At 58.2% G+C, this 67111-nt stretch overlaps 1 protein-coding gene across 1 annotated transcript; it reads left to right on the forward strand.

Moving 5' to 3' along the window:
• The first annotated feature begins 1630 nt into the window (after nt 1-1630).
• On the forward strand, nt 1631-29230 carry LIMK1 (LIM domain kinase 1). The gene is made up of 16 exons (XM_075013853.1): nt 1631-1768; nt 3898-3994; nt 13593-13731; nt 15345-15454; nt 16562-16753; nt 17401-17506; nt 17589-17773; nt 17872-18055; nt 18316-18402; nt 18759-18890; nt 19231-19290; nt 26172-26237; nt 26394-26550; nt 26701-26756; nt 27109-27266; nt 27511-29230. Exons 1-16 carry the CDS (start codon nt 1711-1713, stop codon nt 27671-27673), a joined length of 1950 nt encoding a protein of 649 aa, XP_074869954.1. The 5' UTR covers nt 1631-1710; the 3' UTR covers nt 27674-29230.
• Nucleotides 29231-67111: the final 37881 nt, after the last annotated feature.

Here is a 67111-nt window from a genome sequence, read left to right on the forward strand (position 1 = left end):
TCATGTGCTTCAGCTCCCTAATCATTTTCATTGTCCTCTGCTAAACCCGCTCCAATGCATCCACATCCTTTCTATACTGGGGGACCCAATATCTTCATCAACAATTTAGATATTGGCATAGAGAGTAGGCATATTAAGTTTGCAGATGATACCAAGCTGGGAGAGGTTGCACTGCTTTGGAGGATAGGGTCAGTATTCAAAATGATCAAAGATAAAGAAGATGAAGTTTAATAAGGACAAATGCAAAGCACTGCACTCTGGAAGGAACAATCAGCTTCTCACATACAGAATGTGAAGCAACTGGCTAAGAAGGAGTATTGAAGAAAGGGACTTAGGGGTTATAGTGGACCACAAGCTAAATATGAGTCAACAGTTTGATGCTGTTGCCAAAAAAGCAAACATGATTCTGGGATTCATTAAGAGTGTTGTGAATAAGACATGAGAAGTCGTTCTTTCACTCTACTCAGCGTTCATTAGGCCTCCCTTGGAGTATTTTGTCTAGTTCTGGGCACCACATTTCAAGAAAGATTGTGGAAAAATTGGAGAAGGTCCAGAGAAGAGCAACAAGAATGATTAAAGGCCTAGAGAACATGAGCTATGAGGGACGACTGAAAGAACTGGGCTTGTTCAGTTTGGAAAAGTGAAGACTTAGAGGGGACATGATAGCAGTTTTCAAGTACCTCAAAGAGGGTTACAAGGAGGAGGGAGAAAAATTGTTCTCCTTGGCCTCTGAGGATAGAACAAGAGGCAATGGGCTTAAACTGCAGCAAGGGAGGTTTAGTCTGGACATGGAAAAACTTACTGTCAGGGTGGTTAAACACTGGAATAAGTTACCTGGGGAGGTTGTGGAATCTCCATCACTGGAGATATTTAAGAGCAGGTTAAATAGACATCTATTGGGGATGGTCAAGCCTGTGCTTGGTCCTGCCAAGAGGGCAGGGGGCTGGACTCGTTGGCCTGTCAAGGTCCTTTCCAGTTCTAGTGCTCTGTGATTCTATGAAAGCCCAAAAAGCGTTGCTGTGGAAACTCGAAATTAAAGTTACATTTTAATAGACAAGCTATTGGTATAACGACTTAATTGTTAGTAAATAAACGTCTCAGGTGTTGGTTTTCATATGTTCTGTTGGTTTTCGTAGGCCCCTGTGGATGAGAAGTGAGACGGGCTGGGTCAGGGATTCCAAGCGTAAAGTGGCTGGGGGCTCTGGAGGCCTGGCTGGGGCAGAGCAGGGTTTGCAGTGTGCCGGCAGTGCGGCTGGGCGCCAGACGCTGGGGCAGTGCGGGGGCAATGCGGGAAGTGGACCTGGGGGCTGCTGAGCTGGAGGCTGGGGCAGTGTGGGGACTGCACTGCAGGGGCAATATGTGGAGCTGGCCTGCGAGCTGGAGGAAGTGCAGGGGTGCCGGTCCCCAGGGACTGCAGGCAGGGCAGTGCGGGGGGGAGGGGGGCTGCAGGAGGGGGGAGGGGCAGTCGGGGTGGGGGCTGGAGGCGAGGGGGCGGGGGATAGCGTGGGGTGGAGGGCGAGCCTGCAGCCGAGGGGCGGGGCAGGGGCGGAGCTGCATTCGGGGGGCGGGGCAGTGGGGGGCGGGGGCTGCAGGCTTCTCCCCCCGCCCCCCGCGAGCCCCGCCTCGCCGCTTTCCCAGGGACGCCGCGCGCTCGGCGGCCCCGCTCCGCACAGCCCGGCCCGGCCCGGCCCGGCCCGGCTCCGGCGCCCCATGAGGTTGATGCTCCTGTGCTGCACCTGGCGGGACGGGCCCATGGGCGAGGAGGAAGGTGCGTACCGGGCCTGCGGCGCGGCGCCTGCGGGAGCCGGGCAGGGACCGCCCGCCGCCTCCCCCTGCCCGGCCCGGCCCGGCCCGGCCCGGCCCGGCAGCTCCCGGGGCCGCCGCAACCCGCCGGGCCCCGCGCCGTGACCTTGAGCCGCTGGCGGCTGGGGCTGCACCGCACATCGCCCGCCCCCGCCCCGCCGCGCGCTCCCCCGGCTCCTTCTGCAGCCCGGCTCCGGAGCGGGCCTGGGCCGCGGGCTCCCCCTCTCCTGGGCCCCGCCGGCGCCTGTCGCCGTAGGGCCGCCGCAGCCCCCCGTTACCGGCTGCTGCCAGCCCGGGGAGTCGGGGCCCCCCATCGCCTCCCCCGCCCGCCTCCTCAGCGCCCCCGCCCTCCCTGCACCCCTCAACGCGCTCCTCAGCGCTCCCCGCACCCCTTAACCCGCTCCCCAGCGCCCCCTGCCCTCCCTGCACCCCTTAACGCGCTCCTCAGCCGCCCCCAGAGCCCCCCGCCCTCCCTGCACCCCTTAACTCCCCCAGCGCCCCCCGCCCTCCCTGCACCCCTTAACATGCTTCTCAGCCGCTCTCAGCGCCCCCACCCTCCCTGCACCCCTCAACGTGCTCCTCAGCTGCCCCTAGCACCCCCGCCCTCCCTGCACCCCTTAACGCCCCCAGCACCCCTTGCCTGCCTTCTCAGTCCCCCCCGTCCTCCCTGCAACCCTTAACACCCCACCAGCGTCCCCGGACCACCTCCTCAGTCCCCCAGCATCCCCCGTTCTCCCTGCACCCCCTTAGTGACCCCCTGTGCTCCCCTACCCTTCCCAGCATCCCCAGCTGTCCTTCACCCCCGTCCACCTCCTCAGCGCCCCAGCCCTTCCTGCACCCCCTTAGCATCCCCCCATGCCCCCTGCCTGTCCTTCACCCTCCCACCCTGCACCCCCCTCTCACCCTGCGCCCCCCTAGCTGCATCTGGCCTCTGCTGCCCCACCAGACCCCTGGCAGCTGGGGAGCAGTGCCTGGCTGGACCTGCTGACACCCTTCACGCGCAGCCTGCTGGGGGGCCCCCAGCGCCCCACTCCACTTTCTCTGCTGTCCCCACCCTTCCTCCTGGCACATTTCCCCTGCCGCCCCACCCTGCCTCCCCCAGCCTCACCTTCCTCCTCCACTGTGCAGTGCCAGCTGCACTCGCCACCAGCCCTGGCACCGTGCAGCCCTCCGGCCCAGTAGCCTCCCTTGCTTTACCCCTGGGCAGAACCTGCCCCATGCACTCCCTGCCCCACCCCCACGCACACCTGCAGGGCCAGAGCATGCAGCGCTGCAAGGGAGCCCCAGGTCCTCAGGCTGGCCCAGCCCACGCTCCTGACCCTAGCCAGTCCCCGCTTCCCACCCTCTGCCTATTGCCCAGCCCTGGCCCTGCTAGCACAGGCCTCGGGCCCTGGGGGCAGCTCGGGCTGGGCTGGGGCAGGGACCCTGCCCCATCACAGAGTCAGTACAGATGAGTGGGGTGGGAGAGCCCAGCTACACCCAGCCGGTGTGGCGCTTTCCCCAGGCCAGTGGCCAGGCTAAGTCAGAGCCCAGGGGCCGGTCAGGGGAGCCTGGTTCCCACGGGGTGTGGCCGGGGTCAGTGTGGGCCCAGTGTCGGGTGCAGCAGGAGGTGACCGGTTTGCAGGGTCAGTACAAGTGCCTGTGATGCAGAGAGAGGGGCAGGGTCAGTGCAGGCCCTATGGCCGGCAGGCTGAGGGCTCTCCAGTGGGACAGGTCCTCCTCCCCTGCAGAGGTCTCTGCCCTCCTTGCACAGGGCCACTGTTTGTGTCTCCAGCGCCGTGCCCCCAGGGCTGGCTGCACCCTGCACAGCCTGCCTGGCAGCCACAGCATCCCATCCCTCGTCCACTGAGGGGAAACTGAGGCACAGAGCATGTGCGTGGCAAGGATGTTCCGTGGCCTGCAGGTCAGGAGTTCTGCTGCCCTGTCCTGTCCCTTTATCACATGCTCCCCCACCACACGTGGCTCCCCATAGTTGCCTCAGTGCATGCAGGTGAGGCAAGGGGCTGGGCCCTTGGGTGCCAGCCTGGTTGTCCGGGGCCTGGCTATGCCGTTGCATGGGGAGATGACAGCCTGTGCCTCTTCTGTGCCCTGCAGGAAGTGACCTGCCTGTATGTGCGAGCTGTGGCCACGGTATCTATGATGGACAATACCTCCAGGCCCTGAGCGCTGACTGGCATGCCGACTGCTTCAGGTAGGACCCACGCAGGGACAGTGTGCAGCTCTCTGGCCTGGCCTGCCCTCCCAGCACCAGGCCTGCCATGCGCACCAAGGCGAGAAGGCTAGGGACAGCCACTGGTGTCATGTCCAGCTCATGGCCGCGAGGTGGCAGCATGCGTCCACTGTACTGTGACGGGGGATTCTGGGCACAGCGGAGAGAACCAATCCTGGGCATGTTGCTTAAAACCAGGCCACTTACAGCCCAGGCTGGAATTGCCTTCTCACGAAGGCAGATCAAACCAGCCCCAAAAGTCTCTCTGCCAGCCCCACTGGCCAGCCAGAAGCCACACAGACTTCTCATCTGCTCCTAATGCCCCAAGCAGCGACCCTCCATACTCATGTGAGAGGGTATCAGAACCTGTTTCACCAAATCCACACAGATTCTTCCGGGCCCCAAAGGGTCCAGCCACCCCCCCAGGATCTTACCCCAAACAGCACATAGGGCCAGTCATTTAGCATCTAACAGCTAAAGCTTATTACCAAAGAAAGGAAGAAAAGGATGAGAGAGAAACATTGTTAAAGTGGTACATTACATACACCAACTAAAGCCATTGCTGTGGCCAGTGATGTTCTATGCTGATTAATTGAAAGTCTCTCAGAACACATTCCAGGAGGGGCGGGATCCCAGTTAATGTGGGCTTTGAGTTCATGAAGTCTGGAGAAAAAGATGGTCTTAGAGTTTGCCATGTGGAGGGAAAACTTCTTTCTTCTTCCATAGGCAATGCAGGGCTGGAAGGGACCTCAGGAGGTCACCTAGTCCAGCCCTCTGCTTCAAGCAGGATCAACCCCAACTAAGTCATCCCAGCCAGGACCTTGTCAAGCTGGGATTTAAAAACCCCAAGGGATGGAGTATCCACCAGCTCTCTAGGCAACGCATTCCAGCGCTTCACCACCCTCCTGGTGAAGTAGTTTTTCCTAATATCCAACCTCTTCCTCTCCTTCTGTAACTTCAGACCATTGCTCCTTGTTCTGCCGTCTGTCGCCACAGAGAACAGTTTCTCTCCATCCTCTTTAGAGCTCCCCTTCATGCAGCTGAAGGCTGCTATTAAATCATTCCTCAGTTTTCTCTTCTGTAAACTAAACAATCCCTCAGCCTCTCCTCATAGGTCTTGTGCTCCAGCCCCTTAATCATTTTTGTTGCCCTCTGCTGAACCTGCTTCAGCAAATCCACATCCCTTCTAAACCGGCAGGCCCAAAACTGGACACAGTATTCCAGATGTGGCCTCACCAGTGCTGAAGAGAGGGGAACAACCACTTCTCCATATCTGCTTGCGATGCTCTTCCTAATCCACCCTAGTATGCCGTTAGCCTTCTTGGGTGCAAGGGCACACTGTTTACTCATATGCGGCCTTTCATCCACCATAACCCCTAGGTCCCTTTCCACTGTACTGCTGCTGAGCCAGTCGGTCCCCAGCCTATAACAATGCTTGGGATTCTTCCGCCCCAGGTACAGGCCTCTACGCTTCTTGTTGAACTGCATCAGATTTCTTTTGGCCCAATCCTCCAGTTTATCCAGGTCACTCTGGATCCTAGCTCTACCCTCCAACGTATTTACCTCACCCCTAGTGAGGTCTGCAAACTGTTGAGGGTGCAGTCCAGTCCCTCATCCAAGTCATTAATAAAGATGTTGAACAACACCAGCCCCAGAACTGAGCTTTGCAGCACTCTGCTTGAAACCAAACACCAACCAGACATTGAGCCATTGACCACTACCCATTGGGCCCGACCATCAAGCCAGCTTTCTATCCCTCTTGGATTCCATGTGTCCAATTCATACTTCCTTATCTTATGGGCAAGAATGTTGTGGGAGACCATATCAAAAGCTTAGCTGAACTCAAGGGATATTACATCCACTGACTTCCCCATGTCCACAGGGCCTGTTAGCTCATCACAGAAGCTAATCAGATTGGTCAGGCACAACTTGCCCTTGGTGAATCCATGTTGGCTGCTCTCAATCACTTTGCCCTCTTCCAAGCGTTTCAGAGTGGATTGCTTGAGGATTCCCTCCATTATTTTTCCAGGGATGAAGGTAAGGCTGACCCGAGGTCCCTAAATGGCCCCCTTAAGGGTTGAACACATGACCCTGGGTTTAGCAGGTCAATGCTCAAGCCTGGTGAGCTCCTGTGGCATGTTGCCATTAGCTGCATCCTAGATGACAAGTCCCAAATTCTAGAGATGCGTATTCGACATCTGAGCCTTTGTTATTTAGTACAATGTTCTGGCTGGGGCGGTAATCACACACCTGGTGCCAATGTCAGCACTAAAACGGTCCTCATTCAGGTACAGAGCCAACAGCTAGAATAACTGGACATACAAACACAATACCGACATGTAACTAGCGGAAACCTTTTCAGTGCCTCACCAGCTTCCATTAGACACCTCACTTGGCCCTCCTGGCACAAGATTTGGTGCCAGTTACATACAATGGTAACAGAAATGGCTTTCACGTTTCATTAAAAAGATCCAGTAATGTGTCTCTACACACACCCCCCCCACCTCTCTCGCTCTTCCTTCCCCTGCCCCCCAACTCACCCATCGGGTGAAGTCCCAGCCAGCTGTCAGACTTGTGCTGGGGGGATGGGCTGCACTTCTCCCCACAGTCCAGCAGAGCCTCACTGGGGGAAGGTGCTCTGACACCCTGGCCACCTGTGACCTTTCATTGGTTTCTTGATAATGTCATTCCCCAGGGAGGGCTTGGACCCCACGCCTGCAGCGTGGCAGGTGCGGGCTAGGTTCAGGCGGTAGGCACACCCAGCTCCCTGGATTCCCTCCTGCAGCTTGATCCACCCACCCTGCTGGGACAGTAGGGCCCCTCTGTTCCAGCGTTGGCTCCTCGAGTGCAGTCCCAGGCTCTCCCAGCAGGGGGCGCTGTGCAGGGCGGGGCAGTATTCTGGTGGTGGGAATGCTGCAGGGGCAGAGCATGAGGCTGACACCCTTTGTTGTCCTTACTCGTTGGTTTGCAGCTCAGGTGATGTGGCCAAAGTGGTTGCGGTGAGGGACTGCTAATGCCGTGTGCTCTGCAGTGGGGTTTGAATCCCTGCCTCATTGGGTTTTTATAGTCTGCTTCCCCAGGAGGGGGAGGAAGCCCTGGATGCGTTACCTGCGGGAGATCTCCATCCCTGGAGGTTAAGTCCAAGTTCAACAAAGCCCTGGCTGGGATGACTTAGGTGGGGTTGGTCCTGCTTTTAGGGGCGGGGTGGTGGGGAGGGTTTGACTCAATGACCTCCCAAGGCCTCTTCCAACCCCATGAGTCTGTGGTTTGTTACCAGGACCCCTTTGTGCTAGGTGCCTGGGGAACAGAGGCGGGTAAAATCACACGGGGGTTGTGGGGGGGAATCTGTCAGGCCAATCATTTCTCTCTGCTTCGCCCAGCTGATGAGCAGAGCGTACATGCTTACAGCCAGCAGCATGTGTTCAGCTGCCCCTTGTTCTGTCTGCAGCCGAGCTGCTCCCAGGATGCTCCTGGGGTGGGGGTGTGTGAGAGAGAGAGAGAGAGAGAGAGAGAGAGAGAGACAGACAGGCTGAGCAGCTCCCACCAGCTGTGGATGACCCCCACGGGCAGTAGCCTAGGCTGGCAGGTAACACCCTGTCCCCAAACAAAGAGCAGGAAGGAGCCCAGCTGGGTTCGACTTAGAGGCGGCAGTTAGTGTGGAGGGGGCTGGGCTGAGCCCGGGGCTCCAGGCCTGGGGTTCAGGTCAAAGGTACACACACACGCACATCTCACAGAACTGCAAGGGACCTCAGGAGGTCACTGAGTCCAGTCCCCTGCCCTCTTGGCAGCACCAAGCACCCTCCCTTTTCTATTTTGCTTTTTAATCCTATTTGCCCCAGATCCCTAAACAGTCCCTTGAGGGGCCAAACTCCAATGTGGTCGCTATCAAGTCTGGTGCTGAAGTCTCTAAAATGTGTTGTTTTTATGAGATTTCAGAATTCACATAGCAGACACTGTTACCGTACTGGCTCTGAACGTTCCAGCCCTCGTGAGCGCTCTGGGATTCTCCCAGTTGGTCTTCCTGTCCTGTCACACAGACAAATACCTGTCGTAAACAGTCATTAAAATCTTGACCTGATACCAAAAGGACAGGTGAATTCCAAAGCATAGGGATGTCTAGCTGCTGCCCTTCTCTGCCGCAGGAGATCTTACTGGTTGAATCTTTGAAGGATGAAATGTGTCTTTTATCATTTAATAGACAGAAAAAAATCCCACAATGTTTTTACACTGGAGAAGTTTTAATATAGGTGAAGATTATCGTATTCATTTATTGTTTGAGCTAGTTGAGAATCTTCTGTCAAACTCTTCTAGATGTAAAATGGATTTTAAACTAAATGGAATTTTTTTGCAAGTCTGTCAAAGTATTGATAATTAACATTTAAATGTGAAAGGTTTTGGTTTTTTTTCCCCAGAAAAAAATACTTCCTGACTAGTTACCTTCCTGACCTGTCACACCATTACATTTAAAAGCTACAACCTGCATTTCAGTGATGGATGAAATTAGGTTTTTGTAAAATTTCTCAGGTGCATGGGGACCATTAATGGAAGGCTTTATGTCAATGTTGGTTGTTATAAAGTGTGTGCGTGTGTGTGTGTTTTTTTTTTTTTTTTTGCATATAAAACTACAACCTCAGGATTTTTAGTGTCCCTTCAAAAGTGCAAAGATTCTTTTTTCTATTGCATGGTGCCACAGAGTGGTGAAATTGTATATTACTTCAAACAATTTCTATGAGACTTTTGGCATTTAACTATGAATTTACCTGTTTCCTAAATGAGCACTAAAACCAGAAAATCCTCTTAATATCCAGAATGGCTCCTCAGTGAAAACAGATACAGGCATCACTTGTTCAAGTTACATACAATTAATCCTAAATTTTGTCTGGCATAGGGTGGCCTGGTCCTTTAAAGGAGTTAGGCTTAGCCTCACTCGGGGGAACCTTCTCCCCCCAGCACTGGTCAGACAGAGCCCTTCCGGTTCCTGTACTGACAAGTCTGTACCACGCTGCATCTCTGACGCCTGATGACCCTTCTCTTCCACCTGCTGCATGAGCGTCACTCCTGGCAGCGGATGGGGGGCAGAGCTTGGGGTGCCCTGCAGAGGGGGAGGAGGGGAGCAGGTAATGCTGAAGTCAGGGTGCTCTGCTGCCCCTGTACCCCATCTCTGCAGAACAGGGACCCGGGAGAGGGGGAGAGACAGCGGAGCAGCACCAGCCTGAGGCAGGGATGGTACGTGACTCACTCGGGAGTGCAGAGCAGAGGGGTGTGGGGACAACAGAGCAGGACAGGGTTCCCTGAAAGAGACGGAGGGCAGCTTCGCTCAGAGACATACCCAGCGCACACGCTGTGCCACAGTCGCACACACTCAGGGACTGCCACACACACACACACGCGCTACAGCACACACTCAGTCTGTGTCACACAAAGTGTTTCTCTTTCACGCTCACTGTCTCTCTCTGTAGCCCCCCACCCCGGCTCCTTCTGCCCACGGACCCAGAGCAGGGCTGTGACCGGGACCAACATTGCCCCTGGCCTGGGACTCGAGCCGGCCTGGGAGCCACCTAGCTTCCATGGGAAGCTGGGCTGCTCTCTGTGCTCCTGCAGCTGGGCAGCCATTCCCAGCAGCAGCAGCAGCTGGCGAGCCTATGAGCAAGGCCATCTGCTCCTAATTAGCCAGTGCGCCTGCTAAGCCTGAGCCAGGGAGGGAGGGCTGCTCTGGCACTGGTGCCCCCAGAGTAGGGGCGGGCTGGCTGGGGCTAGGCCAGAACCAGGCCCCTCTGCCCAGGCCTGGGGGCTGGCTGGTGGCCCTCCATGAGTCAGTTGCGGTAACGCAGGAGGGGCCTGGGACGGGGCAGGCATGCACTGGTTGCCTGTGAGCAGGGTTAGGCAGCCCGGTGGTCAATGCAAGCAGCCGCCCTTTGCGGTAAGAAAGCCCAGGGCCGGCAGCGCAGCGTGGCTGCTGGGGAGAGGAAAGCCCACTTCACTAGAGGCGTCTGCATGGCTGGTACGCCCGGGCTCTGCACTGGCAGGCGTGCCCCTGGGCATCTGTGTCCCAGAGGGTGCGCTTGCAGCTGCAGGGCGCCTGCGAGTTTGGGACAGGGGAGAGGCAGGGCTTGTGCTCGCCCCGCGCTGTTCCAAATGAGGCAGAGGCGTGGGGGGGGTGTACGTGTGGCTGCAGGACAGTGACGCTACGCTAGTTGGGGCCCACGCTGTGTGTGCAACAGCGTGTGTGCAGGGTGTGCCAGTTGCGCCGTTGCAGGTGCTATGGAGGGTAGGCCTGGGGGTCCCCTGAGCAGCCAGCCCAAGGGGGGCATGCAGTGGCCACGCACGCCAGGCTCACGCTGTCACTGGGGAAGGGCTGGCCTTGTGCGATTACAGCTCCGTTTCCTGGTTCTCTTTCCTCCTTGGGCTGCGGTCTGGGGGTGGGGAAGCAAGAGCTGATCTCCTGAGTCACTTGGGCCAGAGCTGTGGGGCGCAGGCTGGGCGGAGGGGCTGATGTCATGGGCTGCCGGGCCCCCCACTCCCTCCTGCGCGTGGCGCACCCTGCCGAGCGCTGGTAGGAGTCAGCAGCTGTGTGTGGGCCGGCCGGGGGGGGTCTGCGGCTGCACCCCGTGGGGGCAGTGACAGCGGGCCGGGGGGCAGGGAGTGCTGCTCACTGAGCCGGGGCTGGACGCCCGGTCTGGGCCGGAGGATGCTGACTGCCGTGCTCAAGAAGAGCCGCTTCCTGACTGCTGGGGCCACGTAAGTGCACATCTGCCCAAGCGCTGCATGGCTGGGCCCGTGTGGGAGAGGCCGGCCGGAGCCCTGGCTCCCAGCCCAGGCCGGGGGAACCGAGGAGCCAGAGGGTGCCCTGATACTTGCTGCAAGGAGATGGAAAGCGTGGCAGGAAATGCCCCTTCACTCCCACCTCCAGCGGGGGGTGGTTGTACCCACACGTCTCTGCTCCGGTGCTCCCCCCTTTGCCAACCGGGGGTGGGGGCTGGCGAGAGCCTGGAGGGACAATAACCTGCTGCTGCGGAAACTAGACCTCCCCCGTCGCCCCAGGCGGGGGGGAGCTGCCCTCCCTCTGTGGTGAGGGGAACTTCCGCACCGTGCAGCCTTGGTGCCTTGTTCGGCCCCCATAGAAACCGAAACCTCCGCTGCCTGGGCTGGGCTGAGCCAGGCTGGGGGCTCCCCTGGCCAGGTCCTGGGGAGCCTGTGCTGAGTGCCTCAGGCTAGGGCCTGCCCCAGCTCTAAGTCAGGAGCTGCCTGCGCACAAGCCCCAGCCAGGAGCCCGCTGGGGTCCCCTGGTGTGGGCCAGGGCCGGGGCGAGGCAGGTCCCCCAGGCGGGGAACTGGGTGGCACAGCCCTCGGGCTGGCGAGTGCATGGCCTACGGGGTGCTGCAGGGCTGTGCCCAGGGCGGAGGGGGGCTGCCCACCAGCACTGTGAGGGTTAGCGCAGCGCCAGCATCGCTCTCTGCTCCCCTCTGCGGGCAGCTCCCCTGCCAGGGCACACCGATGTCACGGCCACTGGACATTGCCACCCACGAGGGACCCTGCAGAGCGGGCTGGGGGCTCCCCATCCCCCCACCTTCCTCCAGCCCCACATCAAGACCCCTCAGCCCTCCCTCGCTTATCCCCCTCCAGCTCCACACTGACAGCCCCTCTTTCTTCAGGCCCTGCCCCCTTACTAATCCCCCCCCAAAGCTCTGGGCCCGCACTGCCACCCCACGCCCCCGCACTCCTGCGATGGGAACGTTTCTGCTGTGCCCCCGCTCCCTGCCCTCCCCTCCACCCAGCTGGGATCAGCAGTCAGGCTCTGGGGTGTGGGGCTGATGGCAGAGCCCCCAGAGTGGGGGGGTGGTCAGGATCCTGGGCTCTAGGCAGCGAGCCTTGGGGTGCCGCAGCACCCTGCTTCCCGTGCCTGTGCTGCTCCCCACACTCCAGCCCCAGACTGGGACTCGGCACCTGCCACTCACTGCCCACACCCCCAATTCCAGGCCCACACCACCTGCCAGACAATCTGTCCCCCTGCTCCAGCCTCACCCGGCCTCCTCGTGCCCCTGCCCTGCCTCCACTCCTAGCTGCACGGACGTAGCATTCCACAATGCCTCCCCAGCAGCCTGTCTTCTCCTGGCCACTGCCTCTTCCCTGCCCCATAGGGAGAACTGAGCTTCCCCATGGCAGTGCCAGCCAGGGCGCCAGTGCTGTGAGCTTCCCCACGGCAGTGCCCTGCCAGTGCCAGCCAGGGCGCCAGTGCTGTGAGCTTCCCCACGGCAGTGCCCTGCCAGTGCCAGCCAGGGCGCCAGTGCTGTGAGCTCCCCCATGGCAGTGTCCTGCCAATGCCAGCCAGGGTGCCAGTGATATGAGCTTCCCCACAACAGTGCCAGCCAGGGTGCCAGTGATATGAGCTTCCCCACAACAGTGCCCTGCCAGTGCCCTGCCAGGGCGCCAGTGCTGTGAGCTTCCCCACGGCAGTGCCCTGCCAGAGCCCAAGGGTGCCCTCACAATCCACCTGGAGCTGCTGTGAATTGCACAGTGTTGACGTGTGTGGCGCAGTCCCCGGCGCCTGGCTCTCAGGAGTTGCTCTCCAGCAGGCTCATCCCTGCCTGAAAGTGGCTGCGGGACCCTTGAGCGGGGAGTGGAGCTCTTCAGCCAGCTCTCAGCAGCTGGGGCCTCCCCACTGGGGCAAAGGGGGCATATGGGGAGCAGGGGTTTGGACACAGGCAGCAAGCACAGTGCCAGGCAGGCAGGCGCTGGGCTGCCAGAGGAGCTCTGCTCACCCAGGCTCTGCCCCGGAGCTGCCTGGGCAATGGGCAGGGGCGTGAGCTGTGTGGCGCCGTGGGATGGGGTGAGCAGGCAGCTGAGGCGCCGGGAGCGTGGCTGGAGACTCCTGTCCCGCTTCCCCCTGGGGCGGGCCTGGGCTGCGGCCGCCTGGCTCTGTTGCTGCAAAGCAGCCGCATGCGAACAGGACGTGACTCTGGGGTGCTGCTTCCTGCTCGTATGACCCAGCCCCAGCAGGGCCAGCCCGGCTCAGCCTCACCACACTCCTCTCCCAGGCTGGGCTCTGGGCTGGGACGCAGGCGCCGTGAGCTGGGACACGAGGAGAGCCCAGCTGTGGTCACACGGCTGCAGCGCTGGGCCCCACTGAGCTGCCGGTGGGCGGGGGGGCGTCGCATGAACAGCCCCGAGGGACAGAGTTAAACATGAGTGTCTGTGAGCTGGGGGTGACTGTCAGTTGGGGGAGGGGTGCAGTGAGTGATGGGTGTGCCGCAGCTCCCCGGGGGGGGCCGCGCCCAGCCCCACTTTGCCGCAGCTCCCCGGGGGGGGCCGCGCCCAGCCCCACGGTGCCATGTTCTCCCGGGGGCGGCCGCGCCCAGTCCCACGGTGCCGTGTTCTCCCGGGGGGGGGCCGCGCCCAGCCCCACGGTGCCGTGTTCTCCTGGGGGCGGCCGCGCCCAGCCCCACGGTGCCGTGTTTCCTGGGGGGGGCCGCACCCGGCTTGTGGCCATGCAGGAGCAGTGGGCAGCCACGTGATGCCCTCACCTGGTTCCGGCTGGCTCTGCGAAGGGCTCTGCCAACGCTGCTCTCGTCTTGCCGGCCAGGTGCTGCGAGTGCGGGGCCGTGCTGTCCCACCAGTACTATGAGAAGGATGGGCGCCTCTACTGCAAGAAGGACTACTGGGCCCGCTTCGGGGAGCTGTGCCACGGCTGCTCGGAGCAGATCACCAAGGGGCTGGTCATGGTGAGCACAACTCCCCAGAGCGATGTGCCGGCCCTGCATGAGGCTGAGCCCGGCATGCCTGACCAAGTGCCGGGCATGGGGCTCGGCGCACTGGCTCTGCCCAGAGGGGCCTGACCGGGGTGGGGCTCGGGCTCTTGGGGGGTGGGGGGGAGGAACAGACCTGTCGTGGGGGCAGCATGCTGGGTTTGCGCCCATCTGTCTGTCTGTCTGTCTCGATGGCGCCGCAGGGCGCCCTGCGCGCAGACTGACGGATGGGTTGGGATGTGGGCCTGCAGTGCCTCATTGGTTTGCAGGGTGACAGAGGTCAGGCCCCGGGCAGGGTGTGTGCTGGGCATTTCCTCCCAGCCCCGTGGCTTGTGGGTGGTGGTGACTGGACTTCCCCAGCCTGGCTGCTGTGCTGGGCCACGTGGGCCGTGGCCAGGCTCCTGCTGGCGAGGGGGCGGTGCTGCTGGTGACGTGGAGGGCTGAGGTCACGGGAAGGGGGTACTTTCCGGCAGTGGCCCAGTAAGTCTCACACACCGCAGGGAGGCTGTCACTCTGGCCCAGTGCCATGGGGGGAGAAGCCAGGCTCATGCTGCAGCTGGGGACCTGGCCCCCCACCGGGCTGCAGGTAAGGGCCAGCTTGGGAGCTGCAGCCACAGCTGCGTGGCGGAGGGTGGGGGAAGCAGGGCGGCTGCTCCATAGCAGTCAGGACCCCTCGGAGCCAGGCCTGGGGCTTGTGGGTGGGGCTGATGGCGTAAGGTTTTGGATGCCGGTGTGTGACACCTGGCACGGGGGGGGACAGGCTGGTAGGGGGCAGGGAGGGGCGCGTTCTCCCCCTTTGCAGGGAAGAGGTCAGCAGTAATGCCCCAGGCCTGGCTGCGGGGGCTGCCCCTCTGCCCATCTGGGTCCTGTCTCTGGCCATTGTCCCGGCACCCTGGGATGCTCCAGGAACAGGGCAGGGCCATCGTGCTGAGTGAGGCAGGACCAGCTGGGAGTGAATGGGGCACAGGTATAGCTTTCCTCTCCTCCGTCCCTGGGCCCCCCCACCATGCTGCAGCTCATCCTGCCTCTGGTCCCTCCCCTCGCTCTCTGGGTCCGATTGCTGCTGGGTTGTAACAGTGCCTCCCCGCCCCCCCAGGACAGGGCTCTGCGGCTGAGCCAGGGGTTCCTCCTCCCGCCCCCCCAGGACAGGGCTCTGTGGCTGACCCGGGGGTTCCTCCCCTGCCCCCCAAAACAGGGCTCTGTGGCTGAGCCCGGTCTCCCCTCCCACCGCTACCCCCCAGGACAGGGCTCTGTGTCCTGAACCCTTCCCAGCCCTGGACCCTGCTTGGTCGTTCTCTGCCCAAGAGCCCAGAGCGGGGCCCATCCCCCGGAGCAGGAGAGCAGCGCCGGCCCCTCCCTGCCAGGCACCAGGTCAGCGTGCACACATGGCGCGGCACGGCACGCACGGCACGGCACGGCACGGCGCGGTGCGGCACGGCACACATGGCACGGCACAGCCACGGAGGGTGGGACTCCTGCACGGAGCAGGGCCCGGCACGGCCCCTTACGGGAGGCCGGGCTCGCAGCCAGTGCCCCAGGCGGGGCGGGGGACGGGGGACATGCTCAGCCCCTGCCCGTGTCGCCTGCAGGTGGCTGGGGAGCAGAAATACCACCCGGAGTGCTTCAGCTGCCTCAGCTGCCGGGCCTTCATCGGCGACGGGGACACCTACGCGCTCGTGGAGCGCTCCAAGCTCTACTGGTAGGTGGGGCCTGGCCTCCCCTCGCGCCCCTCCCCCTCGGCCGGGCCTGGCCCCCCTCGCGCCCCTCCCCCTCGGCCGGGCCTGGCCTCCCCTCGCGCCCCTCCCCCTCAGCCGGGCCTGGCCCTCCTGGTGCCCCTCCCCCTCGGCCGGGCCTGGCCTCCCCTCGCGCCCCTCCCCCTCGGCCGGGCCTGGCCCCCCTCGCGCCCCTCCCCCTCGGCCGGGCCTGGCCTCCCCTCGCGCCCCTCCCCCTCAGCCGGGCCTGGCCCTCCTGGTGCCCCTCCCCCTCAGCCGGGCCTGGCCCCCTCTTCCACCCCTCCCCCTCAGCCAGGCCTGGCCCCCCTTGCACCCCTCCCCCCAGCTAGGCCTAGTCCTCGTAGCCCTCCCCCTCGGCTGGGCCTGGCCTCCCCTCGCGCCCCTCCCCCTCGGCCGGGCCTGGCCCTCCTGGTGCCCCTCCCCCTCAGCCGGGCCTGGCCCCCTCTTCCACCCCTCCCCCTCAGCCGGGCCTGGCCCCCCTTGCACCCCTCCCCCCAGCTAGGCCTAGTCCTCGTAGCCCTCCCCCTCAGCCAGGCCTGGCCCCCCCTCGCGCCCCTCCCCCTCAGCTGGGCCCAGCCCTTGCACCCATCCCTGGGGTCACACTCTTTATGCCCCTCCCCCTCAGCTAGGGCACACCTCCCCTCCCCCACCAAAGGCCAGGATCACACCCTTCCCCCACCCCGAGTTGTGTCGTGCCCCTCCCCACAGGGCCGCTCCATAGCTGGGTCACGTCCCTTCCCTCCTAAGCCAGCGTCTTGTCCCCAGGAGGGCTACAGCTGCGCCCTGTGATGGGGCTGAACGGGTGGCCCCGGGACGAGCCGTTGCAGTGGGTGGGGCTGGCGCACTGGCAGCTGGACCCCCTGCTGAGAGTGGGGCCGGTAGCCGTCTGTGCTTAGCGGGCCCCTTGCGTTGCCTGGCGCAGCCCACAGCCTGACACACGCTCCTGGGAGCATGGGGTGGCCAGGGCTCCCTGCGCCTCTGGCCCCAGCCCCCCTTTGCCTGGTGCCCCACTCCAAGGACCCGTCGCTAACCGCTGCTCCTGCCTCCCCTCTGCCGGCCTCTCCCCCGTGCAGCGGGCACTGCTATTACCAGATGGTGGTGACGCCCGTGATAGAGCAGATCCTGCCGGAGTCGCCAGGCGCCCGCATTCCGCACACGGTCACGCTGGTGTCCATCCCGGCCAGCAGCGACGGGAAGAGGGGCTTCTCCGTGTCCATCGACCAGCACTGCGGCCCCGAGCACTCCCACACGGTCCGGGTGCGAGAGTACGTACCTGCCCTCCCCAGCTCTGGGCCGGGCACCTCGGGGGGCGGCGGTGGCTCTGCCTGGCGCGGTGGGCGCCCGCGGCCAGCTCACAGGCTCTGCTCAGGGAGGCGGCACAAGGGCACAGCAGAGTGGTTCCAGCCCCCGCTGGGCCTTCCGCCCTCCCACGGGATGGGCATCGCCTCCCGACTAGTGCCAGGAAGGAGGGGCCCAGGCAGAGCTGCTTGGAACTGGCAGCGCTGACCTTCCCCAGCCGCTTCGCCTGATGGGCCACTGACCCCTGGGAGTTGCGGAGTTCCCCCTCCCCCCGCGGAGAACAAAGGCTGGGGGAGCCCCCCTCCCCCACATGGGGAACCTGGGAGAACCCCCCCTTCTCCAGGCAGACACCCAGGGAGAGGCTACCCCCAAGACCCCCTGGGGTGGCGGATACAGGAGCCGCCGGGGCTGGGGCTGCCTGGGCCAGTCTCCTGCAGAGGCGTCTGGGGAGACGCGAGAGCCTGGGCGGTCAGGGTGAGCGGGTGCGTCTCATCTGCAGGGCTCAGCGGGCCCTGGGGGGAGGCTTGGGAGCCTCTGGGCTGGGTGGGGTGGGGCTGCCTGGGGCCCTGTGCAGAGCCGTGGGAGCTGACCGCTCCCTGTGCCCTGCCCCCAGGGTGGACCCTGGCTGCATCAGCCCTGACATGAAGAACTCCATCCACGTTGGGGACCGTATCCTGGAGATCAATGGCACCCCCATCAGGCACGTCCCGCTGGACGAGGTACGCCCCTCCCCGTGCTCCCCGCCCGCCGGCAGGGCCTGGACAGCCGCCTGGGCCTGAGTCCCTCCCTCTGTGCCCGCAGATCGACCTGCTGATCCAGGAGACCAGCCGCCTCCTGCAGCTGACCATAGAGCACGACCCGCACGAGGCGGGGGCCCGAGAGACGGCGCTGGAGCGCAGCCCGCTGACGGACCTGCCCACGCCCCAGCGCTCGCCCGCCTGCGCGCCCTGTGGCGAGGCCGGCGCCAGCGGCCAGCGGCCAGTCATGTAAGGAGAGCTGCCGGCGGCCCTGGGGGTGGGGGCGGAGGCGGGACGCCCTGCGGCCGGCCCCGCTGACGCGCCGCGTGCTCTGCCTGGCTCTGCAGGAGGAGCTGCAGCATTGACAAGTCCCCGTGCTCTGGCTCTCTGGGCTCTCCTGCCTCGCAGCGCAAGGACATCAGCCGCTCCGAGTCGCTGCGCGTTGTCTCCCGCGCCCACCGCATTTTCCGCCCCTCCGACCTGATCCACGGCGAGGTGCTGGGCAGGGGTTGCTTCGGACAGGCCATCAAGGTACCCACCCTCCCGGGACGCCCTGGAGCCGGGGACGCCCCCCACTGCCAGCTGGAGCCCCAGCGAGCAGGGCCAGGCCCCTCCGGCCAGTGTCAGGGCTGGTTGTGCAGATCCCTTCTCTCGTGTCGTGGGCTCAGCTCCCCGGTCTCCTGTGCCCCCTCCCCCAGTGTAGGAGCTCGGTCTCCCTGGGGAAGGACCCTGCCCTGCTCCCGGGCCCACTGCTGTTTGACCCAGGGCAGGGCCTTGCCCCTCTCCGCCAGGTGACGCACCGGGAGACGGGCGAGGTGATGGTCATGAAGGAGCTGATCCGCTTCGACGAGGAGACCCAGAGGGCGTTCCTCAAAGAGGTGAGTCCACCCACTCGCTGCCTCAAGCCGTGCCCTGGTCCCTCCTCTGCCCCGGCCCACTGAGCCCAGCACACCCTATGCCCTGACCTTGGCCACCCCCGCAGTCTCTGACCTCTCGGCCGGGGCGGGCTTGTAGTCCGCTTTCAACGACCTCGCGCCTAGACCAGCCGCACTCCCACTGGGGTCAGGACCCCAAAGAGGGAGGTAACCCTGTTTGCACGGCGTCGCCAGGCTGTGGGGGCATGTTGAGAAAACTGGGGGTGTTTGGCTGGGAGAAGGGGGACGTGGTACCAATCTGCAGGTACAACAGATGTTGTTCCCCAAGGGGGTGATGAGCTGTTCTTTGGCTTCTGCAGGTGAAAGTGATGAGGTGTCTGGAGCACCCCAATGTGCTGAAATTTATCGGGGTGCTCTACAAGGACAAGAGGCTGAATTTCATCACAGAATACATCAAGGGGGGGACCCTACGAGGCATCATACAGAGCATGGTGAGTGGAGTGCCCTGCTTGGAGCTCTGCTCATCCTCTGCTGCCGGCCACCACTCGCGGGTGGGACATGAGCAACCCTGGAGTCATGACATGGGGCTCGGGGGTGGCTGGGCTGTGCCCTGGGGAGCATGGCCAGGGCTCTCCTGAACCAGGCATGGATGGGCTGTGGACTGTGGCCAGGGCTCTCCTTGTCCAGGGTGGTGGGGCTGTGCCTGTGGAAGCCATCATGGAGCGCTCCTGCTCAGGCTGTGGGCCAGGGCCCAGGGAGTGCTGCAGTATGGGCTGTGCAGGTGAGCTGTCCTTCCCTCCGCTCCCACTCATGGAGCCCTTCCACCTGCAGGACAGCCACTACCCCTGGAGCCAGCGCGTGAGCTTCGCCAAGGACATTGCGTCGGGGATGGTGAGTGCGGGCACCCGGCAGAGGCAGCGCCGGGGCGGGGTTGCTGTGGGCGTAGGGGCTGTGCACATCCTCGCCGGCTCCGGGGTGCCAGGCAGTGGCACACTGCATAGGAAGGCGCAAGGGGAGATGCGGCAGGGAGAGAATGGGGGGGGGCGGTTCTCGGGGACAGGCTGTGGATGTTGGTGTGACGTGGTGGGAGCTGTCCGCTCTCGTGGCCCCAGACCCACTGTGGTGTCGCACTCGCTGGTGGCTGGGTTGTGCTGCGTGAGAGCCCTCCTGCCCCAGGCTGGTCTGCGGAGACTCGGGGTGTGTCTCTGTGCAGCACCCAGTGGGGGCTGGACCCTGAGGGGAGGCGGGTAGGAAATGGCCCAGCCGCCTGGCACCTCGGCTAGGTGGGAGCTGTCTGAGCATGGCTGCCTGGGGGCTGGGGCGTGTGGGTTAGGCTGGGCTGGGTAAGATGAGGACAGCAGACTGGGAGCAGGAAAGGGGTTGCCCATGAGCCCTACCCCCCAAGAGGAGGAAGGCTGCCTGCCCTGGCCCTGCGCTCACACCGCACTTGTGCTAGGCTGTGTCTCTGAGACGCAATAACACCTTCTGTTCTACTGGCTGGGTGAGAGTCACAGCTGCTGTGGATGGAGGTGCAGGATCGGGGGCTCCCCGATGCACCATCACAGTGGTGCCAGCAGTGGGATGCACTGCACCCGTGGATGGAGCTCCCAGCAGCAACTGACTGCGCGCGGTAGAAGGAAGGAGACTCAGAGCCAAGGGTGCTGGAGGCAGAACGAAGCTGTTCCTGGGAGCTGTGGGGTGCTGCAGCTTTGGCCGGTGGGTCGGCACCCTGGGGAATGGCAGGGAGATGGATCACACCCGACTCCGGAAGGCAGACCTTGCGGGGCTGTGCCTGGAGAGGGGCCTGACTGTGGGGAAGGCGACCAAGGCCCAGCTGATTGTCTGGCTGGAAGAGAATGACTGGTCCAGGGGCCTGGATCCCATCCCAGCAGGGAGCAGCCAGACGCCCCGGGGCTCTCGGGCAGGAGAGAGGGCTGGATTCCGCCAGGCAGACGCGGTGCCCACCAGGCCGCGCTCCACCAGCAGCAGTTCGTCCCGGGTGGGGTCCCCCGCGGCAGAGCTGTGACGGCTAGAGAGTGAGATGCAGCTAAAGGAATTGGAGGACCACAGAGAGCAGCACCAGGACCAGCAGAGACAGCAGCAGCATGAGCGGGCCATGGCGGAGCTGAAAGGCTGAGTGGCCCCAGCTGCAGTGAGTGGGGAGGGGCCCAGGCAGCCCAAGACTGCCAGTCACTTGGAGAGGTTTGTTCTGGCCCAGTGTAAGCACGGGGGGCACCTGGATGGGTTTCCTTCGAGCGAGCCTGCGAGTTGTTCCAGGTTCCTCCAGCCGAATGGCTCCGGCAGCTCACCCCCTTGCTGGATCAGAAGGCCTCAGGGGTGCTCAGCCAGCTGGAGGGGCTGCAGCCAGGGGACTACAAATGGGTCAAACAAGCCCTGCTGTGTAAGTTCGGGCTAACTCCAGGGGGATACAGGATGAAGTTCCAGGAGGTGCAGAAGGGGCCAGACCTGCCTCCCGCCTGATGCAAAACTTCCACAAGCGGGTGTTCGGGACGGGGGCCCAGACCACAGAGGAGCTGGTTGAGCTGATGGTCCTGGAATGGTTCTGTGGAGTGTGCTCACCCCACCTGGGGCTGTGGCTCAAGGACTGGAAGCCACAGGAGCCATGCGGCACAGGGAAGCTGGCTGATGAGTCCATGGACTGCCAGCCCTGGGGAGAAAGGGAATCGTAGAGAGACCCGTTCCTTGCTGTGCAATGGAGGGGATCACCTTCGGGGCGAGCCCAGGAAACAGGCAGCCATCCGCCCCCAGAGGGCCAGCCAGGGCCTGGATGGAGCAGACGGCCCGAGGGGACCCACGGGAACTGACCTGCCGTCACTGTGGGCAAAGGAGCCACACATGGGCATAGTGCCCCAGGCACCAGGCAGGCCCCAGAACCTGAGACATCCAGGGTTAACTGGGTGGGGCTGGAGGGGGAGCAGGCTGCTCCTTGGTCAGGGGCTGGTAGGCTGCCCTCAGGGAGGGGAGGCTGCTTGGGCAAGTTCCTCTGGGAGACCTGATGCTCCAGAGTTGGGTGTCTCCATATACTGGGTAGAGGCAGGGCAGCCCCTGTGGAAGAAGCCCAAGCCCGGGGGAAAGCTGCCTCGAGGCACCTGCCCATCATAGAGGAGCCTTCCCAGAAGGTAGCGATAGATATAGTGAGGCCCCCTGGCAAGGCGACTCGGACAGGGAAGAAATACATCCTGGCGGTGGTGGATTTCGATACCTGCTACCCCAAGGCCGTGGCTCTGTCCTCTACCGAGGCAGACATGGGCAGACGCTCTGCTGGCCATTTTCAGCAGGGCGGGGTTCCCCAAGGAGCACCTCAGTGACCAGGGGGCCAGCTTCATTTCCACCTGCTCTGGTGCTGGCGAGAGCAGCCTGGGACCCGGCTCTCCTGGGCCTGGGGGAGTCGCTCCAGGCCCGACGGGCTGGTGGGAAGGTTCCGTGGGACATTGAGGCAGATGCTGGAGGCCTTTATGCACCAGCCCCCACAGGACTGGGAGGAGCACTTGTCCCACCTGCTGTTTGCACCCAGGAGGTGCCCCAAGGGCCCACTGGGTTCCCCCCGACTGAGCCATGGTGCAGAAGGGGCAGGGGACCCCTGGGCTTGCTGAGAGCTGTGGGAGGTGGGGGCGCCCCTGGATGGCGAGTCAGGGTGGAGGACTTCCTGGCTTTCTGGGAAAGCCTCGCTGAGCTCATGGACCCAGCCAGTGAGGCCCTGGGCAGAGCCCAAGGGAAGAGGAAGGGCTGGTACAGCCGCAGAGGGTGGGGCCACGCCAGCCCTTCAAAGTTGTCCAGCAGCTGGACAAGGTGGAGCAGCTCCCGCAGGGCCCCCCCCCCCCCGTGGCAGGTCCGAGCCAAGGGGAACGCTGATGTCCCAGCCGGTGTCTTACCTGGCAGGGGCGGGGGGGGGCGGGTCTGAACTTCCCCAGGGCACAGGCAGAGAGAGTGACCCCACTCAGCTCGCTCTCGAAGGGGGAGAGATGTGACATAGCGGGGAGCTGTCCACTCTTGTGACCCTGGGCCCACTCTGGTGTCGCACTTGCTGGTTGCTGGGTTGTGCTGTGTGAGAGCCCTACTGCCCTTGGCAGGTCTGCGGAGACTCGGGGTGTGTCTCTGTGCAGCGGGAGACAGTCCCTGAGGGGCGGTGCCTCGGAAACAGCCCAGCCGTCTGGCACCTCGGCTAGGTGGGAGCTGTCTGAGCAAAGCCAGGGGCGTGGCTGCCAGTTGTGGGGAGTGTGGGTTAGGTTGGGCTGGGTAGGATGTGAACAGGAGACTGGGAGCAGGAAAGTGGGGTTCAGGGCTTGTGAGTCCTTCCCCCAAAAAGGAGCAAGACTGTCTGCCCTGGCCCCTGTGCTGACGTGGGTCCTAAGCTACACTGTGTCTCTCATCATCATCATCATCAATAACTGTGGGCTCAGTGCCCGTTGGTGTCTGATGTGTCTCTCACTATTTCCTTCCATCTTTCCCTGTCCAGTGCAGAGTGGCTCGGTTTCTGTAGACTAGCTCCACACCAATCTACTATGCCATCTATCCATTCTCTGTGGGGTCTGCCTCTCCTATTCGAACCGTCCATTATGCCGAATACAGGGTCTTGATTTTTCATTCATCGTTCATTCTGCAAATATGTCCAAATAGTTGTAGCTTCCGTTTTATAACCTTCTGCAGCAGGTTCTCTTTCGGCTGTATCTTCCTATATACTTCCTCATTGGTGACCTTCTGCATCCACCCTATTCTCAGAATCTTTCTATAACAACTCCTTTCGAACGCCAATATTCTTCTTTTCAAATATTTTATTATCACCCATGTCTCACATCCGTACAACATGCTGCTGAATACAAACGTTTTCAAGACGCCCAGCTTCGTTCTTAAGCTAATTGCTTTGCTTTTCCAGATCTTATCCATCGCCTTCAAACTCGCTCTTGCTTTCGCTATTCTAGTCACTATTTCCTTCTTACGGTCTAGATCATACGTTATGTTGCTCCCCAGATATGTGACCTTCTCTACATTTTCTTGTTCAATACCATCCACACTGATCTTCCCTGCATTTCCTTATCTCCAAATACCATTGTTTTTTTTTTATTGAGGTTCATAATCAGTCCGTACCACTTCCCTTCTTTGTTTAACACCTGCACCGTTTTTGCTAGTTTCTCCTCATCTTCCTCAATGATAACTATATCATCCACGAACTTCAAGTTGTTAATTCTTTTCCCGTGCACAGATACCCCTTCTACCTCTTGCTTGATCCTGTCCATCGCTCTCTCCAGATGTGCGATGAAGATACTTGGTGATATTGGATCTCCTTGTCTTGTACCTCTACTTGTTTTAATCCAACTTCCCAGCTCCCCTCATGTTCTCACCGCTGCCTCCACATTGTCATTGATGTCCTTCAACAACCGTATCAGTCTGTATGACTCCAACACTGCCCAAGTGACTTTCTGATCTATACGGTCAAATGCCTTTGAAAATCGATGTATACGTTCTTGTTCTTTTGTCGAGCTTTCTCTGCTATCAGTCTTAGTGCCAATATCTGCTGTATGGTACTTCTATCTTTTCTGAACCCCTCTTGCTTGTCTGCTATATGTTCTTCTATCTGTGATTTAGTCTCTCCATCAGTATCCTCAGCACCTTGCCTAGACGACTCGTTAGGGCAATGGTTCTGTAGTTCTTGCACTCCAGTGTACTTCCTTTCTTGGGTATTGTCGCTAGCACAGATCTTGTCCATTCCTTAGGTGCCTTCCCTTCTTTCCATGCTATGTTACATAGTTGGTTTTATTTCCTGAATCCTGCTTTCTCTGCTGTATTTGATCATCTCTCCCATGATCTTATCATTTCCAGGGCTCTTGTTCTTTAGTCGTTTCACTGCTTTTTCTACTTCCTCCTTCAAAATATCGGTCTCGATCTTGATGGAGATATGTCTTTCAGTCCTTCAATCAGTCTCTCTGCGACACTCGGGTCCAATTGTGCTTTGTATAGATCGGTGCAATATCTCGTCCATCGCTGCACAATCTTCTCCCTGCTCATGAGCACTTCTTCATTCTCATCTTTGATTGCCATCTGCTTTGGTTGCCATTTCCTATTAATATTCCTAATTGTCCTATACACCTCCCTGGTCTTACATTCTCCGTAATACCTCTTTGCATCTTCACAGTGCTCCTCTGACCATTTCTCCTTATGCTTTCTGGCTTCTTTCCTTACCTCATTGCATTTCACCCTATGTTGCTGTTCTGCCATCTCAGAAACATCTCTTCTGATCCTCAACGCTCTCTTCTCTTGAACCAACTTCAGTGTCTCCTGGGTAATCCACTTCTTATGGACCTGTTCTTCTTCTGGAACAGTCTGCTCAATTACCTCTTCTGTAGTGATGGCTATCCCTGCGACTCTCTTATCTAGGTCTTCCTCTGTGGAGATATTCTTAATCTTCTCTTCGAGCATTGCTCTTTATGCATTCCCTGTTCCTCACATAGCCTCACCACATCTCTTCTTTTCTTAAACTGTGTCTTACATTTTCTTTCGAGTTTTATCTTGATGTTTGCGGTCACTAGACTGTGGTCTGAGTCTATATCTGCTCCTTGGAAACTTCGCCACTGCTGTACTGATGTTATCCATCTTCTTCTTATGAAAATAATATCTATTGTGTTCTTGGACTTCCCGTCATTTGATCACCATGTCCACTTCCTACAGTCCTTTTGTTGGAATCTTGTGTTGCAGATCGCCATCTCATGCTGTATAGCAAACGCTAGTAGTTTCTCACCTCGTTGGTTTCTTTCTCCGTATCCAAATCTTCCCATGACTCTCTCCCAACCTTCGTTACCTGGTCCAACCTTCGCATTCCAATCTCCTCTGATGATCAATAGGTCTTTCTTTGGTATCTCCTCCACCGTCTTTGTCAAGTCTTTATAGAATAGCCCAATCTCTTCCTCCATACTGTCCGACGTAGGTACATACCCCTGAACGGCTGAGATGTTGAATGGTTTTGCTTCAAATCGTGCAACCATCATTCTTGCGCTCAACAGTTTGTATCCTAATAATGCTCTTCTAGCTGTTTTGCTAAGAAGCAATCCAACTCCTGCTTCATGCTTCGTTTCATTTCCTGACCAAATGACTTCGCAACCGCATATCTCTCCTGATGCCGTCCGACGCATCTCTGCCAATCCAAGTATATCGCATCGATATCTCTCCAGCTCCCTCCGAAGCAGCTCTAATTTTCCAGTTGCCCACAGAGTTCGGACGTTCCGTGTTCCAATGGATAGCATATGTGTTAGCTGTAATTTTCTTTCGGTAGCCAACTTATTGACCCAACCCCCATCGCTCGATTGGTATCACGTACCTTGTTTATGCGGACGACATCCGAGCCGGCATCTTTTGTCATTTAGTTGTAGTGGCATCAGATTTCATTCATATTGTTGTTTGATGGTCAGCACATTGACACTCATCTGACCAACCCTGCTCCTTCATCCAGGCTTGGGACTGGCATGGAGCTCGTAGAGACTTCACGGCGGAGTTGCTGTGTCTCTGGGAAGCATTAAAACCTTCGGCTCTGCTGGCTGGTGGAGAGTCCCTCTGGCTGCGGATGGGAGTGCGGGGTTGGGCTCCCTGACACGCTGTCACAGTGGTGCACGTACAGACGGGTGCTAGGCAGGCGTTTGAGGGTGTTGCAGAGCGCGTGCAGGCAGAGGTGCCATGAGCCTGGAGAGAGGGCCAGGGTTCTGGCATGGCCAGGAGGGCGCAGTGTGCTGGGGCCATTCTGACCCTGGTCTGTCCTCTTCCAGGCCTACCTGCACTCGATGAACATCATCCATCGGGATCTCAACTCTCACAACTGCCTGGTACGAGAGGTAAGTGCTGCTGAGCCTGGCCCTGGAGTCGGCGGGAGTGTCACGGTGCTGCTCTGCGTGAAGCCCTGGGCCTGGCTGGGGGCCAGAGAGGCCGACCCCAGCCCCAGTGCTGAGCAGCATCTGCCCGTGCTGAGCTGGGCTCTCTCTCCCGCTCAGAACAGGAGCGTGGTGGTGGCCGACTTCGGGCTGGCCCGCCTCATGGTGGATGAGAAGAACCCGCCCGAGCAGCTCCGGAGCCTGAAGAAGCCGGACCGCAAGAAGCGCTACACGGTGGTGGGGAACCCCTACTGGATGGCCCCCGAGATGATCAATGGTGAGCAAAGGGCTGGGGCCCTCCTGGGAGTGCCTAGGCCGTGCAGCCAGGCATCGCGGGGTCTGCAGCAGGGAGCGCACCTGCAGCCTGCCCAGCCGTCCACCTCAGGAGGGCAGGGCCTGGGGCTGACCAGTCGCTCTCTCCCCACAGGCAGGAGCTACGATGAGAAAGTTGACGTCTTCTCATTTGGCATTGTCCTGTGTGAGGCAAGTGTCTGTCCCGGGGCCCCTGCCAGGCTGGGACCGTGCTCCCCATTGAGGTGTGAGGGCCCCGTTCCTAACCCCTGTGTCCCCCATTCCTGTGTCTGGGGCTCCCTGTGGGGCTGGGACCGTGCTCCCCATTGAGGTGTGAGGGCCCCGCTCCTAACCCCTGTGTCCCCCATTCCTGTGTCCAGGGCTCCCTGCGGGGCTGGGACCGCACTCCCCATTGAGGTGTGAGGGCCCCGTTCCTAACCCGTCCCCCCTATTGCTGTGTCTGGGTCTCCCTGCGGGGCTGGGACCGCGCTCCCCATTGAGGTGTGAGGGCCCCGCTCCTAACCCCTTTGCCCACCATTCCCAGATCATTGGCCGGGTCAGCGCAGACCCCGACTACTTGCCCAGGACCATGGACTTCGGCCTCAACGTGCGAGGCTTCCTGGAGCGGTATTGCCCCCCAGCCTGCCCACCCAGCTTCTTCCCCATCACCGTGCGCTGCTGCGACATGGACCCTGAGAAGAGGTGAGCCCCAGGTAGCCGTGGGTCCTGCATTCGCCTGCACAGCGCCTCCTGCTGGAACATACGCAGCAGTGGCCTGGGCCCCCAGGCCACTGAGCACAGAGGCGGGAGCTGAGCAGCGGGCTGGGGGCTCTGGGAGCCTCGAGCTGAGCTGAGCCTGGGTGTGAAGGCAGATCCTCTTCACCAGGAGGCCGGGCGGTGGGGGGCTGGCCCCACGCTCAGGATCTAACCTGGCCTCTCTCCCCAGGCCCTCCTTCCCCAAGCTGGCGCAGTGGCTGGAAGCGCTGCACATGCACCTGGAGATTCGCCTGCCACTCAGCTCGCAGCTGGAGCAGCTGGAACGGGCCTTCTGGGAGTCGTACCGACGGGGCGAGGGCGGGCTGCCTGTACATCCCGAGGTCCCTGACTGAGCACCGGGCGCTCCCCTCCCCTCCCCTCCCGGGGGGGTAAGCACTGCCCCTGCCTGCCGCCGGCCCCCCCAGGGCTGGATCTCTGGGGTGCCTCTTGGCAAGGCCCGGCTTGCTGCTTCCCTTGCCGTGTTTGCCGTCCAGTCCTGTCGGGGAGCCAGCCCTCCCCACCAATTGCACTTTCGCCAGCCCCCTCAGGCCCTGCTTCTACGTGGCACCCCCCACGTGGAGTCTGGCTGGGGAGGGGCCCCTCAGCATGCTGGGTGTGCTAGGCACAGCCCCTGCTCCGTGCCCACCTGCTGAGCCGCCCGCCTGCACAGCCCCTTGCACGCTGCTCGGAGCACGGGGGCTCTGGCTGTGGCCGGCTGGTGTGATGCCCTGGCTTTGGGAGTACGCAGTGCAAAGCGAAGGGTGTGCGTGCCCTGGGGGTAACTGTTGCAGTGCCCCCTCCATAGTGCTGGGGTGTCCCACAGACTCTGCTTCCCTTCGGGGGTCACCTTGTGTTACTCCCCTGTCACTTCCTCCTCCCTCAGGCTCCAGCCCCCACGGCCCTTTGCCTGCACTGAGTGCAGTACAGGAATGACTTGGCATGCGCCCGCCGGGGCTCAGGTGGGGACCTCCGCCCTCCAGCAGAGGGCAGCGCTCCCAGCGGGGTCTGATCCTGGGCCCGTTCCTGGGCTGGGAGGCTATCTGGTTTCCCCGGCACATCTCGTTCAAGCTCTTTCCCAGCTCTGCTCGGTGGCCTGTCTGCCCTGCCGCCGTAGCAGACAGCCCCCTTCCTCCGTGAATCTCCAGCCTCTGCTTCAGGGTTCGCTCTGCATGCACCAGAGCCCGCAGCTCTGAGCCGAGCCAGCAGTCTTCCAGCTGGCGGGCTGTAGAGCTTCCCAGCCCGGTGCGGTCCCTGCCAGCAGGAGCGTTCTCCGCAGGGCTGCAGTGCCTGTGTGCTCTGTGCGTGTCTCCGAGCAGTGCTGGCCCCGGGTGAGTGAGCGAGCAGGTGCGGTGCGTTCCCCCCATCCCTGCACGTGTGGCTGGAGTATCTCTTCCCGTATTTGTGCAGTGGTGTGCGTGTCTCTCTTCAGCGTACGCGGCGTCTGCTCCCTGCACATGCCTGCTAGCGTGTCCCCTGTCTGCAGCTCTGAACCGGGGCCTGGACGCAAGGGTACACGGCCCATTTCCTTTCCTTTCCCACGCACTACAAAGGCTCGTGAGTGGGCTGCGACCCCAGCCCAGCAGCACCGCCAGGGGCTGGGTGGGAAGCACTGGCAGAGGCCCAGTGGCTTTTGCAGTGCGGTGCTATTCATGCTACGTTTATTCAGGTTAATTTTCTGTAATATATTTAAAGAGAAGAGTTTGTATTATTTTTTCATATGGCCGCCATGGCGACTGGGAATTTGCCATTGTCACTCTGCCTCAGTTCTGCTTACAGGAAGCATTCAAACTGTGAAGCGTCTCTGCGCACTTTGACCCGGGAGTAAAGCCCATGTCCTCGGAGACGGAAGGAGAGTTCTCAAACTGTGATGTAACGAATCATGACTCAATAAAACCCGTCCTTCCCGCCGAGTGCCCGTGGCCTGCTTGGGAAGCACATGCAGCACAGTGGGGCCCTGCCCCCTCTGGGGCCTGGGGCGGGGGTGGGGGGGGTCAGGCCCCCACACAATGGCCCCAGGTGCTCCTCTGTACATCTGGTGCATCAGCTTCCGGTCTGTGCCAGGCAGAGTGCACGGGGTCCCCAGCAGAGAGTCTGGGCTCCCTGGAGCGGTCTGGGGTGGTGGTGGGGGTTGCCCAGCAGAGCCCCCCTCCTGACGTAGTAACTGTGATGCCACAGAGCCAATGCCTTGAGCTTAAAACAGGCATCTCTGGCTGTCCAAGGTAACCCCCAGCACTTGGGCTGCACAGGCTCCATGGGGGAGGGGGCGTCACTTCCAAGCTGGATTTAGCAAACTTCCCGTTCTGTCGGACAGCTTTCTGGGGCTGTATGTTTGCACTCAGCCCTGCAGGGCCCCCGAGAGCCGGGTTCCTTTGTGCTGAGTGCTGCCCACACACCAAGCCCTCCCCGGGCTTTGCTTCCCCCGGCCACCCATTCAACAGGCTAAACGCAGTGTTTTACAATTCTCCAAACGTTTTCAAAGTGCCTCTACGTAGTCCCGCCCGTTTCAGGTACGTTGGTAATTTTATTTCAAAACAGGTCAGCAAGTGGGTCAGTAACCATTCAGACCTGCAGAGAAGCTCCCCCAGGAGCAAGAGTTTAAGTCACACTGGCTCGGGCCAAAGGTCCATCTAGCCCAGTGTCCTGTCTTCCGATGGAGACCAATGCCAGCTGTCCCAGAGGGAGCGAACAGAGCAGACCAGCCAGTGGTCCATCCCCTATCCTCTCTCCCACCCATTCTGCAGAGGGGCACAAATAGCTGTATATCCACCTGGCACCGATCTCCCTGGTAGTGGAGTCAGTCAACCCTGGAGAAGGCGAGGGCCAGCCTTGGACTTGTTGGGTTGCAAATTTTGTTCATTGACTAGTTTCCAGCTGCAGGAGGCAAGTCAATGGCGCCAAATGCCCACTGCGACTTGAATGGGTGGTAGATGTTGGCCACACTGGAAGCAGTGATGCCGGAGAGCGCCAGGAGTTCAAGGCCCTCATGGAGGAAGGTTCCTTGGCTGCAGGGCAGTGCTGCAGAGGTGCAGCGCTCCATCCGGGACCTCCCTGCACCTCCATCTCCCTCGTAACTCGGGCATGCCTCACCTCCTCTGCTTCAGTCTTTCACTCCCTCTCAGCTCAGCTTCAACCTCCGTTTTCCGTAATCCGGGCACACTCTTGCTCTCTCAACTCAGCCTCTCACTCTCTCGTACCAGTTGGGCTTTTCTTTCGGCCTCTTGCATCTTCTGATCAGAGCCCTCCTGCGTTTCCCTTTTATGAAGGTCTGATGATTTCTGGAGATAATCCAAATACCGCTCTCCTTTTGTGGTCACCTCCGCAGCGTTCAAAGCACCAGGGAAGGGCTGCACTCTTCTGGCCTGGCCCCTTTTCCCTTTGGCCATGCTCTCAGCAGCCTTTTTCTTCACCGCTTCTGCCTGGTACCACACCTGCAACAGAGTCAAGCTCCCCATCTGTAGCTTCTTTGCTAAAGGAGATATTTCTTTCCCGGCACATCTCTTCTGGGGCGTTCCTTTCCAGCCCCTCGTACCATTGCAAATCCACAGCACCTACACTTTAACCAAAGCTCTCTCAAAACCCCAAACTCAAATTTAGAGCAGCACGGGGTCCTGATCCCCAGCTCAATTGACCAGGTTCTGCGGACCCAAGCTCGATTATGCCACTGTGATAGGACGGGGCTTCTGGCCACAGCTAGAGCAATCAGTCCAAGGCACCTTTGCTTAAAGTCTGGGCCACTTGCAGCTCCCGGCTGGGGTTTCCTTCTCACTAAGGCAAATCCAACCAGCTTCCACAGCACCTCTGCCAGCCCCACTGGCCAGCCAGAAGCCACACAAGCAAACCCACAGACTTCTCAGCTGCTGCACCAGCCCAGACCAACAACCCCCGAACTCAGTAACAAAGAGGAAGCCGTGCTAGTCTATACACTATCAAAACAAAAAGCAGTCAAGTAGCACTTTAAAGACTGTTTATTAGGTGAACTTTCGTGGGACAGACCCACTTCTTCAGACCATAGAAGAAGTGGGTTTGTCCCACGAAAGCTCACCTAATAAACCATTTTGCTAGTCTTTAAAATGCTACTTGACTGCTCCCCGAACTCAGGTGAGAGGTTATTACACCTGTTTCACCAAACACCACACAGATTCCTCCAGACCCCAAAGGGCCCAGCCCCACTCGATATAGACTTGGATCTTACCCAAACAACCACGCAAAAGCCAGATCCTTAGATCTAATAGCTGGGGGTTTATTAGTACAAAAAAAGAGTTAGAAGAATTGTTAAAGTGACACTTTACACACATCAGTCATAACACCGCTGGCTGCATCTGTAGTTATCTGCTGATTCTTGAGAGCCTCTGAAAGCTCATTTCAGGTTACCTAGATTCAGTCATTGGAGCATTGTAGGTCTGGCCCGCTGGGGCCCACGTGCTGGACATGGACCCTCGGAGACCACGAGACAAAAGATCCAAGATGGACACGGCTAACTCCATGCCATCCCGCTGAGGGACAGGCCCCAGTCCAGGCAGGCTCAACTCCTGAGGACTGAAGAAGAAAAAAGTCCCTGCCAGGGCCCCGCTATAGCTTTTCCTATGCGGAGGGAAAATTCCGTTCTGCATAGGTCTTGGCCCACCACCTGAGCAGGTGGCCCTCTGTGCTGAGTTTCCATTCGTTGCAGTCCCAGTAGGAAAACCCACCATCACAACATGGCTGATGGCCGTCAGGGCCTTTGCTCAGTCTATTGTCCTTCCTAGGGTGGAGCCCCCCCATCCCTTTGGGAACCTCAGCCCTGAACCATTCCTCCCACAGCTGCAGAGCTGAACGTCTGTAACTTTACCTACACCCATGCTCCAGGTACACCAGTAGCACGCACAGATTCAGGGCATCATCAGCTTCCATTTGACACCTCCCATGGCCCCCCAGCACAGTATTTGGGCCAACAGCCACACCGGGTGTAGAAATGGTTTCCAGGCCCAATATAAAAGCCCCGGCATGTGACAAGGGCCTCTCCATCTTCTCCCGCGAGGTCACAGCCGATTCTGATGGTTAACAGCAAGGCCGAGTGCCAAGCGCTGCAACACAAAACAGGCTGAGGGGGACACAAAATGGCACCTGGAACTCGCCATAGGTAAGTGCGAAGTAACGCACGCTGGAGAGCGCCGCCCCCGCTCCCTGTCTCAAACGGCTGCCTGGCCGCGCCTGGGAGGCTGGTCGGATCCTTGGCCCTTCTCGACCACTTCAGATCTCTCGGCAGCTGCTAAAGCGGGGAGGGGAGCAGATCTAACCTACAGTGCGCAAACTGAAGTGCGGGGAAGGGCCGCCCTCCGGCACGTGCTGTTTGCACGGGATTGCACGGACGGAAGTATTGCTCTTGGGCTGGGTGGGAGAGCGCTCCGCTGCACAGCGCCCACCTCTGGGGGGACAGGGATGTAAGCTGGGGGGTGTCAGCATCACCTGGCAAGACAGCCAAGCCTGGTGAGAGCCGGAACGTACCAGCCCTTTTGGGTCCAAGGCAGAGATGCTGCTGTTCTTTTTATTGTGGGGGTGCTGGGAGCTGTTGAACCACCTCTGGGCAAACGACAGCTTGGGCGCCATTGAAGGAATTTGGTACCCTGTGCCAGAAATGCCCCAAGCAAGGCTCAGAGACACGAGACGCATCCCTAGAAATAGCTGAACAATCCTGGGGAAATACCTGGTTCCTGGTCTCAGCCTCTCCCCTGCTCCCCGGCCTGTCTGCTGCAGCGCCTTCCCTGGAGAGTGGTGTCTCCTCTTCATCTTTTCAAACACATTTTCTTCAACTTGTTGCATTTTTTTAAGCAAACGGGGTTTGTAGTTGGTTTATATTTTAACCATTCACGTTCTGTGTACCTAACTGCTGAAAAGCTAGCTCAGGCTGGGGGCAGAAGGTTAAATGTAAGAAGCTGACGCATTGGGAGAGGCTAATGTATATTCGATAATTATATATATGTATTAATAAAAAGTTAACAAGAAAAAGGCTGGCGGCTGCTGTGCCATGTCGTGGGTGTGATGTCACAGAAAAGGATGACCTCACTCCTTTATGACAGGGCCAGGCCGGCCCCCAGCTAAGGGAGCAGGGTACTGAGCAACGCCCAACAAAAGAAGCTTTTAGGGAACACAAAACCCTTCCTGTCTTGGCAGATGTTTCATGCTCAGCCTGCAGGACAACCGGCCCGCCCGGCAAGAGATGGTGGGCTCTGCTCAGAAAGGGTATAGTGGGGGTCAGCCAGGGCCAACGCTGCCCCGGAGCGCCTCCCCCCAGCGAGGCGTCTCCCCCCAGCGCGGCACCCTGCAGCCACAGGGCACTGCACCCCCCCGAAGCACCTCACTTCTGCAGGGGAGCGACCGCTGCCAAGGCCCCCTGCTCCGACAAGCCAGTGCACCTCCCTGGAGCACCTCCCCCTTGCAAGGGACTAACCCCCCCCGGGGCACCTCCCCCCAGCAAGGCAGCGACACCCTCCAGGGCACCTCCCCGCAGCGAGGGAGCGACACCCCCCGGGGCACCTCCCCCCAGCGAGGGAGCAACACCCTCCGGAGCACCTCCCCGCAGCGAGGGAGCGACACCCTCCGGGGCACCTCCCCCTCACAAAGGACTGACACCCTCCGGGGCACCTCCCCCCAGCGAGGGAGCGACACCCTCCGGGGCACCTCCCCCCAGCGAGAGGGACAGTTTCTCAGAAGTGTCTCCCCCCAGCGAGGGAGTGACGCCCCCCGGAGCACCTCGCCCCAGTTGGGGACAGAGCTCTGCCAAGGCCGCCTGCTCCACAGGGAGAGGGAGCCCCCCCAGAGCAGCTCCTCACAGCGCGGGAAGGAGCCCAGCCAAGGCGTCCTGCTCCACCGAGGCAGGGCCGTGCCCCAAACGGCCGACCCCTCCCAGCCAGCCAGTGGCCTGCCCCCAGGCGCCACCCCCTCCACGGTGCTGCAGCTGAGAAGTGGGAAGTGCTCAGTCCAGCCGGGGGCGCTGTCGGTGACCACCAGCCATTTGCTGGTGACCCTGCAGCAAGGCCTCCGGGCCCCGAGAGCCAGCCACCTGCTGGACACCCAACTGACCCCGGCCACAAGGGCACCCGACAGCCTGCGCAGGCCTCCGGGCCCCCCAACCAGTGACGCCGAGCAGACAGCGTCAGCCCGCTGGAGCTCACCGCGGCCAGATGCTGCCTCAGCCAGCGACGTCGCGCCTCCCCCCGAGACCAAACGCGCTCGCCGAGCTCTGCTCCACCCCAGGGACCAGGCCACACAGACCGACCCCGTCTGTGCACTATCCTTTCCCCCCCGGCCCAAAGAGACCCACCGGGGCTCCGGCCACCAGCCCAACACTGCAGGGACCCGCCAGGGCTCCGGCCACCAGCCCGACACTGCAGGAACCCGCCAGGGCTCCGGCCACCAGCCCGACGCCGCAGAGACTCGCCAGGGCTCCGGCCACCAGCCCGACGCCGCAGGGACCCGCCAGGGCTCTGGCTACCAGCCCGACGCCGCAGGGACCCGCCAGGGCTCTGGCTACCAGCCCGACGCCGCAGGGACCCGCCGGGGCTCCGGCCACCAGCCCGACGCCGCAGGGACCCGCCGGGGCTCCGGCCACCAGCCCGACGCCGCAGGGACCCGCCGGGGCTCCGCCCACCAGCCCGACACCGCAGGGATCCACCAGGGCTCCGCCCACCAGCCCGATGCCGCAGGGACCCGACGGGGCTCCGCCCACCAGCCCGACGCCGCAGGGACCCGCCAGGGCTCCGCCCACCAGCCCGACGCCGCAGGGACCCGCCAGGGCTCCGCCCACCAGCCCTACGGCACAGGGACCCGCCGGGGCTCCTGCCACCCGGCGAGCGAGTCGAGCTACAGGTGCGCCCTGCACCAGGAGCTGGAATTGACACACAGGGGCTCACTTCCTGCAGAGGCCAAAGTGACTCCCAGGGCCTTGTTCCACGCAGGGAGCGGTGGGACGGGCAGCTCGTCAGCTGGCCCAAAGGATGCCTCGACCCAGACTGCCCCCTTCCCTGGGGTCACTGCCCACTCAATGGCGCACTCAGCCCATGTGGGGAGCACAGCCGCCCACCAGGGCTGGCCCCAGCCACTGGCTGCAGTCACACCCAGAGACTTACCTCCTCGGGCCTTAGCCAAGTATGGACCTGACTCACCGTGGTGGGCCTTACTGCAGCCCAGCACTGCGCAGGCAGAGCGCCAGGCTGCTGTGCGGCCAGCAGCAGAGCCCCTTTCCGCCGGAGCTGTGCCTCTGGAGACAGAGCTGAGCACAGCCAGCGGGGTCGAAGGTGCCGGTGTCTCCAGCAAAGACGGGACAGTGCCAGTTGTAGCAGACGTGCACCTCGCTGCCGTCCAGTCGCAGCCGCCTGAGCTGGCGGGCCCTGGGCCCAGCTGTGATGCAGCAGATGTGATCAAGCGCACCAGGGAAGGGCCAGCTCCCCGGTTTAGTGCCTTTTTTGTGGGTATGTATAAAAACCCAGCTGTGGCCCATGCGTTTACTGGGGTCTCTCAGCACCTTCTGTCACGCCGCTGGGCCCACCCTCCCTTCAGGGCTGCCCTGGGCCCTGCTAGGCCTAGTGTGGCAGCCAGCACTGACCCTGCTTCATGCTGTGGCTGGCTAGGCTCGATGGACAGAGGCTGGGTCAGACCAGACATGCATCTCGCCCAGCGCCTGTCCCCTGACAGCGGCCAGTGCCGGGCGCCCCCGAGGGAAGGAGCAGACCCGGTCATCCAGTGATCCCTGCCCCTGCGCTCATTGCCAGCCAGCTGCTTCCTCATAAGAAACAGCCTCAGGTATGTTCAGCCTGGAGCCTCCTCCATGTCTCTGTAGAGCCGCACAGGCTGTGGCATTGGGTTCCCCGAAGTGGGGGGGTATGAAAGGAGTGTCACAGGGAGGATGAAGACGGACCGGTCCATGGAAGGCTCTGCAGGGCTTTTGCAGGCTCGCTGGTGCAACTGGGGGAGACGGAGGCACCCAGCCGTCAGGGGTGCAGAAATCCCACCGAGGAGTGAGTTCTCACTGAGGGTCTCGGCGGGCACCCTGCTGGGCTGTAGCTTCACAAACAACAAGCAGTCCTGTGGCGCCTGAAAGGCTAACAGATTTCCTAGGTCATGAGCTTTGGTGGGCCAAACCTGCAGGAGAGCTCGTGGTCTGATGAATGTGCTGGTCTCTCTCTGAGGGGTCCCGGGGCTGCCTGTTGTTAGCGGTGCAGAGTGGCTGTTGTGGAGGGACGGCCAGGCCAGGAGTGTGGGGAGGGAATCTGAGTGGAAGGATGCAGTATTCAGGAAAGCCTGGGGCCGGGTTTGGAACTTGTGGTTCCATGCCAAGCAGCCAGGCTGGGCCTGGCACCTCCCCGCCGTGCAGGCGGAGCTGGGCTCCCGGAGGCCGGGGCTCTCAGTGCCATGTCTGCCACATTCTGCAAAATCCAGGGCGCTGGTTCCTGACTTTGTGCCGGCCGGGGCCTGCTGTCGTAAATTATCTCCCCCAGGGCCCAAGCGCGGGGAACACCCTTCTATGTCCTTGGAACAGCCTGACTCGGCCAGATGGGGCCTGCGGGGTCAGGCCAGGAGGGATTCTATTCATAAAGCACAGCGCTGGCCTCTGGGCACTTCCGACCTCACATGACTGCACACAAGGTCGCACCGGCCAGAGCATGCGGGCACCCCACACCTTCAGGGTCCATCTGCCCCACTTGGGAGCCACCAGGGCCAGAGCCCCCACTGGGCTAACTGCCATTGCGCTGACGTGGCAGTGGGCTGAAGTCGGGGGCTATGTGGCCTAACACCAGCCACGAGCTCTGCCTCTGTTGTGCAGATGCAGCTTACGCAGGGGGCGGCTCTGGCTGCTGCTTCATTTTCCTGACCCTCCGGCTCATCGGCACTAGGGAGCACTGGCTGAGCTGTGCACACCGGTTCCTAAGACAGGATCGCTGCTGTGGCTTCATGTCGCACAGTAGCTGGCTCTGGGCCCCCTCCCACTGGCCCCTGCCCCACACACACGGCAGAGAACAGCCCAGCATTACAGGTGGGACAGGCGTGTTGCAGAGAACCACCCAAGCCAGTTCAGCTGCTACCTCCCCCAGCACTGAAAATGTCCCTTGGGGACCAGCTGCAGCACAGTGGGTGTTGCCCTGGCCTTGGTCCAGCCAATGCGCCTGTTTCCCAGGGCCTGTGCCCCCGCAGTGAGGGGGGGGTGAGCAGAGCACCGTGCCGGTCCCGTACCATATGCAACAAGCCCCCACAAAGAGGCACCGTCCGAAGGCAAAGGCGCGTTTGAGATAAAGTTTCAAGTGGCACAAGCACCCGGGGGGTTCCCACTCCAGCACGGCCTGAGGGATGCTCCTGTGCTGCCCACTGGGGCTGGCTGCAGCAGCCCGCAGCAGAGGAGCATGGCCGCACTTGGGCACAGGCGGTGAGGGATGGCCAGGTGCCCCGGTGGTAGGGCACCGTGCCAGGCGCAGGAACAAGGGGCACCAAAGGCAGACCCTGTGGCACAGCTGGGATGGAGCCTCCAGCAAGGTAGATGCATTTGAGCTACCCGAGCTGCCAGCCTGGCTGACACTGAGGAGCTGCTGGGATTGCCACTGAGCAGAGTAGCCCAGGGACATGGAGGATGGCTCTGGGACGCAGGTGCACCCCAGGGCAGGGTGAGGAGTAGCCCAGGAACAGCTGACGGTAGTCAGGCTATGCTGCTTCTGGAAGACAGAGCAGTGTGTTGTGGGCAGGCCAGTGGGGGGAACACCCTGCCTCTGCGAGGGCCTGTGCAGTCAGGTAGCGCCAGTTCCCCTCTACCTGTCACCCCACCTGGGTGGCAGCCTCAGCCAGGCGTCTGTGTTGGTGCCATCTGCTGAGTTAGGCCTGCTTGGTGCTCACCCAGCCTGAGCCCTAGATTGCTTGCAGCCTGGGTTCCCAGCCCACTGACTGCTCTGCCCTGCCTGAGGGCCAGAGCTGCACACCGTAAGGTCCCAGCCTGGCCTGGCAGTCGCCCCTGCTGAAGGCTGGAGCCCTGCAGAGCTCACAAGCTTTGTACAGGTTGCAGAGAGGTGTGGCACCTTCAGAGACAGCCAATGCAAGATGGCCATACACGTTGGCGCTCACAGCTGAACGTTCCCTTCCCTCTGTTCCATCCCATTGCTCCCAGTTAGACCTCTGTGTGCCGTCGAGGCTTGTCCCCTCCCTCCACAGCTGTGTGTAGGGGCTCCTCCCCCCCACCACCCCCGGCCAGCACCTAGCAGAGCTTGCTGTCAGTTACGGCCATGTGCTCCTGTGACCCCCATTGCTTCTCTGGGGGAGGCTCTGCCTTGGTGTTGGTCAACAACTACTGTATTTTAACAACCTACTGGAGCCCAAGGCAGGGAAGGGAATGCGCTTGGCTGGCACACAGCTGGATGGTGGAACTCCTGGCCAGAGGCTGTTGTGGAGACCAGGACTTTAACAGGGCTCCAAAAAGAACTACATAAATTCCTGGAGGTGAGGTCCATCAATGGCTGTTAGCCAGTTGGGTCGCAATGGTGGCCCCGACCTGGGTTTGGAAGTGGGTGATGGAATCACTCAGTGATTCCCTGTTTGTTCACTCCCTCTGGGGCACCTGGCACTGGCCACTCTCAGAAGACAGGGTGTGGGGCTAGATGGACCTTTGGGCTGACCCTGTAGGGCTGTTCGCCTGTTAACACAAGGGATTCATCACACCAAAACTAATCTGAACTTGGCCGACCTCCCTTCTTCCTGGCACCTCTCACGTGAGGTCACAGAGGATACATGCCTCAGTCAGTGGCAGCTGTTCCAGCTGCTAACACTGACCCAGAACATGGCACCTCTCTGCTCTAGGCGATGATGCAGTTCGGTACATCTCTTAAAGCTCCTGTTTTAAGAAGCACATGGTCCCCACTCTGTGCACGTTCTTCTGCAGCGCCGTCCCCGTGTCTGCTCCGTTGTCTCCAGGGGGCGCCCCCAGGTGGCACAGGTGCAACAGTTGTCAGTGGGCTTTCCAAGGGGGTGTTAAACCTGACGCAAAGGCCAACAAGCGGAACAGAAACAAGGCGCTGGCGGCCAGAGGCTCAGTGGCAGCGGGAGAAAGTGGGTCTGGTGCTGCTCTGCTGGTCAGTGGCGATGGACAGCCCTGTATTAGCCTGACACCGACCCGGCTGTGCCCGTAGCCCCTCACGCCGTAACCATCTGAAGAGTGTCTGGGTATGGCAGCTCTTGGCCCTGACCCTGCAGGAGCCCAGTCAGCTGCCTCCTCCCTGCTCTCGCTCAGCAGCTTGTTTCTAACTGGCGGAGCAGGTGAGAATGGAACCTGACGTTACACCAGGGAAGGCTTCCCTGGGCCGGGCTGCAGGAGCACTGTGACCTCTGATTGGTCAGGACCAGGGCCAGCCCTACCAATAGGCAAAGAGCACAGCGCATAGGGCACCATGACATTTGGAGCACCTAATTGCCCCAATTCCATGGTGTGCAGGGCAGCTGCACGCTGCATAGGGGGCAGCACTGCCCCTGGTGCCCAGCCCCATCTCCCAGCCACCCCCTTCTGCACCCACAGGCTGCCCCCCGTCAGGGCCGTCCTGAGGGGAGGCGGGACCTGGGGCATTCCCTACTTCACCTTTTCCCCCAAGTGCCGTGGCCCAGGTACTAGCAGGGGCCTGGTGCTGGCAGCGGGGGTCAGGTCCCCCTTCACTCACTGGTGGGAGGGCGGGAAGTGGAGCAACCAGGCCCCAGCCCATTCTGCTCATCTGGCTCCCAGCCCTGTCACTCCACTTTCCACCACCAATGCGTGGGGCGGGGGGTCTCCGGCCACTGCAGCTGGTGCCAGGTCACTCCACTTCCTGCGGCTGCCTGGGACTGTGGGGGCAACCTGACCCCTGCTGCCTCCCTGCCCAGCTCCTGCCCCTGAGCACAGGTGCCCTGGGAGGGGCTGCCCCCCTTCCCAAGGTGGGGGCTGTGTAGAGCACCACAACTTCTCGGGCCAGTCCAGGTCAGGGCTTCCTATTTACACTCAAAGAGAGGCACTGGGCTCTGCCTGGCTGCTACCTTGGCCCCAGCTGACTCCTGAGCTGCCCCCGACCTGCTCCCAGTTCCTGCTTTTCTCTCGTGTTCCTGAGCCCCACCCTAGCCCCCTGCTCTGATGCGGACCCCTGGCTGGAGCCTCAACCCAGCCCCAGCCCCAAATGTTAAAATATTAATTGTAGGCATCCTTCAGTCTGCATAGACTATGGATCGCGCCCTCTATAGTTTCAATTGAGGACTTCATTTACATCATCTACTGTGACTATGAAGACCCACACGAGAGTGACAGTCCTTGCTGCATCTCTTGCAGATGTGGTGGGTGTCTGGCAAGTCCTTAGTGTGCTTTCTGTGCGCTCGCTTCTCCTCTGCTAGCTGGCGGATCCTCATCTCGCCCTTCTGAAGGCCCTTGTGTAACCCCTGCCTCCATCTGCTGTGGTCGTCTGCTAGTTCTTCCCAGTTGTCCAGCTCGATGTCTACCTTTCTGAGGTCTCTCTTGCAGACATCTTTGTAGCGCAACTGGGGGCGTCCAGGAGGTCTTTTGCCAGAGGCTAGCTCACCATACAGGATGTCTTTTGGAATCCTTCCATCATTCATCCTGTGGACGTGGCCAAGCCAGCGGGGCCAACGCTTCCTGAGGAGGGTGTGCATGGTTGGGATTCCAGCTTGCTCGAGGACAGCGGTGTTGGTCACTCTGTCCTTCCATGATATTCCAAGGATGTGCCTGAGGCAGCACAAGTGGAAGACGTCCAGCTTCTTTTCCTGGCAGGCATACAGGGTCCAAGTCTCGCTGCCATAAAGGAGGGTGCTGAGGATGCAGGCTCTGTAGACTTGCATTTTGGTGTGAGTGTACAGCTTGTTGTTATTCCACACTCTCTTGCTGAGTCTGGACAGGATTCCGCGCAAAGAGGTCTACCGTTGACATGGTCTTCTCTCTAAGGCAGCTGCAGGAGAAGTGCAGGGAGCAGAGGAAGCCACTCTACATAGCCTTCATCGACCTGACCAAGGCCTTTGTCTTGGTCAGCAGGGACGGTCTGTTCAAACTGCTCCACAAGATAGGCTGTCCTCCACGGTTACTCAAGATGATCCAGTCGTTCCACAATGACATGAGAGGAACCATCCAACATGACGGCACATTATCGGATGCTTTCAGAATCGGGAGCGGCGTCAAACAAGGATGCGTGCTTGCTCCGACATTGTTCGGGATCTTCTTCGCACTCCTCCTGAAGCATGCCTTTGGATCTTCAACAGAGGGCATGTTGCTGCACACAAGAACTGATGGGAAACTGTTTAATCTTGCAAGGCTGAAAGCTAAGTCTAAGGTGCGGGAAGTCCTCATCAGAGACATGCTGTTCGCAGACGATGCTGCTGTAGTGTCTCACACAGAAGACACCATTGCTATGTATAATCATATAGATATATGTAATGATATAATACCCATATGTGTATTATGATTATAACATGCATAGATACGTAATGGTATATTGTATTTCACACTATCAAAATATATTACATGTTATTGTAATGTAGTACAGATGTTGGGGTCTGCAAGGTATGGCGCACGCTTGGCACTGCAGCCAGCAGTGTCAGGATCAGCGAGCTCTTCCCACTGTGGGAGGGTGAAACACGAAAAGTTGTAGCCTGCTGATGACCCGTGCCCACACAAATCAACCCCACCTCCTAGTGCTGCAGACTGGCAACTGCCTCCATAAGGACGCAGGCTACCGGGGCTCTGGCCGCCTGGAGAGGGATGGGCTCTGCCAGGTTTGAAATCTGCCCAAGACACACATCATGACAACTCACATAACTAATTCCATACCAGATCGGTCGTCGCCTGGGTTAACAAGGACTGCGCATTCCGTCGTCCACCAGGACGGTTGTGTTAAGTCAGCTATTGGTGAACCAAAAACCTTGCACGCAAGAAAATGCCTAACCGTAGGCATATGGAACATAAGCTCACTAAATCAAAGAGGTAAACTTAGGGAACTAACCTACAAAATGAAGAACTACACCTGGCATACCCTTGGCCTCTGCGAAGTAAGATGGAAAAATTTTGGGGAGCTCAGAACAGACGAAGGCCATTTGTTCTATTACGGAAGAGAAGAAGATAAACACCTTAATGGAGAAGGTTTCCTAATACATACAGACATCAAGAACTCAGTTCCAGCTTGCTGCCCGATATCTAGCAGGATCATGTCCATACGCCTGAAAGCTTCACCATTCAACATTACTGTCATTCAAGTGTACGCACCGACTACTGACCATGATGATGATTACACAGAAAGTTTCTACAGTCAACTTCAGGATATCATAGAAAAAAAGATATTGTAATTGTACAAGGTGACTGGAATGCCAAAATAGGCATGGACGCCATAAACAACTGGCAGAATCTCATTGGGCCCTCCTGCAATGAAGTGACTCGTGACCGAGGCTTTTGCTTATTGGAATTTGCCGGCTACAACAACTTAGTAGTAGCAAACACACTGGCAGCCCAAGACGTTGGACCTGGCACAGCCCCGATGGACAACATCATAACGAGGTAGATTACATCCTAATTAAAAAGCGTTTCCGGTCAGGTGTGAACGTACACAAGACACGTAGCTTCCCGGGAGCAGACATCCGGAGTGATCATAACCTGGTCCTAATGAGTTTTAAGATATGACTGAAAAAGATTACCAAACCAAAGAACAGTCGCGTTAAATTTAATCTGGACCAGTTTAAAGACCCAAATACTGTCAATGAGTTCCAAGCTATGATAGGAGGGAAATTTGCTCCCCTGATCACACTTGAGCAAGACCTAGAAACGCTCACTAAAAGCTTTGAAAACGTAGTCACAGAAACAGCTACAGAGATGGTAGGAACATATCGTCCCAAAAAGAAACAATGGATTACAAATGAGATTTTGAACCTTTGTGACCAAAGAAGGGAATTTAAGAAAAAGAAAAAATCAGCTGAAGGAGCAACACAATATAGGATAATTAACAACAAAACAGTATGAAAGCAGGGAAAGAAAATTGGATCGAAAACTGCTGTTTTGAGATTGAAGAGAGCCTAAAGGCAAACAACAGTAAGAAAGTTTTTAAAACTATTAAAGGGTTAACACAGACTATAGAACACAGAATAAGCACCACACAAGACAAAACTGGCAACTGCCTCACTGAAGAGAAAGACATTACAAACAGATGGACGGAATATACTGCTCTGAGCTCTACAACCATAACTCCACTGGAGATCCCAACGTTCTGAAAGTTAACCCAACAGAAGAAACAAACTTTTCCATCCTGCGGGAGGAAGTTGAAGCAGCCATTAAATCACTAAAGGCAGGCAAATCACCTGGCATAGATAACATCCCATCTGAACTTGTGAAACATGGAGGCAGCAGTATGGTTGACATACTCATGATGATTTGCAACAAAATGTGGCAGAGTGGAGAATGGCCAACAACTTGGACTCAGTCACTAATTATAATGCTTCCTAAAAGAGGAAACCTACAGTTATGTGGAAATTACAGGACCATCAGCTTAATTAGCCACACTAGTAAGGTGATGCTGAAAATCATACTGAACAGACTAACACCCCAGGCTGAGAAGATTATTTCTGAAGAACAAGCCGGTTTTCAATCGGGCAGGAGTACCCCTGAACAGATTTTCAACCTATCTGTACTCTGTTAGAAATAGAATTTACATCCGCAAGACCTGTACTATGTTTTTATTGATTTTAAAAAGGCCTTCGACAGAGTTTGGCACACAGCTCTGTGGGCAACAATGAAACAATTTAACACCAACAGTAAACTCATTGACATAATTAAAAATTCATAGGAAAAGGCGAGTAGTGCAGTATTATTCAATGGTGCCGTTGGTGCCTGGTTCCGTACCGCTGTAGGAGTACGACAGGGCTCTCTCCTACCTTTTTCAACATCTTTCTGGAATGTATCATGATAACCACGCTGGAACCATAAGTAGTGGTGGTCAATCTATAACCAACTTATGCTTCGCAGATGATATTGTTGAGCTGGCAGGGAGTGAAAAAGAACTAGATAACCTTGTGAAATGCCTAGATAAAACTTCAACAAAATACGGCATGGAAATAAACGCAGTAAAGACAAAACTCATGACCAACAAGCCTAGGGATATATCTGCACAAATATCCATAAAATAACAGAAACTGGAAGAAGTAAAACAATTTAAATACCTAGGGTCGATCATCTCTGATGCAGGTACAAAACCAGAACTATTCGCCAGAACAGCAATAACAACCGCAACAATGGCAAAATTAAAACCAATTTGGAAAGACAAAAACATATCCCTAAAGTCAAAAGTAAGGCTCATGCAAGCTCTTGTACACTCCATCTTTTTATATGCTTGTGAGACCTGGACTCTGACAGCAGATCTAGTGCGCAAGATCAAGGTCCTTGAAATGAGGCTTTTCCACAAGCTTCTTAACATCCCCTACATGGCACATATTAGTAATGAAGAGGTCAGAAACATCATCAATTCAGCAATGGGACCTCATCACGACCTACTATCCAGAGTGAAAAAGAGCAAACTGTGGTACGGACACGCAACGAGATCATCGGGCTTGTCCAAGACCATACTGCAAGGCGTGGTCAATGGCAAAAGGAGACATGGGAGACAGAAAAAGCAATGGATAGACAACATTAAAGAATGGACAGGGATGAGCTTTGCCACAACTCAAGAATTGGCACATGACCACCAAAGATGGAGAGACACTATAAGGAACGTTGTCATGAAGGCGCCCCGACGACCTCGGTCAAGGGACTGATGATGACGATGATGACAGATGTTGGACCACAAGTTATGTTACTGAAGCAAATCAATATTTTTTATTGATATTCCAAATCAATATTTTTTTGAATTTTTGCTGTATGGGAAATTTTGAGCCTGTTGCTTGGTTTCAGACGCAGCCTTCCCCAGCAAGCTTCAGCATTTTCCATTGGATGGATATTTTGTTTTGACCAGCTCTATTTATAGCGGTGCATTTAGGAGTGCATTCTGCTATGGGCTTCCCCATTGTGGCTTGCACTGGGTCTCGAGTGAGCAGTCCCTGAGAAGCAGCCATGTAGCTGTTCGCTGAACCCAAAAGAGGTCCTTGGCCCCCGTCAGCATTCCCACAGTTCAGCACTTACTCCTCGATACAGTGAGAGATGAAAAAAGGCATCAATTAAATCCTAGAGAGGAAAATAGAAAGGTGCATAAACTCTGTCAAGTGAAGTGTAAAAATAGAATAAGAAAAGCCAAAAAGGAGTTTGAAGTCAACTAGCCAAAAACTCAAAAAGAAATAGCAACATGTTTTTAAGTACATCAGAAGCAGGAAGCTGCTAAACCCCCAGAGGAGTTGCTGGATGATCAAGATGCACTCAAGGACAGTAAGGCCATTGTAGAGAAACTAAACCAATTCTTTGCTTTGGTGTGCAGAGCTGAAGGTGTGAGGGAGGATGCCAAAGCTGAGCCATCCTTTTGAGGTGACAAATCTGCAGACTTGTCCCAGATTGAGGTGCAATTCGAGGAGGTTTGGAACAAATTGATAAACTTAACAGTAACAAGTCACCAGGACCAGATGACATTCAACCAAGAGTTCTGAAAAAACTCAGATGCAAAAATGCAGCACTGTGAACTGTGACTGGTAACTTACCGTTAAATTCATTTCTGTACCTACTGACTGGAGGATAGCTAATATGATACCAGTATTTAAAAAGGGCACTAGATGTGATCCTGGCTAGTAAATTACAGACCAGTAATTCTAATGTCTGTACCGGGAAATTTCATAGAATCATAGAACACTAGGACTGGAAGGGACCTCGAGAGGCCATCAAGTCCAGTTCCCTGCCCCACTGGCAGGACCAAGTACTGTCTAAACCGTCCCTGACAGCCATCTATCTAACCTGTTCTTAAATATCTCCAGCGATGGAGAGTCCACAACCCCGCTTGGCAATTTATTCCACTGTTTGACCACCCTGACAGTTAGGAACTTTTTCCTAATATCCAACCTAAACCTCCCTTTCTGCAGTTTAAGTCCATTGCCTCTTGTTCTCAGAGGCCCAAAAGAACAAGTTTTCGCCCTCCTCCTTATGACACCCTTTTAGATACCGAGAATTTAGTTGAAACTGTAGTAAAGAATAGAATTGTCAGATGCATAGGTGAATATAACTTGTTGGGGGAAAATCAGCATGGTTTCTGTAAAAGGCAATCACGCCTTATTAATCTGCCAGAGTTCTTTAAGGGGGTCAATAAGCACGTGGACAAGGGGGATCTAGTGGATCTAGTGTACCTAGATTTCCAGAAAGCCTTTGACAAGATCCCTCTCCAAAGGCTCGTCAGTGATGTAAGTTGTCATGGGATAAGAGGGAAGGTCCTCTCATAGACTGATACATGGTTAAAAGACAGGAAACAAAGGGTAAGAACAAATGGTCAATTTTCAGAATGAAGAGAGGTGGTCTCACCCAAGGGTCCATCTTGGGACCAATCCTATTCAACGTATTGATAAATGACCTGGAGAAAGGGGGTAAACAGTGAGGTGGAAAGATTTGCTGCTGATACTAAACTGCTCAGGATAGTTAAGAGCAAAACAGACAGTGAAGAGCTTAAAAAAGGTCTCTCAAAACTAGGTGATTGGGCAACAAAATGGCAGATGAACTTTAAAGCTGATAAATGTGAAGAAATGTACATTGGAAAAAATAATCCCAGCTATGCATACAAAAGGACCCGGACTAATTTAGCTCTAACCTCTCAAGAGATATTGAACTTGCTGTGGATAGTTCTCTGAAAATATCCACTCAATGTGCAGCAGCCGTCAAGAAAGCAAACAACGTTGGGAAGCATTAAAAAAGGGATAGAGAGTAAGACAGAGAATAGCATATTGCATATATATAAATGCATGGGTCATCTGATGGGGTTTCTGGGCACAGCTGAGAAAATCAACCTAGGGTATTTTTGCTTCAAACTGGGCCACTTACAGCCCCAGGCTGGGATTTCCTTCTCACTAAGGCAAATCCAACCAGCCGCAGAAGTGCCTCCGCCAGCCTCACTGACCAGCCAGAAGCTACAGACTAACTCAGCTACCTCTCTGATATCTAAAGGTTAATTAATCAAGAAAGAAAGAAGAGAGTGATTGAGAAAAACTGTTACAGTGACACATTGCACACATCAGTTACAGATACTGATGCAGCCAGCCATGTTCTGTGCTGATTTCTTGAAAGTTTTTGCAAGCATCCTTCAGAGGGACGAGCCCTCAGTCCAGACAGGCTTAAATCACGAAGACTGAAAGAATACAGACGGTCTGTGCCAGGGCCCCTCTTTTAGGTGTTTCTGTCTTCTTCCCCTAGGTACTGGAGGGTCAGGGTGTGATGGAGTGGGGGATACCTGTGTGTGTGTGAGTGGCTCACAGAGGGTGTGGGGCTCCTGCTGAGGGTAACCTTAATGACCAGGTAACACCTTTGTACTGCAGACAAAGGAGGAGGTGGAGCCTGAGGGGTCTGAATTGGAACTGGGAGTTGGAAAGTAGTTAGTCTGGGCTGGGAGAGAGAGAGAGACAAAGGAGGGGGCCAGGCCCCAGCTCTGGGGGCCCCTCGGGGCCTCCTCTCCCCAACATGGATTGGACTGGCTGTCTCTGCCTGCTGTACTGACTCCTCTGTATGATGCTGGGTCCTGTCGGCTAATAAACCTGCTGTTTTCCTGCTGAGTGAAAGACTCTCCTGCCTGCGGACAGGGTGCAGAGCTTGGGGGACCCCAAAACCCCATCACACTGGTGTCAGAAGTGGGATGTTCTGCACCCCGAGGATGGAGCATCCAGCAGTAAGTGACCGGGGCCCTGGAACAAGTGGGGCCTGCGAGACCCAGGTGTGCTGAAGGGCAGTGAGGTGCAGTTCCCCAAGGCGGAGGGGCCTGCGGCCGAACCCAAGCAACTGCGGTCGTGGTTCTCGAGAGGGGATGTCACACCCGAGCAGGGGTTACTCCTGGGAATCTGTTGGAGTCGGTCCCAGAAGGTGGAGGGGCTGAGGGCCCAACCCCCAGAAAACAAGTGACCCACAAGGAGGCTGACGCTGAATAAGTTCTTCCCAAGACAGTGTGCTCATGGTCCTTGAGAGCGGGTGTCACACTGAAGAAGGGGTTCCTCTGGGAGTCTGTTGGAGTCGGTCCCAGAGGGCGGAGGGGCCTACGGCCTAACCCCGGGGAGCTTGTGACCCACAAGGAGCCTGGCACACTGAAGGGATTCTTCCAGGAATCGTGGGGTGCAGAGGGCATCAGCCTGAGAGCCTGCAACCATGCTGAGCAAGTCCGCTGTGAAGTGGCAGCACCTGGAAACCGAATCGAGATTAAAGAAGCTGGACAAGGCAGCGTGGAAGTGCAGTGGCAGAGCTGAGGGTTAAGAAAAATCCTGCAGAGGTGAGCCCGGATCGGGGCAGGGAACCCTGGACTGCCTGGAGCTCTGAACCAAGTGGCCTGCCACAGCTCAAGGAGGGAAGGAGCGATTCCAACCCATCATCTACCAGTGGCCAAGACAGACCTGCGGAGAGTTTTCCAGGCCTGGGCCGAGGAAGGTGCCTGTGTGTCCGTGCAGGAAAGCAGCTTGTCCACTGGGAATGGCAAGTTGTCTGTGAGAGAAGCTGCTTCACCTTCTGTGTGTGTGTGGAGACCAGCCGGGGGGCTGGGACAAAGGAGAGAGTGTCTCCCATTGTCTGTCTGTGTTGAACAGCAGCAGCAGCCTGGGGAGAGAGCAGAGCCTGCATTTGGAAAAGGTGCCAATGAGGAAACTAGCCCATTGTCTGAGGAAGATTCACCAGCCTGGGGTGGCTGGAGAAGGATCCACCAGAAAAGAGCATTCCAGGTGTGACTCTGAATCCAGCCATGGGGCCTGGAACAGAGGGAATGGCTCTGGGATGGGCAGTGGTGTCCCTGCTAAGGATGCTGGTCCTTGGTGCGAGAAAAGTGCTTCTGCTTCTGGGGAAGTGAATCCTTTGCCTGAGCCTGTGGGGGCTCAAGATGGAGCCAAGATCCCAGAGCTGGATCTGAGGGCAGCTGAAGCCCAGATGGGAAGTGGGCCTGCCTCTGTGTCTCTCAGGGGGGATGATGCTTTAACTCGGTCTGATCCAGTTAGTATCATCAGGGAATCCCAGAGACCAGACGATTCTGGTACTTGTTCTTTGCCTGATGCTAAGGTGTCACTGGGAGGGGTGAGAGGACTCTGTCCTACCAGAGTCATCCTCTCACCAGGACACAAGAACAGACGGGCAATGGAGTTACGCTGACTAATGAAGATAAAGGAACTGGTAGCAGAAGAGAGGAAAGGGATCCTAACCTTCTGTCCGGTGGTACTGACTGTCTGCCTGGAGGGGGATTACGTGGGAATCTGCCTAATGGGCCAGAAGTAATCCTGGGTGTAGGTGAAACCCAGGAGCTGGTTGTGGCTCAAGGGAGCAGTGCCCCCGTGGAGGCAGACGGGTGAGTTATTGTTTGGGGAAGCTCTTAAGGAAAAGAATTTCCCTGAAACTTTTCCTGACCCGTCTGTGGGGACTGCAGAAAATGGGAGTGAGGTGAAGGAAAATGAACAGGAAAGGTGCTTGTCTGTAAGAGCCAGAGCAGCCCTTTGCCTGGGGAGAAGTTTGTTTCAGCCCCTGATGGCCAGGACCTGCCTAAGTGTGAAACCACTGGCTGTGCTCTGGAAGGGTCCAAAGCAGGCAGTGTGAAAGTTTCTCAGAAATTGGAAGTTGGTGCAAGTAAAGTGAAAACTATCAGGGAATGTGAGCAGCCCTGTGAGAACCAAGTGAAACGGCTGCACAGTCAATCTCTGTAGGATGCAGGAGAGCGCCAGCAATTCCCCATCTCCAGATGCTAAAAACACTTATATTCTCACACTGGACTCCAATTCTAATTCCATGGGGAGACAGTAGTTGGAGGTAAAAGGACAAAGGAGCTGTGGGCCTGGTGGGCCAGTAAGGGATAAACAGCGATTCCTTCATGTGGATTCTGCGTCTGGGACTCACAAAACAACTCTCAGAAAGCAGTCTGGTTTGCAAATTTCCAGGCTGGCTGGGAGGGGGCCGTCTCCCTGAGATCATCAATGGCCCAGCTCTTGTTAGAAGGGAGGGCACAGCCAGAGAGATCAGATTTCCACCCCAGGGGGCAAGGGAGAAGATTAGAACTTGATGGTGCTAAGAAAGGCCTCAGCCATTTAGCCCCAAAATACCAAATTCTCAAGGAGGTTACACAAAAGTTGTGGTCTACCAAAGAGCAACGTAAATGTACAGTTGCAATGGGTTTGTTCTGTTACTCACACTGACTGCTGTAACCAAGGGGTGCTGCTACCAAAAGCTGTAAAATTGTACCATGCACTAAATGTTTGAAAAGAGCCATGTGACATAATGACATTGATGCAGAAGCATAAATTGTATGTTAAAGGAGTCTGTAACTCTGAAATGTCACCATTGTTCCCTGTAACTAGTCTTGCAACCTCTAACATGAGAAGAAACATTCCAAACCTATTGTGTGGCATGGAAGGGGAAACTGAGGCACACAGCCATTTGGGTGGTCTGGCTAAATGCCAAGGATGGAAGCATTTGTACCTTCCGTTACTGGACTGTAACTGAATTCCAGACATCGGCTGGAGCAGCTGTATGAACTGGTGGTCAAATGGGGCAGGACCCAGACCACAAAAAACCTGTTTAATCTGTTGGTGCTGCAGCATCTGTATGGGCTCTGCCTGCCCAATTTGAGAACGTGGCTAATGAACCAAAAACAAAAGCAGGGAAACCAACCAACCTAAGGGAACTAAAGGAACTTGCCCGGCTGCATCACATGAAAAGGGCCAATACCAAGCTCCTGAGTTGGAGCCTCCCCCAGCAGGATTATGACATGGAGGTGGTGCACATCAAGGGGAGCACTAAGGGTGCAGCCGATGCCCAGTCACGAGGGGAGGGCCCCAAACTTCCCCAGGTCACTGGCTGAGTGACCCCGCTCAGTTCGGTCTGGAAGGGAGGAGAGATGTGATGGAGTGGGGGATACCTGTGTGTGTGTGTGTGGCTCACAGAGGGTGTGGGGCTCCTGCTGAGGGTAACCTTAATAACCAGGTAACACCTTTGTACTGCAGACAAAGGAGGAGGTGGAGCCTGAGGGGTCTGAATTGGAACTGGGAGTTGGAAAGTAGTTAGTCTGGGCTGGGAGAGAGAGAGAGACAAAGGAGGGGGCCAGGCCCCAGCTCTGGGGGCCCCTCGGGGCCTCCTCTCCCCAACATGGATTGGACTGGCTGTCTCTGCCTGCTGTACTGACTCCTCTGTATAATGCTGTGTCCTGTCGGCTAATAAACCTGCTGTTTTCCTGCTGAGTGAAAGACTCTCCTGCCTGCGGACAGGGTGCAGAGCTTGGGGGACCCCAAAACCTCATCACACAGGGTAACCTGCCCCAGGTGGGCAGCTGTGGCACTGTCCATTGGATGCATTGCAGGTGATGGTCCCAAATTCCTGAGATGTGTATTGGATGTTTAGGAATCTGTTCCTTTGTTTAGCCTGTCGTCCGGGCTGGGGAGGAGCTCACGCCTGCCATATGTACCCTTGGCCCTAAAACGTTTCTAAGATAGCTACCGAGCCAATATTTGTAATTTTACATACACACATGGCACAGGCGTACAAGTGACACAGACTCAAGGCATTATCAGCTTTCATTAGCCCCCTCACTTGGCCCACCTGCCACAATATGTGATGCCAATAGATACAATGGTGACAGAAATGGCTTCCTTACCCAATTTAAAAATCCCATACTGTCACACTGTGGTACGCCCATGTCTTGAACACTGCATACAGATGGTGTCACCTCATCTCAAAAAGCGATCTGGGCACTGGAAAAGATTCAGAGAAGAACCACAAAACTGAGGAGGGGTTTGGAACGGGGCCATGCGAAGACAGATTAAAGAGACTGGGATTTTTCACCTTAGAAAAGAGGAGACGGCAGGGGGATATGAGAGAGCTCTATAGAATCACAGCTGGTGTGGAGAAAGTGAATAAGAAGTTACTTACTTGTTCCCATAACACAAGAAAACTCAGGGTCGCCAAAGGAAATGAATGAGTAGCAGGTTTAAAACAAAGAAGCTTTTCTTCACCCAGCGCATGGTCGGCCTGTGGAACAACTTTCCAGAGGTGGTTGTGAAGACCAGGGCTTCCATAGGGTTCCAAAAGAGCTAGCTGAGTTTGTGGAGGTTAGGTCCGTCAGTGCCAGGGTGGGCAGGAATGGTGTCCCTAGCCTCTGTGTGTCAGAGGTTGGAAGTGGGTGATGCCAGGGGTCACTCAATGATTCCCTGTTCTGTTCTCTCCCTCTGGGACCCTCAGCATTGGCAGCTGTCAGCAGACAGGACCCTGGGCTAGACGGACCTTTGGTCTGACCCAGAGTGGCTGTTCTTATTGTAAGTGGCCCTGTTCTGGCAGTGCCCTGCCTCCTCGTTGTGCTAGCAGAGCAGCTGGGGAATGAGGCAGTCAGCAGGCTCTGTTGCTGTGTCACTTAAACAAACCCTGGGTGCTGGAGAAGCACCATGTGAGGAGGCTGAGTTGGTGTCATTTCTTCTGTCCTGGTCAAAGCTGATGGCTCTCGGTCTGTGTGAAAGGCAGATCCCACCACTAGGCCAGCTGGCGCTTGGAAGGTTTGGTAACAGGGCCAGTGGCCGGTCCATGCTTGACTAGGCTGGGTATTGCCATTTTGCCAAGGCAGCGGCTGGCAGCACCGGGGGGCCAGGGAGAGGACCTGTGATCCCGGCTTGTGTTGAAGACTCCAGGGACAGCCAGTGGAGCAGGAGTTGGCTGGATTTAGGAAGGTTGGAGAAACTGTGTGTCAGTCTCCTGGATGCTGTTCACTGAGGGGTCGACAATGGATTGTAGCCCTGTGTTCCCTCAGCATCTGTTTGCCAAAGACTCAGCTGGTTTACTGGGGTTTGGGCAGGGCTCCCTGTAAGCTGGATGCTTGTGCAGCTGCTCAAGAGAGATTCAGGTGCTGCTCAGCCGATGGGCAGAGCACCCACAACTGGCAGTGTGTGTTTCTACTGGGGGTGCCCATCTGCACGTGCCTTGGTGCATATAAAAATTATTCCACACATGCAAGGGAAAAATCCACACGTGGCTGGAAAAGATTAGAGGGAACATGTGTGTGTGTGCACTACTGCAGAAGTGCTTTGGTGTGGCACAGGCCCTGCACTGCTTGCAGAGAGGGAGATTTCCCGCCTGCTCAGTACTGAGCACCAACCCTTTTCTTCAGGAACATCACAGCACGCTTGGCCTGGGAAACGTTCCACAATGCCATGGCACATTTCCCATCGGGGGCACAGCGTGTCTCACGCAAACTGTGTGCGCTTGCTCAGGCGCCCTCTGCAGAAACACTGTAGGGACTTGGACACATCTGTCCCCGGGTGGCCCTGGCCGAGGCCAATGGCCACGTGGGAGCTGATTGCCATGGTTCACTCCTAGGCGAATGACCACAGCAGCAGTTCCTGAGTCACCTTCGTGGGGTTCTCTTCATAGTTGTGAGAGGTGCCAGCAAGATGTATGCAGCCTCGTGGGGCTACAAACCAGAGGTGCCTCAGAGCTGAGAGTGCAGAGCACATTTTAGCGGGGGAGACAGGAAACCACGTCTCCATCGCACTGGCTCACGTCTGTGCCATGGGTCCCGCTTGCTCACAGGGCTGGCACAAGGCATAATTCATGAGTGTGGTTAAACCTTAGGTGAAAGGTTCTCGCAAGATGCCAGGTATTGGTGAGTCCTAGCCAGCCCTAGCCCTCATGGCAAAGCCCTGGCACAGCTGCAGGGAAGAAAGGGCGAGGGTGTGGCATGTACGTCACAGGGCTCTATAGCTCTTTCTCTAAAACATCTACCACACTGGGTTCCCTGGAGAGGTGGTGGAATCTCCACCCCAGGGGTTTCTGAGTGCCGGCTTGACAAAGCCCTGGCTGGGATGATGGAGTTGGGACTAGGCCAGCTTCGGGCTGGGGGCTGAACTAGATAATCTCCGGAGGTCTCTTCCAGCCCTGGGATTCTGTGCTTCTGTGGCATTGGAGCCGGTCTGCAGAGCCCTTTCGTCTACTCATACCCGGGGAGGGTTCAGTGTGCCCACAGAAAGGGGGCTGTGCTCCCTGAACTTCAGCAGATCCTCCCCTACATGGCAGCTGCTCCAAAACCCCGGTGCCTCTAGGCTGGGGGCAGTTTCCTTACAGCCTGTTGGCCCTTCCTGTAAGGAGAGGATGAGAGAGCCCTGGCACACTGCCTTGGGGTGCATGTCTTGCCTGTGAGAGATGGGCGGGAACTCTGGGATAACTCCTCTGGAGCAGCAAATGGAATCAATGGAGCCGGGAGTGGGTGGTTCTGGGGCCCTGAGCTGCCTGGCCGCAGGCTGAGAACGTGGAGCATCGTGTGCGCTTGTGTCTTCCCAGCTCTGTACTCCGGGCCGGGGCTGAGCTCTCCTGCGCGCAGAGTGTGCCCTGGACCCGCAGCCCGGGATTCAGGCCCCCTCTTTCCTTGCAGATCTCACCGATGAAATGTACACGGACATCCTGTGGTGGCTGAGAGGTTGGTGTCTCATCCCTGCTCTGCTGAATCTTAGCTTCCTGGTTTGCTTTGTTTTACCAGCTCCAGCCCAGAGAGTGCCCCTTCGCTGGCTGTTGGTTGCCCTTCCCTCCGGCTGCCCCCCCACCCCCCGCAGCAAGGGCTCATCTCAGCAGCAAGCAACTGCAGCCAGAATTCCCCAGGAGCTCTTCTGTGGGACCTACACAACCACAGGGTTTTGCTTCTGCAGCGCCAAATCCTGCAGCGCACCAAAGGCGGCTCTTACGTCTCTGTGGCCTTTTTGGAGTTCTTCCCTGGGGCATCGGCCGCCACCTCTGAGCACTTGCTGGCGGGTGTGCTCAGGGCGCCAGAAGCTGCCATTCCTGTTGCAAACCCCCATCTCTCGCCTGCTGGGCTTTCAGGCCCTGCAGGCTGGCTGCGTAGGGCATGTGGGGGGAGCAGACTGCTCCTTCCCCTGGGGTCCCCTGAGATGTTGCTGCCAGGATGTCAAGGGTGCACATCCCTGAGGTGCATTAACCTGTGTTCATCTCTCTTCTTCCCTCCTGCTCCGGTTCACCACCTGCTCCTGAACACCTCCCCGCTTCCCTGCACGCGGCTCCTCTGCCATCCCCGGGCCAGCAGACGAGGAGGTAAGAGAGCCCTTGGGTTAATGCTCCTGTCCTGCCTGGCCCATCCCACAGGCTCGCTGGGAGACGAGAGCTGGCAGGTGCCCTGGGCGCTCTCCTGGCCAGCACCGTTCCCATTTGCCTGCAGCCAGCGCCACGGCCCAGGCCTCCAGCACCCCCCAGAATCACCTCCCCGGCCCTCCTCACCACTTCGCATTGCCCCTGCCAGCCCCGGGGCAGCCCTGCACCTCGTTTCCCCCAGGGGCTCCCCAGACAAATACCACGGGGGTCTCCAGCCCCCCTTAGGCACCACAGCCTTCAGTGAAAGTTCAGGTAAACAGCTGTCTTCCCTCCAGCCTGGTCCAGCCCAGGCTCCCGTCAGAGCCCTCCCTGCCTGAGCAGGCTGCTCCCCTGGGCTCGGGTCTGCCCTGCCGGGGTCTCCTGAGCTGCCCTCTGCTCTGCCGAGCAATGGCCTGGCTCCCCTCGGGGGCTTGTTCTGCAATCCGGCGCGGCTTGGCCAGAGCCCTGGCACACTGCCTTGGGGCACGTGCCTTGCCTGCCAGGGCTGCCCATCTGCGCTCACTGCCTGGGACGGGAACCCTGGGGCTTTGCTGAGTTCCCCGCTCCGACTGAGGGAGGGAGGAACGCCATGACCAGGCGCTTCCTGGGTCCCCCGCAGTGTGGACCGGCAGGGCCCTGCCCATCCTCTGCCACAGCCCTGGGCACAAGCGCAGGGGGAACCTTTTCTGCCCAGGGGCCTGGATGCCCCCAGCTCGCCAGCTTTCCTGGTATGTTCTGAGCGGGATGCTCCAGGGCGGGCCCATTCCCTGCCCTGGTGTACGGAGAGGCGGGCAGGCCCTGCCCATGGCTGTGTCTGTGCTGTGAGCGATCCAGGCGTCTGTGTGCCGGTGTGCGGGCTCAGCAGAGGGCACGGTTGAGCACCAGCAGCCCTGGCAATGGCTGCTACAGCGCATGTCCATGCCAGGCACAGCCGCCTGGGGGGTGTTCCCAGGCCAGAGGATGCTGGGAGCAGGCAGGGCGGCATCAGGCGAGGGGCTGCCCAAGAGGGTGTGTCGTGGGATCTGCAAGGAGGGGTTACTCAGCCTGACAGAGCTGGACAGGGATCACCTGGGACCACGTGGCCACGCTGGGACGGGGGCCAGTTGTCCAGCAGCATGTGACCTTCCACAGTGCAGGGCAGGGATGTGACTGGCTGCTGCCCCGAGCCCCGGGGCGCGAGAGCGATTCCCAGTTGAGCAGCAAGTGGGAGCTGCCGGCCAGGTCGGTTGCTCTGGAATAGTCCCAGCAAATGGTGCCTCTGCTCAGCACAGCCTGTGTCCCCCGAGGCTGAGCCTGGGGCAGGGCGGCCATTCCTCCAGGTTTCCGGTAGACTGAGCAGAGACTTCCCACCCGGACGGGCGCTGCTATGTCTGTGGATGGTGGCTCACCGCAGTCATGTGGTTTGCTTCTGCCCCTGCCTGGATGAATGCAGGAGAACAGCAGACAGTGACTCCCAGAGTGTACTTTCTGCTGCAGATTTCCCTGTGACAGACGTGTGAAAATCTGCAGCCGTTCCAGCGGTTTTGTTACTCCCCATGCTTGTCCAAACACTCAGGCTTAACGAACAATGGCCTCGCTGGCCCCTCAGCAGTAGTCACAAACCTAGCCACTAATGAGCTTTTTAATTATTGATTCTGTCTGGGGCCAGTGCTGGGACACACTTTGGTTACCCAGAGGGTTTGAAAAGGGACATTGAACTACAGCTTGCGAAGCTCTCATCCTTGGAGTACAGACCCTGGAGTCCCGCAGGGACTTCTGGGCAGGGTCCCAGGGAGGGGAAAGGAGTCCAGGAGATGTGGCTGTATTTCAAAGAAGCCTGACTGAGGACACAGGAACAATCCATCCCAAGGTGAGAAGGAAGAGCAAATACAGTAGGAGAAGGGAACATCTGGAGTATTGCATCCAGGTTTGTGTGTGTGCACGCACGCACACACACATGCGAACACACACATGTGCGAAGACACACACACTGCAGAAAGGAGGAGGAGAACTTGGAGGAAGTTCAGCAGAGGGAACAAGAAATATTAGGAGCTGGAGCACATGCCCTGCAAGGCAAGCCTGAGAGTTTGGGGGTTATTTAGTTTGCAGAAGAGAAGAGTGATGGGCAATTGGATACCAGCCTTCAGCTTCCTGAAAGGGGTTTCAGAGAGGATGGGGAGAGGCTGTTCCCAGTGGTGGCTGATGGCAGAACAAGGAGAAATGGTCTGAAGTTGCAGTGGGGAAGGTCTCCATTGGGTATTAGAGGTTTTTAAGACCAGGCTTGACAAAGTCCTGGCTGGGATGACTTAGATGGGGTTGATCCTGCTTTGGGCAGGGGCTGGACTACATGACCTTCTGAGGTCCCTTCCAGCCCCAGGATTCTATGACTAGGGAAAGGAATGTGTTGCCCAGACAGGTGGTGGGAGCTCCATCCCTACAGATTTTTAAGTCCCGGCTTGACAAAGCCCTGCCTGGGATGATTTACATGGGTCTGGTCCTGTTTTGGGCAGGGGGCTGGACTCAATGACCTCCTGAGGTCCCTTCCCACCCTCATCTTCTGTGCTTCTGAGTGGGATATAACCCCGTGACACCATGCCTGCTCCCCCCAGAGGCCCTACACCCCCTGCCCTCCTGTCCCTAGAGTGCCCGTGCCTGCTCCCCCCATATCCCCACCGCCCCGGGGCCCCTCCCCCACAGGCCCCGTGCCCCCACGTCCCTCCCCCTACTTGCAGTTACGCAGGCCAGCAGTAGAACACTGGTGCTCAGGAATCCAGGCCAGGTCTGGGTGGGAGTGTTGTAGAGTCCAGGGGAAGGAAGAGGGCAGCAAACAGGAAGACCTGAGACCTGAGGCCCTGCTCTGCCTGCCCAGGCTTTGAGGCATTTTCCTTGGCTGTTTGTCAAAGGGGGGCGCGGCTGTGCTGGACATGGGCACTGGGGTGCGAGTGGCACAAGAGGCTGACCAGACTAGCACGCCGGGCCCTTCGGTGGGCTTCTCTCTGCCACGTCTGCGGAAGTGCCCATCCGTCGCCCCGCCTGCCTTAGCTCTGCCGTGGAGCCTTTTGCAATGGTCTGGGGCGTGGAGAGCTCCGCAGACACAGTCAGAGCGTGTCCAGCAAGGCACCGCTGAGCTCAGCCCCTGAGGGCAGCTCCTGCTGCTCCCCCTTCTGCAAACGGCCTCACAGACATGGCCTAGGACTGCCCTGAGCGCAGCCGCTGGGCAGGGCGAGGTGTGGAAAGGAGCCCAGGGCACTAGGCAGAGTGCACGGGGAGCGGGACAGAGGCGAGCAGCCCCCGTCAGAGCACAGCTTGGCCAAGGGCCGACCTGGCCCAAGTGCCAGGGCCAGGAAGTCTGGACAAGCCGCTGCTGGTCTGGGGTGCTGGGGTGCAGCGCCGTGGGTGCCTTTGACCAGCTTGGCCGTCGCGACTTGCCAGGACCTTGTGGGTTCAGGTGGCGGTCGAAATGCCCTGTGTCCATGCAGCCCCAGCCCCTGGGCGTGTGTTGGCGGTGCTGCGGGGGGCGAGGCTGAGTAGCGCTTCATGTCCAAGTGGGGTGCAGAGTTCACTGGCTCCCCAGGCAGCATTGCCATCATTTGAGAGGTCTGGACTGCAGCATGTCACGTCCTGCAGGGGGCTGGTGAGTTCTGGGCTGCGTAGCAAGAGCAAGAGCCAGGCAGGGCCGCCTGGCATGCAGTGATCTGCCCAGGCCCCTGCTGTGTGCAGACGTGCCTGGGGCTGGCCGTCCCTGCACTGCAGAGGGGGCTCTGCACTGAGCCCTTTCCATCTTGTTTGGCTTTGCAGAATAAAGGCCTTGACCACAGCACGGCCTCTGCCCAGAATAACTCAGCCTCCCAGGATAATTACAGCCCTGGAGCCTGCCAGCCACTGGCTGCAGCTTCCCTTCCCAGGGCGTGGCATGAGAATGCTGCCTGCTGGGTCCTCCCAAGCCCTCTGCTGGGGGCTGGCTCTGGCCCTACTCCAGGGCTGGAGAAGGGAAAGTCCCTCCTCAGCAAGCCTGCTCCTAGCTGTCAGTCTCCACTGGTCTCTGCATCCCGGCCCCAGGGCACGGCACCGTCTGCCTGGGCGCTGGGGTGGGCAGCTGCCTAGAGTGGCGTCTGCCCAATGGTTCAGGGCACTGGAGCCCCCCTGCCGCCAGAGCAGCCCCCTCAACTCCCCTTCGCCTCCATCGGGGCCTGAACTGCGCAGTCAGGTCCAGCCACTGCTGGAAGCTGCAGCCCAGCAGCTGGCACCCTGCCCCGAGGGCCAGCTGGGCACCTTGGACACACCTCGGCTGCAGGGCAGGGCCTTGGGGCCCCAGCATCCTTAGAGGGTTGGGTCTGTGTGGAGCACGGCCTGGACTCCAGGCCTCCCGAAGTCTCTTCCAGCCCCGATCTCCTCTGGCCCAGGCTGAGAGCAGGCGAGGATGGGCTGGATCAGGGGGAAGCACATTCCTGCAGTGCTCCGAGGCCTGGGCCAGCGCCTCTGGGGTCGGCAGTCCTGTCTTCCCACAGTCGGAGCAGGGCTGCCCTCCCACCAAGCAACCCGCCTTTGGGAGGCAGCCAGGCAGGCTGCATTCCAGGGAGCTGGGCTGGACAAAGCTGCTCTCGGGGCGGGGGCTGGCCAGCAGGACGCCCTTTCACTGCTGGCCAGCGACCAACAGGCTTCTGCTGGGCCTGTTCACAAGGGACCCATGCAGTGAGGTTGCAAGTCCTGGCCCATCTCCCCAGCACTGCACACCAAGCACTGCAGCACCCACAGCATCCGCCTGACGCCTGCCTTTGAGGGGCTCTCGTGGTACTTCTTTTCTTTCATCCTCCACTCTCCGTGAGTGTGGGAATCGCACCATCCACCCTGGAAGTGCAGCCACCTCTGGGGTGAAGCACAGCTGCTGTTAACAGCAGAAGGAAACAGGGCAGCCTTGGAACAGCGCGGGTTAGTCAGGGTGTAATGACTTGGCCTGGATGGTGGAGTCGGCGCCTGCCTCTGGAGATCCTGCATAGTCAGAAGTGGCCTTGGAAGAAGCTGCCTCCCCACAGCAGTACAGCCCCACCACCACTGTGCTGCGTCGCTTCATTTCCAGCTTGGGGTGACAGTCCATCTCGCAAGGAAGTGGCTGCACCCTGAGGGTCCTAGCGAGCTCCCCGACCCACACACTGGCCCAGCCCTGTCCTGCTTAGCATCTCAGCAAGGGCAGGACACCAGCAGAGGCTCCTGGTTGGAAGCGTCTGTCTGGCCCTCCCACACTGGGCCTTTGAGCTCCTTGGCCTTTTAATGCCTCACATAAAGGGCACGCAGCAGCTCACCTCTCTTACCCGGGCAGCTCCGTCCAGCCATGACCTGCCTCAACCCTGGCCCCTTTCACAGGCTCCAGATCAGCTGGCCTCGAGGGAGCTGCTGGAAGCGTCTTTGTAGGCATTAGTGGTCCCATATGGAGCCACCCATTCAGCTGAGGCTGGCAAACTCGTCTCACCAATGTCCAGGAGCAGATTTCCTGTTTCTCCCCAGGGATGTGTGACCCTTAATCCTGCTGGCCTCTGAAGGACCCTGGGAGATGCAGATGATCTCCTGAAGTGTTGAAGAAGAAAATCCTCAGTAATGCTGAGCTTGGAGAAGAGGACAGCTAGGGGATTAGCGATTCAGACATCTGTTGTCTCCTCCCTCTGCTCACCTATCCCCGAGCTGCTGTAGGTGTGAGCTCTGCCGCTGCGTGTATGGAATTAGTTTCACGGCACCACACTGTTGGTGAGTGTGTCTCCGTGCTGTGAGTGGTGGGCAAGAGCTGGCCATGTCTGGAGCTGCAAGTGGAAAGGTCCCGCAGAGCCCTGAGTTCAAGAGTACACGTGTCTCCAGCATTACCAGATGGGTAGGAGTCCGTCCCTTGCCCTGGAGGGGGCTGGATGGGGGAACCCATACAGAGATCTCAGACGCTAACACTGCAGCCCAGGGAGGCCCTGCCCATGCTGTGGCCTCACCTGGGGCAGGAGCCTGACAAATACAACACAAACCTTCTCCCCAGGCAAATTTGCCTGTTCCCAGGGCGGAGCCAGGCCCCCAAACTGCTCCCGTTTCCCTTGGTGTTCTTACTTTCAGCTCAGGCAGGATGCAAAGTGTCTGGCCTCGTGGATGGCTGCAAAGACTCATGTCCTGAACTAGCTCCCTGGGCAGGAGAAGCAAACAGGGGCAGAAACTTCTGCTCCTGGGTGTGCGAGCTTCGTCCTGAAGCACACAGCCTGTCTCAGTCATGCACAGGCCACAAGGGCCCGTCCTGATTATCTGCCCTGACCTACTGCCTGCTGCAGACTCAGAACCACACCCACCACCGGCTGGGAGAGACCCCAACCCTGGTCAGTTTACTGGAGCCCTCAGATCGTACCCAGGACTTTCAGGTACAGAGAATTTGCCACTGACCCTGGTTTAACCCTGCAAGTGACCTGTGCACTTTGCTGGAAAGGGAGCTGAGAACCCCCAGGGTCTCTGCCCATCTGCCCTGGGGGAAATTCCTTCTGGAGCCCAAATCTGGGGATCACTCAGCCCCTGAGTATGTGGGCAGAGTCCTAGGGGGACATCACCAAGAACTCGGAGCCTGCCCCCACAAGCTGGCTGCCGTATGATCATTCTCTGTCTGGGCTACGCTGCAGGTGAGGGCCGAGTTCCATACGGCTGCTCTGTGGCCGGGTTACGCTGCGGCCTTGGACAGTGCTCTGCACAAACGCTCGGTGGCCAGTTTGCACTGTCGGTGACAGCTACGTTCTCCTTGAGCCCTCTAAGGCCAGGTTCCTCTCCAGTCTAGGACTATTCTCTGCAGCTGCTTTGTGGCCAGGTTACTCTGCTGTCCAGGGCTGTGTTCTCTATGGCCTCTCTCCGGCTGGGTCACGCTGTGGAGAAGGGCCGTGTTCGCCATGCGCACTCTGGCAGGGTTACCCTGCAGGTGAGACCTTTGTCCTCCATGACTGCTCTGCAGCTGGGTCACTCTGTGGGTTAGGACCACGCTTTCTTTGACTGCTCTGTGGCCGAGTTTCACTGCAGACTGGGGCCACGCTCTCCACAACCGCTCCGTGGCAAGGTTACACTGCGGGCTCGGACCGTGTTCTCCATGACCACTCCGTGGATGCATTACACTGCAGGCGAGGGCCATGTTTTCCATGACAGCTCTGTGTCCTAGTGCTGGTCCATCAGGGACCTCTGCCTATTCAGGAACACAGCAAGCCAGTCTTTGGCACCAAAGGGTGGGGAACCACTGGTGGCCCTGGTGTCACAGACACCTCGCATTGCCAGGGCCTCCCCAGCAGCCGGATGGTCAGACCTCAGTAGAGGTGGCACCAGCGCTGCAGCTTGGAGCCTGTGGTTTGCTCTGCAAACGGGGGCTGTTAACATTCCCCAGACCCTCCACCCTCTGTAGGTGTTGGTCACATTCCCAGCCTCCGCAGGTCCCCCTGGCTGCCGTGGCATTAAACTCAACCAGTCAGTGAGTGAAACCAGGCGGCCGACAGTGCCACGGACAGAGCGCTAGGCTCTCCCTGGTTCTGCTGGTCTCTCTTCACTCCCACCTCCTGTCCCACCTGCTGTCTGCCCAGCAGCGACCTGCAGGGAGGGACCATGCGCCCAGCTCAGAGCCAGGGGCCAGCAGCCCAGGTGGGGCCATGTAACTCTGAAACTCCTGAGCACTGAAATAACCCGGTGTGATGGAGTGGGGGATACCTGTGTGTGTGTGAGTGGTTCACAGAGGGTGTGGGTCTCCTGCTGAGGGTAACCTTGATGACCAGGTAACACCTTTGTACTGCAGACAAAGGAGGAGGTGGAGCCTGAGGGGTTTGAATTGGAACTGGGAGTTGGAAGCAGTTAGTCTGGGGGGAGAGAGAGAGAGACAAAGGAGGGGGCAAGGCCCCAGCTCTGGGGGCCCCTCGGGGCCTCCTCTCCCCAACATGGATTGGAATGGCTGTCTCTGCCGGCTGTACTGACTCCTCTGTACGACGCTGTGTCCTGTCGGCTAATAAACCCGCTGTTCTCCTGCTGAGTGAGAGACTCTCCTGCCTGCGGACAGGGTGCAGAGCTTGGGGGGCCCCAGAACCCCATCACACTGGTGTCAGCAGTGGGATGTTCTGCATCCCGAGGATGGAGCATCCAGCAGTAAGTGACCGGGGCCCTGGAAGAAGTGGGGCCTGCGAGACCCAGGTGTGCTGAAGGGCAGTGAGGTGCAGCTCCCCACGGCGGAGGGGCCTGTGGCCGAACCCAAGCAACTGCGGTCGTGGTTCTCGAGAGGGGGTGCCACACCCGAGCAGGGGTTACTCCTGGGAATCTGTTGGAGTCGGTCCCAGAAGGTGGAGGGGCTGAGGGCCCAACCCCCAGAAAACAAGTGACCCACAAGGAGGCTGACGCTGAATAAGTTCTTCCCAAGACAGTGTGCTCATGGTCCTTGAGAGCAGGTGTCACACTGAAGAAGGGGTTCCTCTGAGAGTCTGTTGGAGTCGGTCCCAGAGGGCGGAGGGGCCTATGGCCTAACCCCGGGGAGCTTGTGACCCACAAGGAGCCTGGCACACTGAAGGGATTCTTCCAGGAATCGTGGGGTGCAGAGGGCATCAGCCTGAGAGCCTGCAACCACGCTGAGCAACTCCGCTGTGAAGTGGCAGCACCTGGAAACCGAATCGAGATTAAAGAAGCTGGTCAAGGCAGCGTGGATGTGCAGTGGCGGAGCTGAGGGCTGGGGAGAATCCTGCAGAGGTGAGCCCGGATCGGGGCAGGGAACCCTGGACTGCCTGGAGCTCTGAACCGAGTGGCCTGCCACAGCTCAAGGAGGGAAGGAGCGATTCCAACCCATCATCTACTAGTGGCCAAGACAGACCTGCGAAGAGTTTTCCAGGCCTGGGCTGAGGAAGGTGCCTGTGTGTCCGTGCAGGAAAGCAGCTTGTCCACTGGGAATGGCAAGTTGTCTGTGAGAGAAGCTGCTTCACCTTCTGTGTGTGTGTGGAGACCAGCCGGGGGGGGGCTGGGACAAAGGAGAAAGTGTCTCCCATTGTCTGTCTGTGTTGAACAGCAGCAGCAGCCTGGGGAGAAAGCAGAGCCTGCGTTTGGAAAAGGTGCCAATGAGGAAACTAGCCCATTGTCTGAGGAAGATTCACCAGCCTAGGGTGGCTGGAGAAGGATCCACCAGAAAAGAGCATTCCAGGTGTGTCTCTGAATCCAGCCATGGGGGCTGGAGCAGAGGGAATGGCTCCGGGATGGGGCAGTGGTATCCCTGCTAAGGACACTGGTCCTTGGTGCAAGAAAAGTGCTTCTGCTTCTGGGGAAGTGAATCCTTTGCCTGAGCCTGTGGGGGCTCGAGATGGAGCCAAGATCCCAGAGCTGGATCTGAGGGCAGCTGAAGCCCAGATGGGAAGTGGGCCTACCTCTGTGTCTCTCCGGGGGGATGATGCTTTAACTTGGTCTAATCCAGTTAGGATCATCAGGGAATCCCAGAGACCAGACGATTCTGGTACTTGTTCTTTGCCTGATGCTGAGGTGTTATTGGGAGGCGGTGAGAGGACTCTGTCCTACCAGAGTCATCCTCTCACCAGGACACAAGAACAGACGGGCAATGGAGTTACGCTGACTGATGAAGATAAAGGAGCTGGTAGCAGAAGGGAGAAAAGGGATCCTGACCTTCTGTCCGGTGGTACTGGCTGTCTGCCTGGAGGGGGATTACGTGGGAATCTGCCTAATGGGCCAGAAGTGATCCTGGGCGTAGGTGAAACCCAGGAGCTGGTTGTGGCTCAAGGGAGCAGTGCCCCCGTGGAGGCAGACAGGGGTGAGTTATTGTTTGGGGGAGCTCTTAAGGAAGAGAATTTCCCTGAAACTTTTCCTGACCCGTCTGTGGGGACTGCAGAAAATGGTAGTGAGGTGGAGGAGAGTGAACAGGAAAGGTGCATGTCTGTAAGAGCCAAAGCAGCCCTTTGCCTGGGGAGAAGTTTGTTTCAGCTCCTGATGGCCAGGACCTGCCTGAGTATGAAACCACTGGCTGTGCTCTGCAAGGGTCCAAAGCAGGCAGGGTAAAAGTTTCTCAGGAATTGGAAGCTGGTGCAAGTAAAGTAAAAACTATCAGGGAGTGTGAGCAGCCCTGTGAGAACCAAGTAAAACAGCTGCACAGTCAATCTCTGTAGGATGCAGGAGAGGTTCAGCAATTCCCCATCTCCAGATGGTGGAAACACTTATATTCTCACACTGGACTCCAATTCTGATTCCATGGGGAGGCAGTAGTTGGAGGTGGAAGGACAAAGGAGCTTTGGGCCTGGTGGGCCAGTAAGGGATAAACAGGGATTCCTTCATGTGGATTCTGCGTCTGGGACTCACAAAACAACTCTCAGAAAGCAGTTTGGTTTGCAAATTTCCAGACTGGCTGGAAGGGGGCCGTCTCCCTGAGATCATCAATGGCCCAGCTCTTGTTAGAAGGGAGGGCACAGCCAGAGAGATCAGATTTCCACCCCGGGGGCAAGAGAGAAGATTAGAACTTGATGGTGCTAAGAAAGGCCTCAGCCACTTAGCCCCAAAATACCAGATTCTCAAGGATGTTGCACAAAGGTTGTGGTCTACCAAAGAGCAACGTAAATGTACAGTTGCAATGGGTTTGTTCTGTTACTCACACTGACTGCTGTAACCAAGGGGTGCTGCTACCAAAAGCTGTAGAATTGTACCATGCACTGAATGTTTGGAAAGAGCCATGTGACATGATGACATTGGTGTAGAAGCATGAATTGTATGTTGAAGGAGTCTGTAACTCTGAAATGTCACCATTGTTCCCTGTAACTAGTCTTGCAACCTCTGACATGAGAAGGAACATTCCAAACCTATTGTGTGGCATGAAAGGGGAAACTGAGGCACACAGCCATTGTGGTGGTCTGGCTAAATGCCAAGGATGGAAGCATTTGTACCTTCCATTACTGGACTGTAACTGAATTCCAGACATTGGCTGGAGCAGCTGTATGGACTGGTGGTCAGATGGGGCAGGACCCAGACCACAAAAGACCTGTTTGATCTGTTGGTGCTGCAGCATCTGTATGGGCTCTGCCCGCCCGACTTGAGAACGCGGCTGACGGACCGGGGCCGAAGCAGGGAGACCAACCAACCCAAGGGAACTAAAGGGACTTGCCCGGCTGCATCACATGAAAAGGGCCAAGACCAAGCTCCTGACTTGGAGCCTCCCCCAGCAGGACTATGACGTGGACGTGGTGCACATCGAGGGGAGAACAGAGGGTACAGCCAATGCCCTGTCACAAGGGGAGAGCCCCGAACTTCCCCAGGTCACCAGTTGAGTGACCCCGCTCAGTTCGGTCTGGAAGGGGGAAGAGATGTGATGGAGTGGGGGATACCTGTGTGTGTGTGAGTGGCTCACAGAGGGTGTGGGTCTCCTGCTGAGGGTAACCTTGATGACCAGGTAACACCTTTGTACTGCAGACAAAGGAGGAGGTGGAGCCTGAGGGGTTTGAATTGGAACTGGGAGTTGGAAGCAGTTAGTCTGGGGGGAGAGAGAGAGAGACAAAGGAGGGGGCCAGGCCCCAGCTCTGGGGGCCCCTCGGGGCCTCCTCTCCCCAACATGGATTGGACTGGCTGTCTCTGCCGGCTGTACTAACTCCTCTGTATGATG

Source organism: Carettochelys insculpta, chromosome 19 (genome assembly GCF_033958435.1).
Source record: "Carettochelys insculpta isolate YL-2023 chromosome 19, ASM3395843v1, whole genome shotgun sequence".
NCBI lineage: Eukaryota > Metazoa > Chordata > Testudines > Carettochelyidae > Carettochelys > Carettochelys insculpta.

Coding starts and splice junctions, on each gene's coding strand:
- LIMK1 (XM_075013853.1), top strand. CDS start 1,711: ATGAGGTTGATGCTCCTGTGCTGCACCTGGCGGGACGGGCCCATGGGC. Junction 15,455..16,561: donor GAGCGCTCCAAGCTCTACTG/GTAGGTGGGGCC, acceptor TCCCCCGTGCAG/CGGGCACTGCTATTACCAGA. Junction 26,551..26,700: donor GGCCCCCGAGATGATCAATG/GTGAGCAAAGGG, acceptor CTCTCCCCACAG/GCAGGAGCTACGATGAGAAA.